At 35.4% G+C, this 72,089-nt stretch overlaps 1 protein-coding gene across 1 annotated transcript; it reads left to right on the forward strand.

Annotated features, from left to right (window-relative positions):
* The first annotated feature begins 45,404 nt into the window (after nucleotides 1-45,404).
* On the forward strand, nucleotides 45,405-46,022 carry LOC149257752 (ethylene-responsive transcription factor ERF106-like). Its single transcript, XM_089387157.1, has 2 exons — nucleotides 45,405-45,520; nucleotides 45,566-46,022. Exons 1-2 carry the CDS (start codon nucleotides 45,405-45,407, stop codon nucleotides 46,020-46,022), a joined length of 573 nt encoding a protein of 190 aa, XP_089243283.1.
* Nucleotides 46,023-72,089: the final 26,067 nt, after the last annotated feature.

The raw sequence follows: 72,089 nt of genomic DNA on the forward strand, positions 1-72,089 counted from the left end.
ACTCGTGTTGAATATCAACTCATACAACTTAACAAGTTACAAAGACAAGACTCACATACAACCATGGTCATAAAAAAACTAAGAAACAAAGTTTACATCTTGACATACAATAACACCTAGCATGCCTAACAATCCCTTGGCACTATGTAGCACATGTTCACATCCCCTGAATTTCTTGGCATGCTTTGACACTCCCTAGCACTCCCTGACACTTGGCACACCTCATACTCGCTAACACTATCTATCACACTCTTATTCATTCATTTCCATACATTTGAAACTACTGCTCCCTTGCTTTTCCCTCGAACATGGCCCTAACACTCCCTAGCATGTGTTGGCACCACACCCCGGTGCCTAGAACTTCTTGGCATGCCTTAGCAATTGGCATGTCTAAAATGCCTTGGAACAATCTAGCATGTGTTAGTACTTCCTAGCCATCATGGCCTTATAGATAGCTTTACTTTTTTTCCGACTTGGGAACCCAACCAAGTCATTGACAAAAAATGTTATGCTCAACCCAAATTCTCCCTTTGTCTGAAACTACTTTGTACATGCCTTATCACAACCATAGGCTTGCCTCCTGCAAGTCATATTTTGAACTTCTCCTAACACACTTCGTCCTTGGGACACCTGGAATTCACTGACACTCCTTGGCACACACTCTTATTCATTCATTTTCAAACATTTTGACCTAGTTCTCTCTTGTGATTCCTTGGCACTGGATAACATACCTTTTCACTCCCTCCTTAGCACACATGAAACTCATTGACACTTCATTTCCATGCATTTGAAATGAGTGCTCCCTTGTGTTTCCCTAGCACTTTCCCCTCACACTCCCTAACATGCATTCACGCCACACCTTGGCACCTAAAACATCTTGGCATGCCTTGGAACTATCTAGCATGTGTTAATACTTCACTTGGAAATAAAGAAAAACATCATTTCATTAACATAGACAACTGATTATTTAAGTTGTGCTTTCACTTGTAAATAAAGAAAAACATCATTTCATTAATAGATATAACTGGTTATTTAAGTTGTGCAAGCTATGTCAATTAAGAAATCAAAAAGCTTTCTTGTTTTGGTCCTTGGAAATGGCAGTTTTGTTATACTGGACAGTTACATTAGATTGAAGATATCTTGCAGACTATGCTGCATAGCATGAATTTGTATGGTTAGGAGTAAGAGAATTTTTCTCCAATTTACACTGCTCCACAAGCCCATCGAATCATATCATAATTTCAATAATTTGTTTCTCCAAAACATGGTTATGAATTAGCTCAAGCGTCCAAGGTTTCTAATTTTCCAAGGCTTGAGTTTGCGTTTCTTAAGAGTTAATCCAAATAACTGTAGATATTATATCTCAATTGTTATCTTTCTAGCATGTACTCCTACAACATGTAGCCAATTCACATCTCAAAAAAACCATCAATATTAGAGTTAGCAAATCATAAAAACCTTTAGTCATGATATCAAATACTACTACTTGCTTCCTCTAAGATCAACATCCCTTTAGTTGGTTTATTTTCACATAATACTTAGAGTTCCCTTTTCCACGCTCTTTAGCTTGCAAACATCAATCAATATGTTCCTGAAAGAAATCAGTCAGCAAGCTTCAACATCATATCCATCAAGGTATTTTCACCTCCCTCTAAAGTTATCAAGGCTCATTTTCATTTTTCAAGAGACCATATTGGATGTTGATCAATATCACCAGGTTTTATGGACAACCGTCATGGTTCTATACATCGAGTACCTATATGGGAGAGTCCTTATGTCATATAGTATTTAACCAAGACATACCAAGCACATGAGTCCTTATGCACATCTAGTATTTAACCAAGATATACCATGCCAAGATATAGACCCTAACTCCCATATATGATGTGGAAAACCTCATAATGGAACCCTTATCCTAGATGGAGGCCTAAAATCCCTCGAAGAAGGTTTATATTGTTCTTTATGGTCTTTTTCATGTAGTGTAAGCCAAATAAGTTTCATTTTGAGCCTGAGTCCATTGGTTTCATCCCTTTGCCATGGTACAAGCCGAAGACCCATTCTTACCGTCTGAAACATATTAATGTCACTAAAGATCCCCCACAGAGGCCTAAGATCCCCTATAGAGGTCATGTGTGGTTATCTGAGAACTACTTCACAAAGCTTAATCATCAAATATTCAAATAAGGGATAAGCCCCTTATGTTCCTATTTTGACAAAGCCTACACCTGTAAGCATCATATGTTATTTGAAAGCCTCCTAATTTAATTAAGGTGCAATGATGAGGCTCCAAGACCCAATCGTGGTGTGTAAAACTTTTGAATGGTAGACACATCCCTCCTAGAGGCCAATGAATGAATTTCCCTTAGAGAATATAATTAATGTGGTGATTTGAAACCCTTTTAACAACACTCATTATTTAGGACTTAAGTCCCTTTTCTTAATTTCCTTCCTTGACCATAGTAAAGGTCATGAGACCCATTCTTATTATGTGAAACACACTGAATGCCTATATTCCTAGCTAGAGGTCTTGTTCACAGAAATTTAGCATGAGAAATATTAATTTAGGGACTAATGCCCTTGTTTTCCTCTCCTAACCATAACATAGATATTAACTCCCATATGTACTGAGAAATACCTCATATAATGCCCATATCCCGACTTAAGACCAAATATCCATTAAAGAAGATCTATGTGGTTTTTAAGTCTAACTCATAGCCCTTGATACTAAAAAGCTTCTTATAAGACCTAATGCCCTTGTTTACCTTCCCTACTCATAGTACATTCCTTGACTCCTATACATAGTGTGAAAAAATTCCTAATAAAATTGATATCCTATATACACCTAAGATTATTTAGAAAAGATCTATGTAGTTTTTCAATGCCAAATTCATAACCCTTGAACATGAAAAACATAATGCCAAATTCATAACCCTTAAACATAAAAAAACATAATACCAAATTCATAATTTTTAAACATAAGATACTTCATTTTAGAAATAAAAACCTTTTTCCCTTTCCCTCACATTAATTTTTATCACACTCATTCTTATTATGCCCTTCACTCGTACTAATTCTTATTATATATTTATAATATATACTAATTATTATTATACTCCATGACCATGGCTAAATGACTTGAGCTCTATTAGTGTGCAAAATACTGTTGATCAACAAAGGAGGGAAAGGAGCGCAGCAACGGTGCCAATGAGGTTCAACGTTTCAAAAAAATCTTGTTGATCGGCAAAGGAGGGAAACGAGGGATATGAGGGCAGAAATGGTGCAAATTGGGTTCATCTTTTCACAAAAATCCTATTGATTGGAAAAGGAGGGAAATGAGGGCAGCAACGGCACCAATGAGGTTTAGCATTTCACAGGAGGAGCGTGGGTGTGTGCAGGAATGTGAGGCCAAGGCGGAGGCACCGGTGCAGGAGTGTGAAGATACCACCACTATCACCACTACGACATATATTGAATATGAGCATGAGGTAGTCCATTATTAGAATGCAAAGTCTCCAAAACCTCAGACGGACGATAACTCCTCCATGGTTAGTAGCTGGTATACCAAAGACTCAGATTTGGCCATGATTATTTCAAGGACCCAGAAGGATTTGGAGTAGTGGTCCAAGAGCTATATGAACACTTTTTGAAGCCTTCAAAGCTCGTAATGAGGTGTCCAAGCTTTTAGAGACCCACTTCCAGTCCACCATTGGGCAACCCATGGGTACTCTATTTAACTCTCTCTCAATCCATCACAAGTTGTAGTTTTAGTGTAATTTTATTGTAATTAGTTATAGTGTAATTTTATTGTAGTTATGATGGTTTTTTGAATCTCATTTGGGTTTCATTCTAATGAGAATTTTAAAAATAACAAACCATTTTCTAGGCAATCTTGCCCCAAATTTGGTAAAACAAAAATATATGATTTCATCTATCTATGGAAGACCATCTATCTGTGTTGTTTTTTTTTGTTATTTGTATTTCTAGGTCCACTCACAAAACAGAAAACAACTTTGACTGTGTCTGGTCTCTTTGAAAGGAAAAGATAGTGACTGAGGTCAGTGGTGCACTTCTGTTAGATATCGATGTGAATTTTGCCAGAAACAATGTAGGTAGGTAGGTAGAGTTTGATGCCATCAACCTTTACCTATTTTATTGTTCTCAGCAGAATCCCTTTGAAACATAAATTCTTGTATCTTTGCACACAAATGGCTTCTATCATGAGGTACGTCTCACTAAGAAGGATTCGGTATGACATATACTCATTTTCAGCTTCTGATATTAGTTCTACAGAACCAAGTAGTCCTTGTATCCTTTCAATTCTCTCATCCATTGTGGTTAGGAATGAGAGACAATCAACATCTTCAAGTCAATGCTTATCACCACCAAGGTTGTGGGTTTTCCATGGCATTTGAATTCCAGACATTAGCATTGAGCAATATTTGGAGATAATTTTTAAGTATATGCATTTTAGTCCCTTTGTTTTTGTAGTTGTATATGCGTATATTGACCACTTGTTTCAACTCAATTCAGGGTTTTGGATTACTTCTAAGAATGTACATAGACTTCCAATAACTAGTGTGATGGTTGTTACCAAGTTTCTTGATGATATTTGACTATCTTAGACTTGGTTATCCATTAATATTCTATTGGTGGTAATACTTCCAATTTTTAATCCCTATTTCCTTATTTTCAGGAAAACAAAGAAATCAAAAGTATACAAATTTGTTCCATATTTTTAGGAAATCAGGGAAATCAAAAGTATAAAAATCATGACTATTTCTTAGGATCTTTTTAAATATCTAAAAAATGATAATAATGAAAAATGATTAGGGATAGTGTTTGAAATCCTTCATATATTTTAACTTCCTTGAAATGTACTAAAGGTGCCTTGTTCCATATTTATGTTTACAGTCATTTCATGTTTCTCTTTGGCTCAATGTTGTACTTGTGTTAGTGGTGAATATGAGTTAGGGTTTCTCTGATGAATTGTGATTGAATCTCTAGTTCATATCTGACATTAACTTCAAAATAATGTCATTCTATAGTGGAGGTAGAGTGGGATGTTAGCTTGAAGAATATTTGTACCAATACTTTCATTCAACATCTGTTAGGAAAATGAAAATTGTTTCATAATGGAAACCCATGTTAAAGTTCAATATTGTAATTCATTAGAGATCCCTAGCCAAAGAAAATGACCTGTAAATGAGACCTTAAATATCAATGTTACTGGAGACCTTGAAATGAAGAAAAAATGACTTAAATGAACCGTTTAGTATATTACTTTTGTTTTCCTCATATTTTTTCCCTATATCTTTCACACAAGCATTTTTCTTTACTATTGGTATCTAGGTAAGGTTGTTTTATATTTCAGTCAAACTTAAACTTTAGCATTTTGTTGAACCCATGAAGCTATGGATTGAGCACCTTTCATGGAGGAAAAAAACATAGTGAGCTAGGGTTTCTAATCCTCTACAATCTCATAGTCTTGGCCATGTTTTATAGTTTTATTACTTTATAAATTTTGCAAGTGATATGCTTAATGATTCTAATATATAGCACAGAAACCTTTGTTGTCAATGTTTAACATATGTCTAGAATTTTCATCTTCTTTTTAGCACAAGCTTCAAATTCCAAATTTTTAATGTTTTCTATCAACCTATTGATTTCAGAGGACTTTGTTTTGTTTATGTACAAGAACTACAACAATGTGTATTATGCAAAAGTAGATGGAAACAGATTCATGAGATGCAGTGGGTAATTAAAAGCAAAAGACCTATTAGAAAAACAAAACTGTGAATTTGATGGGCGAATAACTCCTTATGAAGTTGCAACAACTGATGAGTTAGAGGTTGAAACTGATGCAAGAAGCAAGGATGGCTATCTCATAAGTGATTCATTAAAGGCAGATATTTTGTGGCAATTCAAGGTACCAAATGTGGTTGTTGTGACCCTAGTGGAACATGTCTCACTAATCAAAAAGCCACCGTGGAGGATGTCAGAGATTCCTGAGAAAAGGTGACTTGCCTTTGTGCCTATTGTTTTGATTATTTTTCTCATTAATTTTGAACATCGGAGGATGACATCCATAATTAAATTGATGGTATTTAAACTAGAAAATACTGGCATATTATCGAAAGGATAGAGCTAAGAAAACTATTAAATTTTTTTATGGAATAATGATTTAAAGTTCCTCTTCTCTATCAATTTTGTCTCAAAGGTGCAAGCGAAGTTGAGACTCTTGTTGCCTGAAAAATGCATCAATTTAAAATTGAAAATCGACATTAAACAATTTAAATATTTTCTATAGAATTCTAGGCCAAGCTCAAGGCCCTCTTGGAGCTATTAAGCTTGAATGTGAGTCACATCTAATAAGTTTGATCGTAAGGTGCCTTGTGGAGGATTGGAAGGGAAGCAATCTTCATATGGGGGATATTCAAGGATGATTAATCCAGAGTTCTTCTGAGTAAGTAGCTCCCTCCAGTAAATTTTAATCAGGAAATTCTTAAGGAAATGCAAGAGCATGAACCCATAACATCAACTTCACTCTCTTCAATAGAACTTGAAACAAGCTTGGAAGTTGCTCATGCTACACAATTTATTATGATTTCCATTCTTCCCCAGTTATGTCTGAAGGATCAATTGTCAAATATTATCCACAAAAGACTTTTCCCTATCTTCTTTGGAAAGAGGACATAAACAAGCTCTTAGATCTTTCTAAATGGAGTACTCTTCACCTTTGTCCTTCTCCTTTATGCCATGTGATACAAATGCCAATTTTCATATTCTTGACTATGGAATTCTTCTTTTATACATGTGACCCTTGACTATTCCATGAAATCCTCCAAAATCTTCTTAAAGGATAGGAGCACCTCTCCATGCATGAAGCTAGTGGAATGTGACAAGTTATCCAAAATTCCTCCAAATATGTGATTTGTGCCTTGGGAAATGTTAAAGGTACCCTCAATGGAAATACACATAAATATTTCTGGCCAAGTTCCCTAAATGTGATATGTTGCCACTTGTGCAATTGTGCCTCCTCTTGATGCTCAAACTGGCACCCTAGTTGTGCAAGGATCACAAGATGTCCCTTTAGGTCAACTCAGGGTTGTTGGCACTATCACCTTATTAGAAAATCCTCTCACTTTGGATTACTTATTGAATCTTGGCAGTATCTCAAAGCACAAATTGATGGGGTCTTTTATGTGACTAGATCACACTAGCACTAAAAACCATCTCTACATTGCATGGTTCAACATCTTGATGGTCCCTATCCAATTGACCACAACTTTTGTATTCATTATTGCTTTAATTGCAACACTTCTAGTAGATATTGATGGTATTCATGAGCCTATCTCTGGTTCTCCTCTTTATAGAAACAATATTATCTCTAAGGCACATGGTTTTGTGGCTCTAAGGCTTGAAGGATGCATGACATAGGGTTTTGTGGCTCCACTTGGTAGATTGAGGCTTAAAGAAAGCATGGTATAGGGTTTTATCACTCTAGTTGTTGATGTGGTCTTACCTCTTTCTGGAGATTCGTTCACAGAGGGTTTTCATTGGTGGGATTCTATTCAAAGTAACGACATGGGTACAACTAGAGATTCAAGTCCTCACACTAGCATCAATGATTTTCTAGAATCTTCCATTAGTTGGAGTTTACATTCCTCGGATGGTTTCTTATTTCCATCTCCCCCAACCTTGTCTCTTTTCGATGATCTACTTGCATATGGGCCGCCAACCGACGTTTTTTCCTTGTGGTTATTTTCCCCATGTATTTCTCCTCATGGGTTACCGATTTCCGTTATGGAGCCCTACCTTTACGAAAATATTTCATTGTTATTGACAGACCTGACTACCCTTGTTACCCATGGGCTCTCTTCCCCCTCCTTGCCTCTAGATCGCTTTATCTCTCCTGTCGGTTTTGAAGGATTTCTTCCTTTTAGTTCTTCAGAAATTGCTCCTCCACCTGGAAATCTTGCCTCCATTCCTTTTTTTTCTCACAATGTAGTCCCCCCACCAATCCCATTGAAACCTACTCCCTTGACCACAATCCCCTCTGTAAAAGCCCACTCATTTCCGCAAGCCCAAACCCCCATGTGCTGCTATAAAATGAAGGAACCCCTCCATTAAAGAAAAGAAGGGCAAACTCTCCTTCATTCTGGGTGTCGGGATTGATATTTACGAAGTCGTTTAAATGTATGAGTTTGCATTGATGGGTTGTGCTCGTGGTTGTCATTTTAGTGGGAAGACAATATCATAATGGATGATAAAGGAGTAGGGGGCTCATTCAACTGACTACCAACTTTTAGATACCAGTAAGAGGTTGGCTCATTTTCTTTTTAAACAAGTCTAAATAGGTTCATTGGGCTTTGAACAAGGTTTGAAGTATCGACTCCACTTGTTTCATGCTTAATCATTGAACCCATGTTTTTGATCCCACTTGGATAGAGGCTAGACAAGGCCCTTATCTAGGTTTAGCTTCCGAAACTAAAAGTATAATTTTGGTCAGAGTAGGCTCTTAGGGAAATTGGAAACAAGCTAGGGGAATTCTTGTAGGTTGACCTCACTTTCAAAGACTCCATGGAGATGAAGGTGGCGAGGGTATTGGTAAATTTGGATATCACATACGACTTATGGTGAAATGAACCTTCAACATGAAGGCATCACATCTCTTCATAATTTACACTATGAAGGTGTCCCCTTTAGATATCCCAGATGTCACAAGCATGCCCACAATGCTATGAATTGTTCAATGGGGTTCCATGGCATCAAAGGAAAGTACAAGCCCTTGTCTCCCAAGATTAAAAGGAAAGAATTTGTCCCGATGATAACAACTCCTTCTGTCCTTTCTGTAAATGTCTCGACTACACCTACTATCTTGATGGCTTTGGCTCCCGAAATCACTGCGATTGTTCCTACGATTATTGATTGGGTTTCCACAAAGCAAAAATCTAATCAGCCACAACTCCACTTAGCCACTACTTCGATGGTACCGCATTTGGGTACTCTCTCTTCACTCGTTTCTTTAACTTCTATTCTTAATTGTATTTTGGATTTGGGGAAATATTGGAATACAATAGAACATGAACTGCTTGTATATATGTTATTGAAATCTTTTAAATTGAAATGAACACCTTATATATATAACAAATTTTTTGAAATTAAATCTCATTGGGAAGAAAAAGTTTTATATTCCATTAGGAGGGAAAGCCATCTCTTTATCTTTCCTTTTTAATGAACTATCTCACTTTTTTAAACCTTCACATCTTTTCTCTAATTCATAATTCATGGAGGTCGACATTTCCCCCCCTAGTCCCTACTTTCAAGTGCTTTATTTATGTAGGTATAATTATGCTCTACCCCACTTTTAGAAGGTAAACTCCAAGTCATGCATTTCTTTTTATCTAAACTCAATGATTGAAAATCGTCCATCTATATTCACCATACTCAATTCATCTAGCGTTCGATGGTACATGATCCTAGCAACATAGGTGTGCCTTCTTCGTGTCCTCAACAGCAAAGATGAGAAAAGATGAGGCATATGTTGGGGTTCTGAACACCCACAATGGTAGGTAAGTAGAAGGAATCTGATCTCTCTCCTGCAAGTCCCTGGACTTCTACAGTCATGGTTTCAACTGTCCTGATTAGGTAGCTGAGGTCGGTGCACTGTGATGAGAAGGGAAAATTTAGAATGAACTTGAGGCCTCACTACTGTTTAGCTAGTCAAAAGGCCCATCAACGTCATTTCTGTTTGCGGCCAAGGGCACATTTATTAGGAGATCGAGTTCATTTGGATTGGAGGCAAAAACTATTCAAAATTACCAAAATTATCTAGAGGACAAACTCAATTAATGGAAGTCCAAGCCCATCAATTATTGTGACCATATTTCTAAAGAGGTTGAATCTATCTGGAGGTGGATTTTTTATTAGGGGGGTGGAATTATTTAGTTAGGGCAAGATCATCGTTTTCTGAGGCCGTATCCTTAAGCAAAGAGTAGCAAAAGTTTTTGAAGGTTCCATTATTTTGGAAGACCAAGATCAACTTCTTCTAAAGGCCGAGTTGTTTCATTTTTGCTAGATCTATAAACTAGGTTCAACAATGCACTGTAAATCTTCATATGAAGCTAATATGATCTACAAACCACTGAATTCTCTCAAATTAATGAAGCTCCACATGAAATTATAGAAAATTCCATTGATAACATTCCTACATTCCAAGAAAATAATGTTCTTTTTGCCTTGGATCATTGGCCAAAATTAGGAGTGTGGTTTAAAATGGGAGGAGCGAGACACTTAGATGTCACCACAAAGTTGTTTACATTGTCTCCTGTGGATGGTGTTGGGCCTTAGTTTTGGTCTTATTTTTGCTCTAAGAAACTTACTAATCCATCTATTTGCCATCCATTTTCCCTTCATTCATCCCATTTTGATATATATTTGATATCCATTTAGGTATTTAATTTTAATTTTTCAATTTCTAAAGTTTTTATGAAAGTTTGGTTTTAAGTGCAAAATTGGCAGATTCAGAAATTCCCGTAATAGCTCTATGGTTGATATGGTTGCAGGACACTTGGGCACGAATTGAATGCATGGATGGATAGCTTGGGAACTAGGACTAAGCTAGCTATGCTTAGCTCGAACATAACAAGCTTTATTAGGCCCATTTAGTGCTAGTCAATCATGACTAGTCATTCAGAAATCCCATAGAAATAGGGCAGTTTTGAGATTCTATGGGATTGATCATATCTCTTGGGATGGGAGTGATGAATTCGACTTAGATAGTTGGATAAGAGTAGATGAGTTTGTTTGAGTGAATATAGATCAGTTTGTTTCATGAGACTTCTATTTAAGAGCCAAGACTTTGATGGCTTAGGTATTGACTTATTATACTTTTATGCTGAGACGCTTTTGGATTGGAGAGTTAATTTGAAGACTTGTGCTATTATTATTTTGTTGTTCAATGCTATGGATGTGTGACTGAATTTGAGCTTCTGATATCACTTCTCAAGTGTGCAAAGCAAGGGTGGAGGGCCCCCATTCCAAGCTATGTACAGTTCCTTGTTAACTAGTTTTATTTCTTGTAATCTGGTTATTGTAGAACAGGTTTTTCATGCTTTATTTCAGATTGCTTTATGGTTAATATATGGTGATTTATTTCATTAGATCTTAGCTTATTCATCATTTTATTAAGTTGGAAAAACAAAGTGTTGAAGTTGAGCACCCCTTCTACTAATATGATGAATTGTAACTAGTTTCCTTTGATTGCATGCAAGTAGTTTCTTTATGTGATTTTGGTATTAAGATGAATGATTATGATGAAACACATTATGTGTCTCTTAAGTTAGGAGCCTTATTTCATTAATAATTTATCCATCTTAAGTTCTTGGTTTTAATCTCTAATTCATTAAGTAGTAATTGAGGCAGAAGTGGACTTCTTGAGTCAAGAACCAGTTCAATATTTTTCCTCTTTTCGAACTAATTGAATTAGAGTTGTAGAATGTATTGCTTTAAGTTTTTGAATAACTTATCTTTCAAGGTTTGATTATATTTTATCTTCACATATAGTGAACTTTCCTCAAAGCATAAACAACCCGGATTGATAAGAAATATTTGTGTTAATTTCGGTAAACAAATTAGCTCAACAGATGGTGTTGTGGAATGGTGGAAAGGATTTCTTGATAATTAATTCAATGCATGGCCCCTTCAAAATGCTTTGTTTGAGAAATAGGGAGAACGAAAAGATAATAGATACTTATTGGTTTCTCTTAGTAGTTCTAAAGGAAATCATACTGAAATTATAGAAGAGTTTAATAAGTGGTTAACTGGATTGTGCAGAAATCACCATGCAAGTATTAAAAGTCTAGAGGCAACCATACTTATATATTACCTTGATTCAATTGATGGAGAGCTTTGTTTCCAGATCAAAGAAAATGATCCCCAGAACCTTAAGGCAATCCAAATTTGTTGAGTTCAGGATAACATGTTCTTGCTTAAGATAAATACTTCAAATTCCATATTAGCCCATTTGTTAGTCCATTTCACTTTCATTAGCACTGAATCATTATAACATTGATATCAACTTAAGAAAGAACATATGATTGAATCAGAAGACAAGCCAAGACAAGAGAACACAATAATTGGCACAAGCCAGGGAAAAACCCAAAAATGGGTAAAACCCTTGATCAAATATTCTTGTTATCAATATTAAATGTTCAGCAGAGAAAGAGAGTACAATCAATGTCAAGGTTAACTTGCCAATATGATGACTAGGACCACTGACCATGTGCCAAATATACAAACTATACAAGTTTGCAATTATGTCTTCAAATAATAGAAGACATGTTCTGTCCTAACCACTAGACAATAGTATTCAAAGTTGCACTCAATAGGTTCCAAAATGAGTCAGCCCTAGTTTAGTTCAAGTGGCTTCCTTTGCTGATTATAAAGAGGCCAAGATGGTCCCAAATTGAGTAGTGAAGCTTGGTCAAAGGGTTGACGAGTTATGAGGCCGAAGATCTATAGTTAGGGCTTGTAGATTAGCCCAAATCTTGAGACTCTTTTCACGGTCCTTCCTTTAGGCAAACCCGATCTAAGGTTTTGTGCTATAAACAACCTCCATCAAGGTTTCATGTCTACTTGTACCCCTTATTCTTCTCCTTAGAATAACCTTTTGGTCCCCTATCCGAGACCCACAAATCTTACAGCCCTCCTGAAATTATTACAAGAAGATGCATCCTTCAATAGAGATGAAAGCTCACCAAAATTCTCTTCCCTGACCTGAAAGTACCATGTTGCTTCAAGATCAAACCTATGGAAGGAAGAACACACCAAAAACATACCCAATACTTGTCCTCCTAGCTCCTTCAAGCTGCGGCTACCTCAGAGATATATTAGAGCCCTTGAGTTGTGTCAAATGAGGTTGAAAGGCACCTCTTTATATACAATTCAATGGCGTTGAATGTTAGAGAATCTAGGGAAAAGTAGCATTGTGATGATTCTCCATGACTTGATAACAATTTGTGAAGTCTTTTTACTTTTTCTAGTTTAGCTTATGCTTCTTGTTCTTCTTATTAGTGCATATGTGTGTACTTCATCAAACTGCTACCAAAACAAAATATCAGGAACACAAATTTTGGCTTTCTACCAAGGACAAACCCTATCCACTCTTGAGAGGGAAACCCTTTGTAATATTTCTCTTATTGAAGCTTCTTATTATAAAAACTACCAAATCCTAGACCCTTGACTATAGAATCCACTAAGAAACAAGTCAAATCCATCCTCTTTCTTCACTATAGCTTCCGACACATGGACCTCTGTCTTCCAACACTTCTGCTCCTTAATACTTTGTCCTTTTCTACTATTCTAAGTGAGGAAACCCTAGAATATTAGAGCTTATCTTCTTCGCTATAAGGAGGACTTTCTTTGCTTTCATTGGAGACCTTGTAGACCTTGTTATACATGTAAGTGAGGTCTCTCAATATGTTGCCTTTGTCTGCTATCAAGTCTACAATAGTCTACTTCTAAAGTCTTCTCACATGTGGATAGAAACCCTAGAACAATCCTCCTTTCTTCACTGGATGGGGAGGCCTAATAGACCTTGTTTATTAGCCAAAAAACAAAGATATTTCTATTATGATTTCCTATTTTAGTTGACCATAGACAGGTCCTTTCTTCCTTGCATGTGGCTGTTGATTCCCTAGAAGACAACCTTGTACCTTCACTGTTTTGTCTTCTTGTCTTGCTGCTCTTATAGACTTCCTATTTTGACTTTCTTGTTTCTCTTTGCTTGTGGATTTTAGAGCCAAGTTCCACGTTGAATGAGGAGTGGAAAACCTCTATAAATAGAGGTTTGTCCCTTCTCTTTAGGCTGACTTACAGTTTGCATAATAATTCAATTTTTACCCATCGTTTTGCTGCTTGGAGACCACGTTGATGCTAGGAGAGGAATTGCCCATGCTTTGAGGTGTTCCCTTGAGCTTGTATGATGTCATACATGATGTAACATTCCCTTAAAGGGTCTTATCATAATTACATTTGACTTTGACTCTCTAGAAGCACTTGAAAATGTGCTTGACCTATTTTCAATGAGCAAGAAACTCATTTACAAATAATACAAAAATAATTTCTCTTTTCTTGACTACGTACAAATATCAAAATTACATTTATGAAGACCTGGCCTAGTTACATTTCCTTCAACATTGAAGAGATGTGACTTTTGGGGTTATTGAGCCAACATATAGGTGAGGCTTACCTTGATGATTTTATATGATAGAAACATAAATTAAAAAACACACTTTTCCTTAACCAAATTCTATGAGCTTTAGGTCGATTTTGGTCCTCTCGGAAGGAGGAATTCAATGCCATAATTATCTTCTTCAAGAGACCTACCCAAAGTGGAATTTGGCCTTAGTTTTCAATTTTAACACCCCCTCTCAACTAGGGATAATTCCACTTGCCAATCCATCCAACATCAATCATGCCATCATGTCATCATGAACCATCTCAGTATCTCTTCTCTGGCCTGCTCTGCTGAACACTGATATGAATGATAAAGAAAAACTGACTGAGAGTGAGTCACAAGATCTTGCCACTCTCCACTGACAAAATTCAGTCCATATAACCAAAGGGTGAATCAGACTCGATCCCATGTGATCAAGTTAAAGAAACATCATTCATCCTAGACATAGGGAGTATGACAATACATGTGTCCATCGGTAGTGCTATGGTCCCAAACCATTTTTCCCAACTCATTGGCTAGATGAGAGGTACTTCCCATGTGTCCCGGACTACATGGGTAGGATGATGCAAGAACATTAGCAGGGAAAAGAGTATATCACATCTTGCTCACAACCACTTGTAGGGAAAGGGGAAACAACATCCTAGAAACACATGTCATAATCACACGTATAGAAAGGATGAACCACATCCTGCAAACACATATCACAATCATCGTAGGGAAAGGATAAACCACATCTTGAAAACACATATCACAATCATCGTAGGGAAACGATAAATCACATCCTACATGCATGAAAAACAACAATAGTAGGAAGGATCCTACACATGGGGAAAGGATGAACCACATCCCACCGACATGTCAACCACAAATCAAGGGAACAAGCATCCTACATGTGGGGAAAGGATGAACCACATCCCACCAACATGTCAACAGATGCCTATATGCATCTATCACTGGGGTATCTGCAGGAGAAGGTGACCACTCTTCCTTCTCATATTCCATAGGGGAAGGTGAACCGCTCATCCTATGCATATGTCATCAATAGTAGGGGAAGATGAACCACTCACCCTACACACATGTCAACCACCATGGGATATCATAGGGGAAGGTGAACAACTCACCCTGTACACAACGCGCCAATAGGGGAAGGTGAACCACTCACTCTATGGTTGCTTATAGCTCAATAAGCACCTGAGGTCCCTAGAAGCTCCCAGAGATTAATGTTCAACTAAGACCCTCATAGAAGGGTCTATCCACAACTCCCAGTCTCTCCTCGAAGAGAGATAATCTTGACCTTACCAAGAGGATGACAATAGCATGCTCATCCAACAAACAATGATGGAGCTTGGTATCTCTCTAATGTACCATATCAAAATAAGGCGGTACCCAATACTTGGAGCTGTCCTGGAACATGGATTCCATGAAAAATGAACCCGACTCAAAAATATCGCAATATACCATGGTGGTTACTAGTATGTGCTCAAATGGCTCACTGAAGAGCTTCCTCAACCAACTGGCTTCATAATAAACCATTCTTGCTCCTATATACATCCAACCTCAATAGTGCTTCTAGAGCAATCAAATCAAGAGATACAACACTGAATGTGCTTTTCCATCCATCACACTGCCAACCGAGCCATTATCATAATATCCAATATATGAGGCTTTATCCATAGATTGACTCAGATTCTTCAAAGCGAGGCATATGACTGATATGTTGTTTGTTAAGAATAGTAGGGATCCCATAAGATATACATAAGAAAACTTGCAGTGTTTCCAACTCATCAGACCTTTAAGTGCAGGAAATAGTGCAACATGGCTAGGTCTTTCATCTTGACTTTAAAGGTTAACTCCCTCTTACATTGATAAACAAGAGCATCGTCAATCCAACATCATCAATAGTTGCATATTTACAATCAACATGTCTTGTCCATAACTCCCTCTGAATATAGGGAAAGCAACAATGCCAAAGCATAATCACTGAGCCATTTGTAACCTGACCCTTTTCCCTAGGTCCATGTGACAAAGTCATCAACCATAATTTGTTGCCATGGCTTGTCTTTGTCAACAAACATAGGGTAGGAAGAGTCATTGGGATATACTATCGGGTGTTCTGTAGCCTTTCCTAATGAGCTTCTTATGAGAGAGACTTTCCATAATGCACCTACAACAACAAACTTGTAAGAAGCTTACCTCAGAATAGAAAGAAAGCTTTGTAGAATCATCATGTTACTTCTCCAATGAAAATGAATAAATAGCTGCATTATACTCCTTTGCTAGATGATGATGACCAATGAATTAAATTACCTAGCCCATGATATCCAAGCATCCATATTCATAAGTTTGTCTTTAATAAGATCTTTGGTTAATGCATCAAGAAGCTCTATAACATAATTAGGATGTCAAGATCAGGGTCTTCATAGTTACATCTTCATATCATGCTTTTGAAGACATAGGATTTGATATGCTTTCATGCTAATAAGGGATGTTATAAGGAATATCTCCAAAAGTGCCATGCACTTTTTCTCCTAGCTGCTAGACTTCCAAGGACACTCAAGGGTACTAATATAAAGGTGCTGCATAAACTTCCATTCCTCCAACTGCTAGATAAAGATGTAAATGCTTGCTCCCATACACCATCATTTCTCCTTCGATTATTTCTACAATTCAGTACATCAAATACCACCATCATTACTTTAAATGATTATTGTCATTGCTCCTCCATTCCTCCTGCACTTCTCTGTTTAAAAACATTTTGTTGATTGCTTAACTCATTAAGTTCTTATAGACACTAAAGTCAAAGATATTGTCTTATTAATTATTGTCATGAACACTCCCAGTGGGGCTTCTACCATCTCTAAACTTAAAGGCTCTGGTCTATAATTATATATTAATCAAAAGCATCTGAAACAACTTGCCTATTATTCTATGTTCTGTGTGCATTAATGATAATTATGCCTCAAGTGTAATGATCATTTTTGTACTTGAAGTATCTTGCTATCAACAGTACATCACAAGGATTAGGTTGGTTGATGCTTTTATGGATCCCTTCAGGTTGATGGCCTTGATCTACAAACCACTCATTCAATACCATGCCAGCAAACTCTAGAAGATAACTCTGCTAGCGAAATAGTGTGATCTTCAGAACTTCCTTACTGCAGGTATTCTTCAGTTAGACCCACAGGTGGACTATCATGAAAAATTTAGGATTACTGTCCTACAAATGGTTACTATCACAATGTTGATGTGTCAAATTGATAGTCTTAAGCAATTTCTATAGGGCAATGATGAATTTACTCTTCCCTTACTACTGTGAAAGGATGCTTGACCTGTTGTAGTAAAACTTCAAATATTGATGAAGTCCTTTCAGCTATAATATTGCAACTATCCTTTAAGTATCTTTACTGTAAAGGCCATATCAGGGATACATATACAGTCATTGAGATTAGCCTTCAATTTTTCCTTCTACCAAAAGTGCACTATAGCTTTCTTTAGGAATTGTTTATTCAAGTTTCAAGAGAATGAATTCAACATGTCTCTTACTTTTTTATAGGCAGATAATCACTTTCCATGATGGTTCTCAATAAAAAATTCTGCAATGGAGGCTGAGCTTGGAGAATGCCTTTCAGTGGCCTAAACCTCAAGCTCTTTTCTGAATCGGTGCCCTAAACTTTTTGCTACCTAGACAATACAGAAGAATTGTCACAGATCCTTCACAATTGCACAAGAATGATGTCATATATAGTCTTACGTTGAACTTACAGAAGATGAGACTTAGCTTAAGAGACCTGCAGAATATTCTCAGATCCAAACCCACATAGATTAGACACAAAATTCATTCTTCACCTTGCAAAATAGTTTCCCATAAGCAAGACAATTATGTTGTGTCTTAGGTCTTTATGTATACAAAATAAAAAAACTTCAGTGTTCTGCAATTGATGCCCTAATTGGGTCTTGTCAATGAGACTTCTTTCTTATACCTCAAGGATGACCATATCCCAATTGGACTGCTTGATATTTTTCAGTCTGGGATATACAAGAGGATGTCGTCAAAATACTTCGATTCTTTACCAGCAAGAGAAAGGAATACACCTTAGAGAAATACAGGTCTGCAAAATATACATCTCCTTAGTCTAGAAGAAAAACAAAAGAAAACTTTTTTTGTTGTATGTTAGCATCCCAGGACCACAAATATTTAGAGATAATCGAATTCTTTGTCTTGGACCATTCACTTTGATCAGAATTCTCTGAAATAAACCACTTGGATCTTGAATTGAAATAGGAACTTGGCTCTAGGTATGCTACTATGAAATTGACCTTCTTTTCAGCCTTCTCTGAAACTCTGACAAACCATAGATCTACAACCTCAATTTTGGATATTTCCATACATATTCTTCAAGAGAAAGGAGCTTTAAATTAGACCTTGTGGAGACTTGGTTTGGTACAAGGTTTCTTTGATTTCTAGTTCAAAACAATGAATTCATCCTTCTTTTGACTGTTGATCAACAAACTTCACTTAGTGATGCTTTCTCTTTCACTCTTGTTTGGGCTTGTCCTCACCTGATCTCTCATACCACATTGAGTTTAGGATGACATGGTTTTGCTTAAGATAGATACTTCAAATTCTATATTAGCTAATTTGTTAGTCCATTTCACTTTCATTAGCACCGAATCATTATTACATTGATAACAACTTAAGAAAGAACATATGATCGAATCATAAGACAAGCCAAGACAAGAGAACACAATAATTGGCACAAGCTAGGGAAAAACCTGAAGATGGGGAAAACCCTTGATAAAATATTCTTATTATCAGTATCAAATGTTCAGCAGAGAAAGAGAGAAAGAGAGTACAATCAATGTCAAGGTTGACTTGTCAATATGATGACTAGAACAACTAACAATGTGTCAAATATACAGCCCAGGCAAGTTTGCAATTCTGTTTTCAAATAATAGCAGACAATTTTTGCCCTAACCAATAGATAATAGTATTCAAAGTTGCAACTCAATAAGTTCCAACTTCCAAAATAAGCTCAGTCCTGGTTTGCTTCAAGCGACTTCCTTTGCTGATTATAAAGAGGCCAAGGTAGTCCCAAATTCAGTAGTGAAGCCTGGTCAAAGGGTTGACGAGTTCTGAGGTTGAATATCTGCAGGTAGGGCTTGTAGATTAGCCCAGATCTTGAGACACTTGTTGCGGTCCTTCCTTAGGCAAACCTAATCTAAGTTTCTGTGCTACAAACAACCTGCATCAAGGTTTCAAGTCTACTTGTACTGTAGCTTGTTCTACTCCTTAGAATAGCCTTTCGGCCCCCTATCCAAGACACGAATCTTGTGGCCCTCCTGAAATGATTACAAGAAGATGCATCCTTCAATAGAGGAGAAATCTCACCAAAATTCTCTGCCCTAACCTACGACTACCATACTGCTTCAAGATAGAACCTATGGAAGGAAGAACACACCGAAAACATACCCAGTACTTGTCCTCCTAGCTCCTTCAAGCTACAACTATCTGAGAGATATATTATAGCCCTTGAGTTGTGTCAAATGAGGTTGAAAGGCACCTCTTTATATACAATTCAATGGGGTTGAAGAGACATGACTTTTGGGCTTATTGAGCCAACATATAGGTGAGGTCGACCTTGATGATTTTATATGATAGAAACATAAATTCAAAAAAACACTTTTTCTTAATCAAATTTGATGAACTTTAGGTTGATTTTGGTCCTCTCAAAAAGATGAATTCAATGCCATAATTATCTTCTTCAAGGGACCTTCCCAAAGTGAAATTTGGCCCTAGTTTCCAATTTTTACAAAATTTCAATAGTTAAAATTGTGAAGATGATGACCATTACTTTGGCTCCATGCAACATTAGTTGCAAGAATATAAAGCCCTTCCATGATTCAATCAATCCCCGAGATTCAATTAGAATACCCTTTATTACATATTCACATCCTACATGTTTAGCGAAACAGGAAAGTTTGTATTTGTGTAGTCTTTCTTTGCTAGGCGTATATTTCAGTTAGAATGGCTAACATGCACACCATGTACTCGATTACATATTGAAATTCAGTGGCATTAAATCTGCACAAATAAAACAAATTGAAATACCTTGAACTTCTAACAACCACAATTTTGTTATATGGTGTACCTTCAAGGTCCACAACCACTTATTTCATTAGGACTGGCAAGTCCCATACAATGGGAAAGCAAGCAGAAGTTGAAACTTTTATTTAATTAATCCATATAGGTCAAATGATGGAGGGTCACTAACAATGAGAGCCACGGCGTATATGCTCTCATGTATATCTTAGCAAGCGGTCAAAACTTTATAACTCTTTCTGAAGATTAGTTATTGTAACCAACATTATTACTAATATAACTACCACTACTTTTATTTGAGTTTTTAGTTGGGACTGTGAAGATGTTTTAATCTAACTTGTTTTGAGTTAACATTTCACTCATCATCAAAGGAGTGAACTCTTCAAGCAAAATGTGTCAGATTAAATACTTTTACACAGTTCATACCAAAACTCAATAGTGTTAACCTGAGAAAGCCTCCACTTGACTTCAACTTGATTATTACCAAGGTACATCAACTATAACATGGCAGATCAAAACCATTTTTGGAGCATCTCTCATAATCTTTTGCATTATTCTAGCACTTAACATCTGCTTGTTAAATGATTTGTTTGTGTCGATGCATGTTAGGATATTTTGCAGGCTGTTATTGTTATCACTATGGGAGTTCTTCAAAAATGAAATGCTTTTGAGAATTGAGATTCGTTTGGTACTTCCAATTCTGGAATGGTGGCATTTGACACTTATACATCTTCTTTAAAATATCTTGGGCATGGAGCTTCAAATATATTATTGTCAAATCTCTACTTGACCTCAAGGAAGAAATTTTAGTACCATATAACTTGTTTTTTGCATGATAACAAGCATCCTAACAAACTTTGCTTTCTCTAGAACTTATAAACTGTCTAGACACAAGCACCTTTTCAGGTTTGGCAATGAAGTAGGTGTGATGCCCCAAAGTTTCAATTTAAAATTTGTTAGAATGATACCCACATACAATTAATAAATACATTTATATAATAATGAATAACCAATTTTCTACCAATACCCTATCCATTCCCATCGTGAAAGGCAGGTTCCACTTCCAAACCAAAGAATAGCATTCCATACTCAGTCCACACTGGCACTAAAATCAGTTTTATAACATACAGGTCCATTGTATTCAATGACCAGATACATTCTCACACTAAAAAATAAAAACTTGAAGAAAAGTGACAATCTGAAATCAAAACTTCAATAAGCTAAATGCTTTATTACATTTTATGAGAGGAAAAGTGACAATCTGAAAACAAAACTTCTGTAAGTTAGACGATTTATTACATTTTATGAGAAGAAAAGTGACAATATGAAATCAAAACTTCAAAGAATTAGATGCTTTATTACATTTTATGAGAAATAATTCTTTGTAGTTACCCATTTTGTTTGGGATACAAATTCTTTCAATGGTGTTTCATGTAATCTATTTGAATTTTGTTGGATTGTGATCAAAGAAATTTATAATTTGTACATTGATTTTACAATTTTTGGGATTCCTCTATAGAGATTTACGACAAAGCTTGGTGGACCTCGATGCTCTTTTCAACATCTTAAGGTAATTTTCTTTGCTAAACCCTAGGATACACGTTGATTTTTAGTTTTGCAAGACTCCATAAATGCCATTAGCTTTATGTGTGACCTAATTAGTTATATTTTTTGCATGTGCATGTTGGAGTGTACATCTAAACCAATTTAATCATTTTACTTAAAAAATTGTTCAGAATATTAACAAACCATAGTATGACACTTATAATCAATTATGCAAAAATTCCAAGCAAACATAAATAATTATATAACATATCACTAAAAAGAGATAACAAGCATTTATGGAAGCCAAATCTGCACAATGTTTATTAGCTTTTCATTGGCATTGAGAATGTAAAGTCTATTTCTATGATTATTGAGAAGTAGGGAACTTTTATAAGTGAATATTTATTCACCTAGTGGATGAGTAACTCTAATGGTCTATAACTTTTACCATCTTTTCCCTATTAAGATCTTTCAACAAAGCACACTTCAAGGGCCCCTACAAGCAAAATGTCCTAGGATTTTTAGGTCAATTTCACATGATTTGCTTGAGGGAAGTAGAGCCAAGTTTATGATATATTTTTTGGGATTTTTATGGTTCAAACAGACTCTTATATCAAGTAAATTTTTTTGGTAAATTCTAGATTACAAAATGAAACAAAATGGGGTAAAAGAGAGAAGAATTTTGGATTTTTTTTATTAACAAGGGAAGAAGACTAGTGCCTTGATCTGTTATGGGCACATTATAGCAAAATCTAGCCCCTATTCTAGTCAGCATATCATTTTGAAAATTTTAATAGATTTTGCAAGAATTCTTATGTGGGGAAAATTAGGCATCAAGTCTTCTATAGGGTTGATTGTATGTACCATAGGATTCACAAAGAAGAAATTCCATTGTGAAACATATAGAACCTGAAATAGTATGTTGTATGCAATTTGATTTTGTTCCTTTGAGATGCTTCACATACAGTGGGTTGGGTAATCAATCTACAACCTGTCAATCATGTGATGCCATTCTTCAGTATGTGTTGAGTCTGTCATGTTGTTCAATTTGTTTATATCATGCCTCTTGATGAATTAGCAAAGCAATTATTGTTAGGTTGTAGGTTTATCTGGAGAATTTACCAGTGTTCATCTTCCAAAATGGTTGATTTTTTGAATCCTCAACTGGATTCATCTTCGGGATGAATACTATTAATTCTCCAGGAAACCTACAACCATATATTCCATCCCATAGGAATCTTAAACCTGTCATATATTGTTAATTAATCAAAATTATTGTGCTGTCTTTTGGGTTCCATTATTTCGATACGCGTCAAAAATATTGAACTCCCAAGAAACGTTTATCGGTCAATTTCATGTGTGTTAATGCATCAATGATGGTGATCCCAGGGGGTGTTATATTCCTAATATACATGTATATTAACTTGGAAACATTGAAGTGAAAAATATTTAGCAAGAGTACCTTTCAATATTTAGCACATTAAAAACGTTTATGCCCTGTCTTTTGGGTTCCATTGTTGATGACGGTATACGAGTCAAAAATATTGAACTCCCAAGAGAGCAAGAGTGTATGAAAATGTTGTTCTTACATAAAATGTCTTTTGAGCCAATCCAACCTTGTTGTGAAAGGCACTACCTTTAAAATGGGCTATGATGAACTAAATGGCAAATGATATGCAAAGTACAGAGTACATAACACATCTTACCTTATTGGTTTTCTTTTGATTTTATCAACATATAGAGCACACACATCATAATAAAGTAGAAGATTATGGTATTAATAGCCCGAGATTCAAGAAGAATGGAATTTTGCAATGAATATAACTTGTTCTAAACCATGACCATAGTGGCTTTCTTTGACTCAAATGGTTCCTAAGTTGAAAAAACCATATAGGAGCTTTGTGCTAGGCAATTATGAGTTGGCTAAAGCTCCTCTTGGTAAGTAGTGAACTCAAGCTAGTGTTAGCAAGCATTCAACAAGCTATTGTACTAATACTTTCTTTATTCAAATGCTTTAGCTTGAGTTTTTGTAAGAGTATCAACGCCTTGAAAAGCAAGACTTTGGTCATACCGTAATAGTTTCTGTTGACCCAATGACAAAGTCACTGCGTTGCCAATGTCATCTGTTTTATTTTGAATATTGTCTAATTGAGATGATATAGTGCTAGCCACTTCAGTGATTTGATTTTATATCTGTGAAGTTAATTTTTGAAGGTACCCTATGTCTTGTCCTAATCTTACATAGAACTTTTGAAGATCAACCATACTAGTATCCACAGTCTTCTGCATATGAAACTACTATTCATGAAACTTAAATTGAATGCCAATTATCTGATGAGATGGCTCAAAAAAATGGAATTGCATTGATCTATAACATTTGTCATGTTATCCTATACAACCTTTGAATTTGATCTTGTAATTATGCTTGAGAATAAATAGAGTCTAGGGAATTATGGTTTTCATTAGAGTGCTCCAACTGAGAATCTAGCTGCTGCTCTCCTTTATCCAATTTGTTCGCTACCCGATGAGCAGATGAATTCAAATCATTCACAACCCTTTATGTATCTTTCTTGAATGCATTGCTCTACAAATGATGGCACATAGCTCTTGTACCCTGTATGCAATAATCTAATCTCTAGAACACCGATTTGCAAAATCTGATACTAGCAAAATAACAACAATAAGTAGGGAGTACTCAACCTGATATGATAATCACAAGTAGAACAGAGATGAACTCTGCTTATTACTAACTTGGTTCTATAATTCTAACATACTTTAACAACAAGGTAAACAATGTAGGCAATTATATCATTGCTTCATCAACATTAGTATATATAAACCCTCAGTTCACGTAGAGACAAATTCAATTAATAAACAAAACCAAGAATTGGTATTAAGTTTTATTTTGTTTCATTGTTGAGAAGATATTAATTTCATTTAATAGTTGATTTAATCCTTGCGAACTCCTAAAATGGATCCATTTTATAGCAACAAGGTGACCATCAGTAAGCTTCCCAGCATATATAGTCCCACAAGCACTATGTCCACACCTTTTTTTTGTAGTACAAAATATTTTAGTGGCCTTCTCCAACATCTTATAAGAGAATAGATCAAGTTTGAATTCTTCAAAGTGCATAGGTAGAAGGTTTGCAAGTTGGCTTCCTCCCCGGACTGTCTAATTCAAAAACTAGATTATTTATGTTGTCTGTGTAAAGCAAGTGAAATAAGACTTGCTTCCACAAGTGTTGATGAAGACACAAGCCCAGTCACAAGGACTATTCTCTTTGTTGCATTGTGATCTCTTCGACAGTCCTTATCGTATGACTTCTCACCATGATTTTTGCATACTCTTACATATGTAGTGCCTTGATAGAACTCATCTCCTTAATAGCCATCTTTAGAAGTACACCTCACTTTGTCAGTTGCATCTACTGCATGTTGATAGACCACATTTGGGTCATAGTGAACATCATCAAAAAGTGCCCATAACACCCAATTCGCAACTTAGCCCACACTTTGCATCCAAATGGGTCAATATGTGTGTGAGTATCCAACTAATGAAACTATAGCACTACAACTAGGAGAAGTGAGCAAAGTCGTCATCTCCATGGTGCCATATTGTCTCATTCATAAGGGGATAGAAAAATGTCCTATCAAACATGCACTAGTGACTGCTCATTGCAGCTCTACATATAAGGAATATTGCACTTCAGCAGACAATCTGGAGTGTTCTTGCAGTTAGATAACTGGAGAAAGTTGCTGACAAAAATTGCATAATTCTTCATGCCTTTGACACTGAAGCCCTTGAGGTTTTTAGGATAGGATGATTGGAGAGGATTGATGATGATCCCATATCATGAGAAACTTATAGTAAAGGTTGTTCACTTAAATCCTCACAGTATTGTTATAGAATTGCAATTTGAATCCATCCAGCTGACAATGCCTTGAATTGATATAGAAAGGATATGGAATTGAGGCATTCCCACAAGTTTCACTGCATTTCCTTGTGCCCTGGGCTATGTTAGAAAACACTCTAATCGAGAAGACTTGAGGTAGCCATCAACCCAAAAAGGCCAAAATAACAAGGTAGGAAAGGCTAATACTCATTTGTCTTGAAAGTTACCACATCATTTTAAGGCATGCTAAGACAATATATACTTCCCAGAATAACAAAGCAAATACCCATGTATGTTTTGTATATCCACCTGGTTTTGAAGCCTGCGATGGGAAGATTTTGCCCTTGATATGATGGCATCGTTCATCCTATTCTCATTACCTACTCTAAACTTCCCCTTTCAGCTTCACTACTTCATTCTATTGCAAAGTCTACAATGGTACATATCAAATCAACCCAAAATTAGGACAATCATGGCTCAAAATATATATGCATTCAAATTCTTTGTTCATACATTTTTTTTCTTGGTTCTCGACAAGACAAGAGGTTGAATAATTTCTTAGACACTATAGTAGTCTGTCTTTCATAGTGTTCTTTATTAGGACTTCATTGTATGTCCACAACCACCGAGTATATGTCATATATATTTACTCATCTTACCACATATACATACTACATATCTATCCAAATACCGAAAATGAGATTTTGGACATGTGGGTTCAAACTTCTTGCATTTGGATCATGAAGACATGAATAGTGCTTCATTGTCGAATCTTGGCAGCTACTTCCTATACATCCTAGTCTAAAATATACACATTGGGTATATCACCAAATCCTTGAAATGAAATATTTTTGCATGCGGGTCAAGAGTCCTATATTTCAGTCACCCATTCACAATATAAAATATCAGGGAACCACCACTTTGATATGAGTGCCAAAATTCAAGTGCAACCCTAATAATATGTTTGTTTGCACCAGAACCAGGAAGTAGTTACACTAATGCAGATGGAATTCAAGTCCATATCAATGAAATTAGTGCAATAAAACATTTATTTTGCATAGATTTTTACCAATCTGACAGATATTGCAATGCTTTGACAATAGCCATGAACCATTCCAATAACAAAATACATTATAGACCTGAAGAGGGGGTCTTCATTTTTGTCGAAATAGAAATATTACCAACTTGGTGAAAGTTTTCTTTGAAAAAGCTGGAAGAGACTACAATGATTTTGGATCTTCGTAAACATTCTTGGCGACTGCTATGTGCCAAATTGTAAATTGATAAGATGCAACAATCATATGACATCTTAAGTGGATATTTAATAAGAACAAAGCTATGTTTGAGCTTTGAGTAGCTTGAAATAAAATTGAATGTCTGAATATAGAGGCATTTCGTGCTACTTGTGTAGATGATCCACCCTTTGTTAAACTTGGGGAGAAAACTTGAGAGTGAGACCATTTGTACTGCCTCAACACATATTCTTAGTGGAATTTTAACAAACACTTCCCTTGCAAACTCTAATCTCTCACTAGGAATACCACTTCCGTTGCAAACTCATATGTGGGTGTTGCCATTGACAGGTTGCAGGTTTAAACCCCACAATAGCTAACTTTCTCTAGATTGCATGGCCCACTAGTTCAATGTGCATGGTAGTCTTCAAGTTAGGCGGCTTCCTATTTTGACTTGAGTTCACTTCTGATAATGTGTACATTGACTTGCCTGCCCTACTTCAAAGTTGCTAAATGGGCACATGAACTTAAAACACTAACAAAGGTGAACCAATCTATTTTCATTCTTGCCAAAAACATTTCTATATAAATATTTAGGGTTTTCTCACCATACCCAACTTAGGCATATGTTGCCATCATTGCATTCCAAGAAACTGCATTCCTTGTAGGCATTATATTAAATAATTGGTGAGCGCTCCCTAAGGTGCCAAACTCGTAATGATTTTTGTCCATGAAATGGCATCTCGCATAACCATTTTATCAAATAGAAGGTGTGCATCATCTATACTCCAACATATTTAGTATACATGTCTGCAAGGGAACTCCCAAAAAATACATCCAATTGAAGTTCACTTATGATTATCAAGCCATGTAGATGTCATCCTTGCTCAATGGAGTGTAAGGTTACAAGCATTGAGGGCACTATTGAAGGTAATATAATTCAGCCTCATGCTAGACCTATGAATTTAATGAAAGTGTTGGAGGGATTCCTCACTATACCCATGTTGGCTGTAGATACCAATCAATTTACTCCAAGAGACCACATCCCTCTCAAGAATCATATCAAACAATTACCTTGCACGCTCTAACCTACTACATCGGGCATATCCGACGATGAAAGAATTCCATGTGAAAACATTAGGCATGCAGATGTGATCAAACACTTGGATTGCATCCTGCTTTCTATCACACTTAACATACATTTCAATAAGAGCAAGCTCTAGAAAGGCATTTGATTCGAATCCCACTTTTATTACCTTAGCTTGAACTTGCACACCACACTGCAAACACATTAAGTTGGCATATGGATTTAGACCACTTGTCAATGTAAATTGGTCTGGCCCTAAAATTGAAAGCTTCATCTAAAAGTAAAGATTCAGAGTCTCCTTATTGTGATCTTGTTTGGAAAACGTTGAAATGATTTCATTCCAAGACAAAATCCCAATCAAGCATTTTTTCGATCAGTTCAACTACATATTCAACATTTCCCTTGATAGCCCGGGGTGGAGATCCTTTTTTGAATTCCTTATTGTTTTTGTTCTTGAGCAACCTCCTTATGCCCTGGAATCTAGCTCAGGGGTGATTGGGCAGCAAGAAAGACCACAGTGCTACCCAATCTATGGCTAGGTGGAAAAGCTTAGTCCCTAAGTCAGTTGCCCATTTTATCTGGGATTAGTACTTCTTATGATTAGAATGTGCATTAAACTCTAGGTCGAATTCAAGGTATGAGGCATAATATTTTATAAGGAAATATACCACTGATGATATTGCTTGCTAGTGCATGAATTAATTTGATGGGTGTAAGAGTTCAATAAAATGCCTATGAGTTCAGTCTTGAAGCATACATAAGTACAATTTGTGAATTAGATATGCATTGTTTCTTGTCACCTTACAACCATTATCACTATGCGTTGATAATCAGTGATGGAAACTTGTAATTTATCTTTGTTTCTTTCTATCCTAACTATGACATGCAAATAGTTGCAACTACTATATATCCTGAGGTCTACTAGAAAATGCGGATTTGGTGGCAAACTTTTGGGGGCTGTCATCTTCTGTTCTGAAGTTGGTATTTTTATTCGCCTTATCCAACATTGATTTTTGTTATCCAATGGTTTTACCTACAAGCCATTGACCATTGTAAGAATACATCTGGTGTAAAGAGCATTGAAAGGCTTACATGCAACCTATAGGCTTAATTACACACACACACATATATATATGCGTGTGTGTGTAGCACCCACAAACTTCATGATACCTACAGGAATAAATACTCACATCAGTAACATCGATATTTTTTGATGTGTGACTTGCAGTTTTACCCAGTGATTGAAATAATGGAGCAAGATCTCCATGTACAAGAACTTTCACATATTCTTTATAACTCTAAACCTTGACAGTCATTAAAGTTTCCCTCATTGTAGAGGGTGTCGATGACAAGAAAGTGAATTTTTTAGGAAGGTAAAGTCCCAAAAGTGTGGTTAATGCTATGTCAAAATTCTATAATTATGTGCTTTGGTTTCTAAACTATCCTGCAAGGTAGATATCTCCTTTCATTCATTTCTATCTTCCTTTTCATTTTCTGAATGTTGATGAAACTAGTTTTTTGGTAATAAACTGACTCAGCTTGTAAAGCTCTATATACATCAAAAAGATAATGTGCACAATTGAGATTATAATTTAAAGGAATGCATTATCCCAATTATTCACGATTCTCACTGTTATGAATATTTAAAAAGTCTTGAAAGTGTTACAATTATTGGATTATTGAGCGCTTAATACTTTTTCTGGCTGGTGACATCTTAAATTTAAATTTAGCTTTTATGACTCCTTAAATGGAACAAGTTTCCTTAAAAGTGAATTTGTATGTTTTGCACCTTAACCAATTCTGAATGATTAATCATTCAGTTATGGACTTGAGGAAACAATGTCGACTACTAATTGTCAAATTGTAGTATGTCACCTATGAGATTTATCGTTGAAGTTTGTTTAGCTTGAAAGTGTTTCATGCACCTTAATCTAAATGAAACTTATGTTACGTATAAGTGTACCTTCTTATGTGGTTGTTTTTTGGGTCCCCTTGACCTATAGTTGAATTTATCCTCCTTAATCTTCACTGCCACAAAGATATCCTTTTATTTTGATTGATGTGCCCCAAATGAGAGGGAATGCTCCTTTATATATACAATTCAGTGGAGTTGAGGGGATGTGACTTTTAATCTTCTTAAGCTGACATATAGTTGAGGCCGACCTAAATAATTTACATGAGAGAAACATAAATAAAAAATTCCACTTCTACTTATCCAAATTTGATGATCTTTAGATCAATTTTGGTCCTCTCAAAAAGAGGAATTCAATGCCACAATTATCTAGCCCCAAAGGAGCCGTTCAAAGTGGAATTTGGCCCTAGTTTCCATTTTTAACAAAAATAACCATCAATACTTTTTTATAGCATTTTAGGCTGAATTCACAATAGTATGCTAAAAAGTGTCATTTCAATGTCTGGAAATTAGGATATATAAATGTGAGATATATACTCTACATTTTTGGGTTATCTCTTTTTCAAATCTGAGCTTTTTTAGGCTACATGTTAATTGTTTGAACTTTGAACCTTGAAGAAATTTTTGAATGGACTTCGTAAATACTCGAATGAATGGACTTCGTAAGGCAGTGGTACCATAAATTGTGTTAATTCAAAGATTTGACTTCCATATTTTCACAAAATACAATGATCTCAATAAATACTTATATGTATAGATACTTATGTTTAGGATTATATATGTGTTGGAGCAGTTCTTTTATGTTTTACTATAATCTTGATGTTGACAAGTTTTAGTTGACTTTTTTCATCAATTGCTCATAGAATATGCAAAAGGAAATGATTGTCAAAATGTGGCAAAAATTACATTTCTCCTAATTTATTTTCTTATTGTTCATGACAAGATAATCATGTTGCAGGAATGAGTTATCCTACAATTTGTTTCAATTTGTGGAATATTTTTCCTCCCATTTTTTTTACAAGGATGTAAATTTCATTTTCATGTTGATGGTTTTTGCATGAATCTTATCTAGCCCCAAATGATGGTAATGGAGTGGATCTTGAGAAGTAGCTATGGACACAGACTCTATCAGTCGTTAATGTTACAATACCACCTCCACCTGGTATTAGAAAAATTTTAATGGTCTGTGACATAAAGAAGAGTCATTTAATGAAATGGTTGAAAGGGCAACCTCATTTCTTAATTGTGAGCCATTTATTTGCATTTCTTAGTTGTAATTCATCTTTTTGATTTTGAGCTTTATCAGATCAAGTATTTCACTAATCCAATATGCATGGCATGTATTTCTCATCCAATGTTAGTTACTTGACATAGTTGATATAACATTCAATTCTAGGCCACTTTTATTTTAAGTCATAGATTTTATTGATTAAAATGATGTTCATATTTTAATTGGTTTACTTGGAGTTTGATTTTAAAATGTTTTGTAAATTCCACGTGGATGTTATTTTTTCAGGGTGAGCTCTTTGCACCAGTAAGGTCACATGTGTCATAAAACATAGGTATACAACTAGCACATATTGGGCCTTTGCTGTGTATATTTTATTCTTTATGTCACTGATGGATGGTTATTGAATGATGTAAAATAGAGGAATGGGAAGGTCCTACCAATTCTCTTGAAAAAACAAAATCAAATGGAGCGGTAGAATTGTGTTTTAAAGGGTGAGACAAAAATTAGTACTTGAAAGGTAGAACTTGAGAATAGAAAGCTATCTGATTTGGATCTAGAGACACAACAAATTCTGGAAAAATAATGATGGTATTGACGAGTCTTCCCCACAAATAAGCTCTAATTATTAGACCACTGCCCAAATTTCAGTTATCTGCAATGGCAATAGTGACTCTAGATTTATTTGTATGAATAACGACTTTGGCCATTGTCCTGTTCATTTCCTATGAAATATTTTTTATTTTCAAACTCCAACTAGTTTGTTGTTAAACTAATTAAAGCTTTGATGACAAACATATAGTTTTCAAAGCTCTTTTCTAAATCTATTTTCTTGAGAAAATTTGTCTTTTTACTTTAGGTACTGTAGATTGCTACCACGTGACATATGCTACGATATAATTGCCTAGATAAATAGACTGAAATGTTCTACAACGTAGTGTTTTTTAAATCTAAAGAAACATAATTTCCAAATACAAAGTTTACTAATTAAAAACATCTTTAGGACATCTTAGCTAAGTTATGATTATATTTCAGTAGGGGATTTTGTGTACATTGATATTGTGTTGTCTCTTTGGTTTCTGTCAGGTAACAATGGTTAATAAGGAATGTGTTCTTGAGCAACAGGCACACATCTTATTCTACTATTGACATGGATCTCCATGGTTTTCAGGCATGGAAACAAAAATGTAGATGTCAGTGGGATCTCCAAAGTACGTGTTGGATGAATTTAATACTAGTGATTATTTTGATTCCCTGTTAGATAAAGAACGTCACAAGTCAAATTCAAATAAACAGAAGTAGCTTAAGAATGAAGGTGACAGTATTACTTTCTATCCACATCAATTTTTTTTATTTGTTAGTTGTTGTTTTTTTTTTAGTGTGGACTTGTGAAATTCCAAATTGCATGTTAGTTTAGTTGAAGGGAGAATATATATATATATATATATATATATATATATATATATATATATATATATATATATATTTATATATATCCTATGCCGTTCATGGTTTCTGGAGATCCATGTTACATTTGCACAGAAGTTTAGATATCATTAAAATATCTAAACACCCAACAACAACAACATTGATATTTGTATTTCACATAACCTATAACATATTGCATCTGTCTTCATCAATGCTCTTCTTCTATATGCTATCCACTTATGACATTTCTTTTGCAATATTTGGTGCATTTTCTAGTTATAGGTGATTTATATGTTATAAATGTCTTCAAAGTTTCACTTCTAATTGAGTATTCAACTTAACATATTGATTCTCTTATATGTAATTATTATTTCCTCCACCCACATTTCATATCTTCCATAACCATTAAGTAGGGACTTGTAGCCTCGATGCTGCTTTGCTTGTTTAGTAAAATATTTCCTAGACTTTAATTTATTGAAAGTTGTAGAATTTACAATTTATGAAGTTTCAAGGTCTAATTTTTAAAAGTCTAATTCTTCAAAGGGTGCTAGCTCAATGAAAGAGCATCTACTTTACAAGCAGGAGGTTGGTGGTTCGATTCCATCATGCCCTGATATCCATATGGAATGACGACGATCAGTTTTTGGTGATGAAGGCTCTTTTTCCCATCACCAATGAGCTCATGGTAACATTTTTCAACCCTCACCAAAATATGAAATGGTGACGGTCAACGAATGCCGCCATATATACGCATCAATAGTGACGACCATGAAAGGTCCATAATCTTAAATCATTGTTGTTGATATGAAATGGTGATGGTCATTGTCCGTCATTATAGTCATTATTCATGATAGACCTTGAATGTCACCACAACACCTATATTTTTGACAATGTGACATTTCATGATGGTCAATGAATGTCACCATATATGCACCAATAGTGATGGCCATGAAATATCCATCACAATAAATTGTTGTAGTTCATATGAAATGGTGACGGTCATTATTCATCATTATAATCAATATTCGTGACGAACCTTGAATGTCAGCATAACACCTATACTTCTTGTGATGCCACCTTTGGTGACGTTTAGTTTTTGGTAACTGAGGCTATGTTCCATCACCATTTCTCATATGAAATGGTGACGGTCATTATCCATCATTATAAATCATTATTGGTGACGAACTTTGAATGTCACCACAACATCTATACTTTTGGCAACGCCACCTTTGGTGACTTTCAGTTTTGGGTGACTAAGGCTATGGTTTATCACCATTGCTCATATGAAACAGTGACGGTCACTATCCATCATTATAAATCATTATTGGTGACGTACTTTGAATGTGACCAAAACACCTATACTTTTGGTGACGCCACCTTTGGTGATGTTGAGTTTTTGGTGACAAACACTCTTTTGACCATCACCGATGAGCTTATGGTGACATTTTTCACCCCTCACCAATGTCCTTTTTTCTTGTAGTGTGAGTGCCCTCCTAAGAGAGAAGTGTGCAATTCCATAAGAATATTTTATTTGAGTTGGGAATTCTTACATAGGTATAAGCAATCTTTGTACCATAACGAATCATTTTTCCAGCTAAATGTATCAGATGTACTGGGATCTTGTTGTAACTCTTGAATGAGTGCCCACAATTCTTTTTCATTCTTCCATTCCTCCCTTGCCTCATTTATCCAATCTAGTTGGATAATATAAATGGCACACAACAATGCTTCCACATCCTCATCATTTCTTGAGAGTGCATTTGCCACAACATTTTACTTTCATTTTTTGTAGATGATTTCAAAGTCATAACCCAACATATTTGTGACCCATTTTTGTTGCTCTTCAAAGGATAATCTTTGTTCTAACTATCATGATCCGTTTTTACCTTGAAGTGTCTTCCCATTAGGTAGGGTCGCCATTTCTTAAGTGCATGTAGTATTTCCAACATTTCCTTCTCATAAATAGCTTTGTGTAAATACTTTCCCTTGATTGGACGAATTTCAAAAGCAATGGGTCTTTCATCTTGCATTAAAATGGCACCAATTCCATTTCCTAAAGCATCACATTCGACAATAAGGGTTTTTGTGAAGTCTGGTGTAGCTAAGACGAGTGCTTGGCACATTTCCTCTTTAAAATGTCTGAAGGCCTCTGTTGCTTCTAGAGTCCATGAAAATGCATCTTTCTTCAATAATGTTGTTAGAGGTGCTGCTAATCTCCCATAATTCTTAACAAACTTATGATAATACCCTGTCAACCCAAGAAATCCTCACATATGGTTTATGGATGTGGGGATTTCCATTCATAATGGCTTTAATTTTTCTAGGGTCTACCTTAACGCCTTCATGAGATACAATATGACCCAGATATTCCACCTCTTGTACTCCAAAGAAACATTTGGAGCTTTTTGCATATAATTGTTTCTCCTCCAATAGTTTGAGAAACTTGTCAACATGTTCAACATGATCCTTCCAAGACTTGTTGTAGATTAGTATATCATCAAAAAATACTAACACAAATTTTCTAAGGAAGGGTTTGAAAATGTAATTCATCAAACCTTGAAATGTAGAAGGTGCATTGGTAAGGCCAAAAGGCATGACCAAAAATTCATAATGACCCTCATGAGTTCTAAATGCTATTTTCAAAATGTCTATAGTCTTCATTCTAATTTGATGATATCCTCAATGAAGATCCAACTTGGTGAAGTAAATCGATCCATGCAATTCATCCAATAATTCATCAATGATAGGAATGGGAAATTTATCTTTAATAGTGAGCTTTTTGAGCTCCCTATAATCCAGACACATTCACCATGATCCATCCTTCTTGTACACCAATAATACTGGAGTAGAGAAAGAACTTTGACTAGGTTGAATTATACCAACCTCTAGCATTTTTGCAACCATACGTTCAATTTCACTCTTTTGGGCATAGGGATATCTTTATGACATGATGTTTGGAGGAACACTTCCTGGAATCAAATGAATAGCATGATCATGATAACAAATAGGTGGGAGACCCTGAGAGTCTTAAATACCTTGGAATTATTGTCCAAGACCTTTTGGAGATTTAGAGAAATAGATGATTTCGATGTGGGAACCTCTAGCGAACATAATTTTGCAATTACACCTCATTGTTCCTTCTTTAGAAGATTTGTCATACTGATAGAGTTGATTATATTTCCCGGTTTCCCTACAATACCCCTTAATTCAACTTCCTTTCCTTCCACACAAAAATTCATGAAAAGTTCTTGAAAATTAAAAGCTATTATACCCAAGGATTATAGCCATTCGACTTCTAGTACAACATCAGCACCACCCATTGGAATGGAAAGCATTGGGATATTCAATACATATTCTCCTATGGATAGATTGATATTATGGCACTTTCCATAGCAATTTATGGTTCCTCCACTTGCAACCATCACTTGACACTCTGGTGTTGGATATAAGAAGCAATTCAATTCCTTTGATATCATACAATGAATAAAATTATGGGTACTTCCTGAATCAATCAACATTATTACCTTTTTCTTCTTGATATGTCTTTCTATCTTGATAGTTTGACAAGTGGTAATTCCAACTAGTGCATTACAAGATATGGTTAGATACATTTCTTCTTTATCTAGGGTTTGTCCCTAGAGTATATCCTCTTCTTTGGCCATTTCTTCTTCCTTTTCTTCCTCCTCTTCACAATCTATGTAGAATAATTTCTTCTCGACACACTTTTGATCTTTAGTGTATTTTCTTCACAACTACAACAAAGCCATTTTTCTCTTTTTTATTCCAATCGTTGTGGTGTCAACCTTGTAGGTTGTGGAAGGTTAGAGGCAACAACACTTCCATCTTTATAGTTGTGAGTGGTAGGCTTCCTGGTTGCCATAATTTTGCTTTCCATTTTTCTTGCTAACCTGAATGCATTCTCCAATGAATCAGGTTCCTAAAGGTGAACCTCATGTTGGATATTATCCTTTAGAGTTCCTATGAACACATCAATCCTATGCTCCTCTGGAATATCTTTTACCCTTATGTTCAATTTTTGGAAGTCCTCAATGTGCTCCATCATTGAACCCTTTTGTTTGAGATTTATCAATTGGCTAAAAAAGGTTTTTCTTTTTGTATCCTCATAATGTGTTATCATTTCTTCTGTAAAAATTTCCCAAGTGACAATTTGTTTATGAGAGCAAAGCCATCGATACCATACAAACTAATTTGATTCCAAATATAAAGTTGCAATACGTACCTTTTGTGTGTTTTGCACATTATGGAGATCGAAAAATTGCTCCATTTGTAGTATCCGTGTTCCGGGATCCTTGCCATCAAACTTCCTCATATCGATTTTTGGAACATGGTGGGTCTTCAATCCAACATTAGAGTCTATAAAGTCATGATTAACATTTCTTTTCTTCTCATCGTGAGTTTCCTTTACTACCCTTTCATCATTAGTGACCATTTCTTGTAGCAACTTATTCAAATTTATCTTCAATTCTTCCATCGTGTCGTCCATGCCATTCATCTTAGCATCCATGCCATTCATCTTAGCTTCCATGCCATCCATATTAGCTTCCACGCCACCCATCTTATATTCCACACTATCCATATTAACTTTCATGACATTCACATTAGCTTCCACGCCATTCATCTTGGCTTCATTTACCTTTAGTGAGAGTGAAATTTGTTGTACTTGGTCTTGTAATTTTTATATATCATGTTGCATTTCTTACTCTTCTTCATGAGTCATGCTAGAGCTTTCAGGTTGCTTACTATGTGTTTCCATTTTATTTCTCTCGGGCATTAATTAATGCTAATAATTCTTCACTATTCCCTTTGAATTCCTTCAAACTAATTTTTCAAACCAATCTTATGCAAAATTAAATAAATAAACTACACACCTTTTTTTCACTTTGTAAGAGCTCAATATTGAATATGCTATATCTTTGTAACTGGAGATCTTGAATATCTAAAATCTCATTCTGTGGTAGCTCTTTGAGTCCTCTTTCTAACCCTGCAAGCCTGATCAAGATTGGATTCTCCAAGGAAGAGTTATGCCAAATCTCCCACGGTGACCTGATTATAAACTAGTTCAGTAGAGAAAACTTGTTCGATGTGCCATGTCTCACTGTTTCGACCTTATTACCTGAAACTGATAAACAGAAAACTACAGGCCACCCTCTTTCTAAAACTTCTTACGAAATTGCAATATGATGCTAAAAAAAAAAGTTATGACGATGTTCCCCAGGTCACCTGTTTGGAATGTAATTTGGGAGTCTACAAAAACCCTAACTTCCTCAGATCATATCTCTACAAATATAGCGAGACAAGCTCTAAAATTTGGACCCAAAGTTCAGAACAATTTTGCCTCCAATGGATTTTTTTGTAGCTTCTGAAATGTCGCAGAAAAAATGTTATAACGAAACTACCATGATGACCTGATTGGAGCAACGAGACCCTAGAATCCAAAGCTCTGATACCAAATGTTAGGAAACCAACTCACAAAAAGATATAAAAGATAGAGCAACGCCTTATAATTTAGCCTCTTCAAGGGGGAGACCTCCTTTACATTACACAAATGAACAATTCTTGGATGATACAAATGACTAAATCTCCCTTCTATATATAAGAGTTTAAGGGGTCACAATATAATCAAGCCGACATAACAGTAATAACATAAGGGCACAAGAATAAAAATAGTCGGCTTCTATGGGGCATACTAATAACAATATGGGGACAACAGGGGCACAATAATAAAAATAAGGGATACAATGACAATAGTAATGGGGGAATCACTAGTATTATAGTGGCCTAACATTTGATGCTTATTATAGATTGATGTCTACTGACGTTTATTAATGGTTTAGTTTATATGTTTGCACTAGTTTTTAATTCAATACAAAACTATCCCTAAATATTTCATAAGACTTTGCTTAAAAGTGTTTATCCTTATACCATTCCTCCATGATAGTAGTTGAGTTATAAAACTTTACTCATAAATTTTAATTTTTCTTCACATAACCTAAATATTTGATCGCAAAAATGTGAATCTATAAAGCTTTTCCTCATAGTGTTATCTCCAATGTAAAACTAGATTAAAATTTGTTGAGCCAAGAGGAGCCCTCTAGTTGTATGGTAGAGAAGTTGTAATTCCCTATTTAAGATTTTGACTTGGTGAAAATAAAATAAAATAAAATAATTAAAAGAAAATAAAAAATAAAAATTTCTCTAGACCAGTAATGGTAGAGATGTTGTAATGCCATCTTTAACATTTTGACTTGGTCAAAACAAAATAAAAATAAAAGTAAAAATAAAATAAAATAAAATCACTCTAGATCCATCTTTACTTTGGATCGCGCAAGTGACAAGAGGGATCAAATGACTTATCACTCTTAAGGAAGTTTTCACATCAAGATATTTGATCCCTCTTAGCATTTAGTACATCCAAAATTAAGATAGATTTACACTAGTTTAACTATTACTTATAATTAATTAATTGTAATTATAAATAAAATTGTTAATTTTATGTTTTTATTTTATTTTATTTTACTTTTAAATTTTATGAAAACTTCTGAGGATACTAATTTCTTTCACTAGGGTTTGTCTTTTTTGCCTGGTGCCCAGGTCTCTCTGTTTGGAAAAAGTCGAGCATTTGCACTCTGACTTTAGGATAGGGATTTTAATTAAAAGTTAAATGTTGTGTTAGACCTCTTCTGTGACCTCGGAAGTTGCGTCTCTATTGTGTTCTCTAGGAGTTACGCCTCTACACCATACACATAGTAAATCTCCTGAAGGTTTGAGGCAACACATATAATGACCGATCTTTGTGTATGAGGATAACATATAAATTTTGACGCCTTACATCTCTCTGTGGCGGTTTCTTCGACAGTCTCTCCAACAAACATTCTATCCAATTAAATCTGCATTACAAACACCGCTACAGACAACTCTGACCGGTGCATACATTCCCACTTACTCTCCTCTTTTTAAGTTTTGCTTATTTCCACTATGAGTACTTCTTCTCATCTTTCTAAACCCCCCTCTAAGAAAGGTAGCCCAAGTAAAATTACCCTAGAGGGTCTTTATCAGTACATTGAATCTTTAGAAAGATGAAGAGAAGAAAGAGAAAACCATTTTAAACTAGAGTTAACTACAATGCCTAAAAATAACCACAAAAGGTTAGAAAAAAAATAATCTCACTCGAGACTGAACTCCAAGGAATGAAAGGTAGAATTCAAGAAATCGAACATAAAAAACAAGAAATGGTTAAAGAAAAAGACACTTTGAAAAGCGAGATTAAACATCTACAAGAAAAACTACATAATAACTCATCCCTAAATAACAAAAACAATAAATTAGAAATTAATAAACTAATTGTACTTGACCATGAATGCCACAAAATAGCCTTACACCTTATAATTGTTGGTATAGAAGAACAAAAAAATGAAGACACTTTAGAACTAGTTAAATAATGATTAAAGACAAAATATCAAATTCAAACAACTTATCTCACCGAAGAAATAAGTGTGGGAAAGATACTTGAGCATAAATATAAACTAATTTGGGTCAAGATTAGTTATAAAGACCATAAATTAGATATACTTAGGAAAGTCCCAAGCCTAAAAGTAACGAGAATCTTTATAAATCAAGATCTCATTCTAGAAGACCAAGCTAAAAATGAGAATAAGTACAAAAGGTCAAGGAGGCAAGAAAATAAGGGAAATGGGAAATCATTAGAAATAGAAAATCTATATTTAGAGACAAAGTCCCAAACATGAGTGATAAGTAGGGAATAACATCACTCTCGATCCTCTTATTCTGGAATTTTCGTGGTTTTCCATGGTGTAAAGTTCCTATGGTAAGTTGGATCCCGAGTGATATTGATCTTATTCTTTTAGTTGAAACTTGGGACCATGACGAATCTGGGGTCCCTCATGTTAACAGGTTCATTCGTTGTTTTGCTTGGAATAATAAATCCTCCAGGAGAGGTTTCAGTGGTATATCCTATTATATGAAGTACATTGTTTCCTCTCACATCCGACTTCATAAAACTGACCCTTTCTATCAGTATATTTGGATCGAGATCTCTAATTCTACAACCAATAGGATCTTTCTTGAAATCTACTATTTTGCCCCTATCTACTTGACATCCTATAAGAAAAACAATCTGGATAAGAATTGTCCTTTCATTACCTTAGAAAAATACATCTACAACCTAAGGAATGAAGGAAATATCATTTTTCTTGGGGACTTTAATTCTCAAACTGCTACTAACCAAGCTATTATGTTTAGAAATAACTCTAACCCCGACCCCATGTGGCTTGATGAGGATAGTAAATTAGCTAATAGATTGAAGAGAAAATATGAAGGCGTAATTGAGAACTTATTCGGCACAAAGCTCCTCAAAATTTGTAGTTCATATGACCTAATCATTTGTAATGGTATTAATAAATGGATTCTCTCCGGTCAGATGACCTGTTTCCATGGGCTGGGTAGCAACATCATGGATTATGTGATTTATAACATCCATGTCCTCAACCATATTACAAAGTTTGAGCTTCTTAACAGTACGAGTCTGCCTCTTACCATAAACCTTTGTCTTTATCACTTAACATTATGCATACCACCCACTTGTAGTAGAAAAATGAAATAAAAAGTCACATTCACATCGATAGAAGTAATGTCGACCTTTCCTTAAGGGATTTTGAAAGGGAATTAGGCCCCCTAACTTCTAATAACAACATTGATCAAATCTATTACCATTTTACTACTACCCTTTCCACCACCATAAGCAAATTCTCTAGTAAGAGTTCGTATAAGAAAAATAATAGAACTTCCAATCCTTGGTATGAAAAAGACTGTAAAATTCCCAGGAAAGCAATCAGAGACACTCCTAATGAAAGCATAAAGCTCCGTAATATAATTATATACAAATCTCTCATTAAGAGGAAGAGGAGATCATATATTAATAAGAGACAAGAGCATCTTCTCCAACTTTCTAAATTTGTGCCCAAATTTTTTTGGTGGAATGTGCTTGTTCATAAAACTAAAGATAATCATTTTATTCCCCACAGAAAATTGGGATAACTATATTTAGAAGTTGTATGACTCTTCAGACACCATGGGCACCATATTAAACTCTCCTATTAAGGATGATATTTTTTCTCTGGAAGACGTTGAGTCTAGGATTTACAAGCTCACTAATGGGAGGGCCAAAGATATTTAAGGTTACCAAACTGAGATCATTAAGATGGGAAAATATATCCTCATTCCTCATCTCCACAAGATTCTCAATTTGGCTGTAAAGCATGGCTTCCCTAAGCTTTGGATGAAAAGCCTTATTGTTCCTATCTTAAAAAATGGGGACAAAAGCGTTCCCTCTAACTACATGACCATTATGATTAGTCACATCCTATCAAAGCTTTATGGGCTCATTCTGGAAAAAAAGATTAGCCTTTGGCTTGAGAACCAGGGTAAAAGAGCTAAAGGGCAAGTTGGTTTTAGGAGACGTCACTCAACCATCGACCACCTTGCCACTCTTAGGAACATCACAAAGTAATGTCGCAATAGTAAAATCGATCTCTTATGTTTTTTTGTGGACTTTAGAAAATATTTCGACACAATCCCCCGAGATAAGCTCTCGAAGAGGCTTGAAGAGATCATGGTTCCTCCTGAACCAAGGATTGTTGTGATCCGCCTCTATGAGACTGTCATTGGCAACACTGAGATCAACGAAGGGTGGACTAAAGATATTAAAACATGTAATATCAGGGTTAAGCAAGGTTGTCCCCTTTCCCCTACTCTTTTTGGGATTGATATCGATAAACTAGAGGAGTACCTGGAAACTATGGGCTGCAAAGGCACTGAGCTTGTTGGTATTATCATTACTCTTCTCCTTTATGTTGATGATATCATTCTTCTTGCAAGGAGCCATGATAACCTAGACAAGAAACTTAAAACTCTTCACGTCTACTCCTCCAAGATGGGTATGGCAGTTAATACCGACAAGACTAAAGTGATGATCATTCAATCCAAAATGATCACCCATGGTAGTTTCATCTATGATAACCATTGTCTTGAGAAGGTTTATTCTTATAAATGTTTGGGTATTGACTTTCCTCATCAGCTCAACTAGAATTATATCATCGAGAAAATAATTATTCGAGGTTGGAAATCTTATTATGAGCTCGAAAAAAATTGTAATTCAATTGGTCTGTACATTTGGAGTAAAAAAAGGTTCCTCTTTGAGACTCTCATCACCCCTGTTATCTTCTATGGATGTGAATTTTGGGGGTGCAATATATCTACCAAGTCGTGGAGAAAAATTGATATGATCCAAAAGCATCTCATAACCTATAACCTCAAGATAAATGGAAATAATCCCTATCATATCCTCTTGATCGAAGTTGGCATGTCCCCAATTGAAAGTGTGTCTATGTTTAGATATCTGATGTATAAGAAGAAGCTTCACAGTATGGAATCCAAGAGGCTCCCAAAAATTGCTTCTAACTTTAGTCAAAACCACCAACTTCCCCTCAAGCGCGGGTGGCATCGGGATGCTCAGTCTTGGCTCAACCTTTGGGGTATTAAGAAGGAGATCATCATGGGAAGTAAGGATAATATCAAAGATACTATTACCTTCGGTTTTAAGGACACGATGTGGGACGCTAAGGAGCTGGAGGCTAAAAGGAGGCTAACGTACTATAAGGAGGTGATCAACACTAACCTTCATAACCAGAATTATCTCTCTATGTTGACTAGCACTAATAGGAAAATGAACATTGCTAAGATTAGAACTAACTGTCATGAGCTTTGGAGTGAGACCGGGCAGTGCTCTACTCCCAAAACTCCCTAAGATGATGGAATTTATTATATCTGTGATACTAAGAATGTGGAAGATGAAAAACACTTCCTTTTAGACTGTTTGGCTCTTGTCCACATCTACTCTTAATTCCCTATCATGAGCCACACCTCCAATCTCATTGACTTATTAAGTCAATGCAACTATAATGATCTTGGAATGCTTATTTCCCTCCTCCTTGATCATAGAAACAAGATTTTGAAGAATGACAATTAGACTCTCTTTTCTTGAGGTCCGATAGACCATATTAGCCTTAGTGGACATTAATCATCATCATCATCATAATCACTTATTTTATTTTATTAATATTATTTTTATACCTTTTAGCGTGCATTTAAAGTGCATAGTAAACTAAATATCTTCTTTATATCATATTGAATTTTGTAACATTTTGCTTATTGGTAAATTTTTTAAAAGTTTTTTTCTATAACTATTAAATAAATAAATTAAATAATATAATATAATATTTTTCAAAAAATATTAAAATTATTTATTAATAATTAATTTAACGACCTAGAATAAGTTATTGATTTAAAAGAATATTTATTTTAAGTAATCGATTTCCTCATGATTTTGAATACTCTTTTTAATTTTTGTATTTCTCTTTTATATATTATATTTTTAATTAATTTATATATATGAAAGAAAGATTAAATAAACATTGCAATAAATAACCTGCTATTATATATTAAAACAATAATTTAATGAGATTAATTGTGTACACTAAGTTATTAATCTAGAAATATATAGATAAATATAAATTTCTCATGACTTTCAATAATCTATATCATGGCATTGAAAAAAAAAATAGAATTGAAACTTAAAAAACAAATCACACACCATCATAGCCTATAAGACTTGCACCATTGATCATCACTCCGAAAACTCCTCCTCCTCATCGCCTATAAGACTTGCACAATTGATCATCAATCCCAAAACTCCTCCTACTCAAGTAGATATCTTCCCCACAATTAAATCCACTCAACTTATAATCCCATTTGCAAATAATCCACTTAATACTTATAACTTTGAATAATCCAGTTAAGTGGTATTGTCATCCACTACTTCTGATGGTTACCGGTGTTTGAGGAGAACATAAACCCAAGAAAAAGAAAAGCTTGGAATCTGTATGAAAATGGTGACCTTTGAAAGTAGTCGATCTTAAAATATTTCATTTTCTTTATTCCATTCAAAATAGACGAGATAGTGGTCGGTTGTTGTATGTCGTCAAGTAAAAGGTATGCTACTTCGGGAAAGAGTAGACTGAGGTTAAGCGTCCTTTGAATCGATTGAATGAAATTTTAAGCTTGTTTATAAAAAATAATGCGCACGTGATTTGAATGAAAACCTAGGTAGGTTCATTTTCCACACAGCTATTTGTCCATATATATCTTCACGCGTTTTGTTCACATTAATTAGAAGCCTACATTATCTCCTCCCACTATAAACGATAGTCGTGAAAATGCTTAGAAACTTCTTTTGTGTGTACGTGTCTTTTACAACATATAACCAGGAAAGCGGTATATTATTTCACGGGCAGCTGCCATTTATCTCGCACCACGAAGACCAACCAGAGGGAAGACGACGACGATGACCGTTCAGGATGAATATATATACACAGAGGAATCTATCCATGAAAATGTCGCGAAATTACTCATTGCCATTTCTATCCATGAAAATGTCACGAAGTTACTCATTGCCACTGAGGCAATGCTAAGGAAAGTACGCACTGGCCGTAAGAAATGTACTTAGCAGAAACCGATATGGAAATGAATGCTTTATATTCTTGATCCACTTCTCAATCCACCACAACCAGTCAGCCTGCGACGAAATAGAAATTGATCAATCTGAATGTGAATGTCGTTGTGATTGGTGAGAGACAATTACGATGGATATTGCAGAGCCGAGTCTCAACATAAATATGTTGGAGTTAATTCGCTACCATTTGCTGGAAGTGGAAGACGATGTGGATATAATAGATATTGGAGGAAACTCACCTTCAATGTCTTCATCCTTACCCTCCACCACCGGAGGTTCTTGCCAGAATAGCAGCAGCATGTCAACATCACAGGACGGTGTGAGAGAATTTACCCAACAAAACTCCTCTTCGTCTTCTTCTGTATGCTCAGTTATAAGAAGATCAGAGACGTTTAAAGTAAAGCCACAGGCACACGAGGAGGAGAATAGAGAGATGAAGACGAGCGGGGCCAGGCACTACAGAGGAGTCAGGCAGCGGCCATGGGGAAAATTCGCAGCTGAAATCAGGGATCCCGCCAAGAAGGGGGCCAGGGTTTGGCTTGGCACTTTCAACACCGCCGAAGAGGCTGCTCTCGCATATGACCGCGCTGCCTTCAGAATCCGTGGAGCCAGGGCCATCGTTAACTTCCCCCTCGCCTTCGCTTCCAATTCAGAAAATGGATCGGCCGTCGGTCACAAGGCGCAGAAGAGAAAGAGAGGAAACGCTGACGGTGGGGTGGCGGACGGTTTAGCGTTACTTTCATCATGATGACTTTAGTGAATCATAATATATGTAATTGTTTAATATTATGATACTGAGTATGCAGTCAAGCTTTCTGCCCGTAGAATGCTCTGTTAAAGGAGATAGGGATAAGGTGTTTAGATGAAATTTTTGTCTGTTAAAAATGGTAGGATAAAATAGAATAACGAGGGCCCTGCTCAATGAGCCCGTTACGTTATTGTTGACTAACAAATAGTTTCCCTCTGATTTTGGTTATTTCTGAGGTGCTCAGCATTAAAAAGATTTTTGGATGAGAGATTTTAATCGTACTCGTGGAATTAGTTTGATACCGACCTTTTGGTTTTGATGGACTTTGTATTATTAATTTTTATTATTTTATTTATAAGGTGTAATCGAGTTTTGGTTTGTGCAGATGTTAATCAAGATTGAGTTGAGAGGTTTATTAGGTATATTTATATTCAAAATGTTTTTTTTTTAATTTTAAAGTTTATAGATCTGTTTTAAATTCTAATTTATTAATAGATTGGAATTAAACCTTAAACCTTATAGGTCTCCTTTTCAATATTAATAGATTGTAATTATTATTTATGTTTTTATTAAGTTTTCCAAAGATAAAATGTGTAATTTTTTTCGAAACATTCGAGTGAATAATTAATTTTTATTATTTGTGATTATGAATTTGTCTACCCAAAACATCAAATATTTCAAAATCCAAATTTACAAATCATTTTTAATTGATTTTTGTGTATATATAATAATAATAAATTTTTTGTTCTTTAATCTTTGTTCTTTATAAATATTAATTATGTCTTTTATTTTTTAAAAGATGTAATGTCTATACGGGAGAAGTTTCCATTCTAAATATGGAATGTTTTAAAAATATTTTGTATAGTTTATTATTAAAAATTTAAGCCATTATTCATTATGTTTTATTTGTCTTTCATTATAAATAAAGTGTGTATTCTAAACATGGAATGTTTCAAAATTTTCATTTAGTTTATTTTTTGATATATATAATAATGATAAATTTGTTGTTCTTTAATCTTTGTTCTTTATCAATATTAATTATGTATTTTATTTTTTAAAACATGTAATGTTTATATGGGAGAAGTTTCTATTCTAAATATTGAATGTTTTAAAAACATTTTACATAATTTATTTTTAAAAATTTAAACTATTATTTATTATATTTTATTTGTTTTTATTATAAATAAAGTATGTATTCAAACCTGTAATGTTTGAAAATTTTCATATAATTTATTTTCAAGAGATTAAGTAGATATTAGTTATATTTCAATAAAATAAATTTATTTAAAAAACGATAAAAAATAAATTTAATATAAATCTAATAAATATAAAATAATCCAAAATTAAAACTTTCAAAATATTTACTCTTACATTATTAATATTAAATAAGATTAATATTATAAAATATATCACACATATATAAATCTACACTTTAAAGATACATACAAATCTACACTTCAAAGATACATACTTGTTACTATAGATACTTGTTTCTATAGCTAAACTTCAGTCCGTTGTAATTAAATGTCCCCTTGCAACATTAAGGTTTTAAATCTGTTTACCTAACATAATTGAAAAAACAAAAAAAAATCTAAAATCAGAAAACAAAATTTAATAAATATATAATAATACATACTTGTTACTATAGATACTTGTTTCTATAGCTAAACTGCATTCCGTTGTAATTAAATGTCCCCTTTGAAACATTAAGGTTTTAAATCTGTTTACCTAACATAATTGAAAAAACAAAAAAAATCTAAAATAAGAAAACAAAATTTAATAAATATATAATAATTCAAAATCAATTAAAAATATGTAAAACAAAATTTAATAAATATATAATAATTCAAAATCAATTAAAATGTGTAAGTTTAATCATTCAAAAATAACAAATAAAACACACTTTTTTTTTGTCCAAATAAAACATAATTTTTTTGTCCGAGTGGGCAAGGAGGTAGCATTCCCCTTGAATTCGGGGTTTCGTCGTAGTGTGTCAGGAGGTCGCGTTCATCTTTTTTCGTCAATTCGGGGTTTCGTCGTAGTGTGTCAGGAGGTCGCGTTAATCTTTTTTCGTCCGAGTGGGCAAGGAGGTAGCATTCCCCTTGAATTCGGGGTTTCGTCGTAGTGTGTCAGGAGGTCGCGTTAAGCTTGATTAACATCACTGATACATATTTATATATGGTTCAGTTTGTCTAACGAATGGCCACGGTGTCTAAAGATAATCAATGAGCGAAGACAGTTCAGTGGGGACTTGCGTTTGGCGTTTCGTCAACCTGATGGGAGAGGCGGGCCAAGGTACCAATGCTTTCAAACTTCACAGTCAAGAAGCCAAAACCAGCTCATGCATGTGGGAAATTTTGGGAAATTTGATACGATACAGAATGGTGGAGGGGTTTTCGTGATGGAATAGGTCTCTCAATGCAAGGACTTCTTCAGCTACAAGACCAAAAGGACGAGGTATTTCCTCAGGCTTTGTAGTTTTGGTGGTGGTCAACCTTCTAAAAGTAATGTTTAACATTATAAAAATGTAAAAACCTTCTAAAAGTTTTTTTCCCTATAGAAAAACTAATACTCCAACAACACCACTATATGTCACTTAACTATGGCATACAAATTATTTTCACATAAATTTGCCATGTGGCATAAAACAATATAAAAATTTCATAATATACTGTGATTTTCACATTTCTAAAATGAATAATGTACACTCTTTCTATATATATAGTTTATTTTATATATATATATATATGAATTTACAATGTTTTAAATTAGTGGACGGTATAAGATTTTTAATATAATTAAACTTTTTGTTTATTTATTTTTATTTTAGGAAGAGAGTGTGAAATCTTTTAATAAAATAAACAGAAAGAGAAGAGAAACATACCTTTAATAATTTTTAATTTTTTTTTGTCAAGTGCTCATTGTTTAAATGATAAAATTTTCTTTAAAAATGTATAATTGTAGAAATACATTGCTAATTATATATATATATATATATATATATATATATATATATATATATATAAAATAAAACTTATTATATTATAGAATTCGATTCTTAAATTTTTATTATTATCATAAGATATAATGTATAACTTATTTTAAAAATGATTTAAGAAATAAAATATTATAGTAATAATAAAATATATATGTGGTTTAAGATGTATGTGTTTATTGATGGTGGATTTATGTAGTCTACAAAATAATAATGCGAAAAATAGAATTATTAAAAACTATTTAGAGAAATGGAAGTTGTTGTAGTATTTTTTGGTTTTGATAAGACAGAATAAAATAGTCAAAAAATAAAAAATGATATTTTGAAAAAATGTTAAGTTAGGATATGGACATAACCATATTGAATAAATGTTTTGAAAATATCTTGATGATGATTTCCACATCAAAGAAAATTTTGGGTTAGATGCCCTAAAAAATCAAGGCAAAAAGAAAATGTTAGGTTACAAAGAAAAGAAAACAAATAAAATATGAAAGTGAGCAAGTCTAAATGCCACTACTATTTTTTCTGCAAAATAATGGTTGTGTGCAGCTTGTCTGTCATAAATGCCACAACCCATGACAGTCAAATAGTTTAATCTTGACTGCTTCATGCTTTAAATTTGATGTTGTAGTTAGAGAATAAAGATCTGGCCAAACTATTTAATCTTAGCAGATCAGTAATTAGGTAGAGAATAATAAGGTGCTCATCAGTTTAATCTGAGCCCATGCAGGTTATAAGGTTAGAATTAGATAGTTTTATTTTTAAATAAACAGAAAGGAAAAGGATTCGCTAGCTTAAATGCACCTGTTAAGTGAAGAAAATAATGATAAGATAAGCAAAGGGTAAGTAGAAGAAAGGTTGCAGAAGTATGATAATTCCTTGGACAAAATGTACATTTATCATGTTTTACCATATGTTTATATGTCCATGATGCAATTACACAAAGCAAATGAAGGTCTACAAGATAGATTAATTAACTTCTATCATCCCCATTCATCCCTATATTTAATAATTTCCCCTCCCCACCTTCATACAATTCATATTCATTCATTTTCCATTAAAAAAACCCCTTTTCCTAAGGTCAAAATCCTTTTTGCTTAGGAAAAGTGAAAACCCTATGTTAAATCCCATTTTACCCAAAAAACCCACAAAAATATGTTTAGCCTAAGTATTGATGTATATATATATGAAAAGAAAATAACTCATAAAAAGAATTATACTTAGTGTATTTCCCTTTTCCGCTCATATTTCATATTAATGCTAACTTAATGTATTAAACCCCTAAAAGTTATTTCCCATATATATTAACTCACTTTATTAAAATATCCCAAAACCATAAGTTTTATTACGAAAACTATGTATTCCATAAAATATTGGATATCGGTGGATCACAAACCTTTCAACGTGTCGCACTATCCTCCGCATTGCGATATGCGATGCGCACTGGACCCGGACCCGATGCAATATATATCATAATCCATTACGCATTTCACATCCGCCTCCATCACAAGTCCAAGCTAAATCATTAGCCTCCACTATTGCAATCTTCGATATGCGATGGGAACCCAGACCCAACGCAGTATGATCCATGATTTATTTCCATATCGCTTCCAACCCTTATCGCATTACTTTGTGATGGGCCTTTCCTTCGCTAAACTACAATTCGGATATGCAATGGAAACCCGAACCCGTTGCAGTATTATCCATGATTTATTTCCACATCGCTTCTGGCCCTTATCGCATTCCATTGTGATGGGCCTTTCCTTCGCTAAATTGTGATTGCGATATGTGATGAACCTGGACCCAATATCATTTATCTGCCCAAATTCATACTTTTTCGAGTCTGACATACCGTGTTTTGCAAATAGTTTCTTTGTTAAAAGGTTTTTATGATTTAAATGAAGAATTAACCTAAACCTCCATTTAACCACTAATCTCAGTTTTAACCCATAAATAAAGCCATTGGGCTGCTCCGCGCTGCTCTTTCACTCCACCACCATCCGATCCAATACATTCAAAGAAAATGACCCTCAACGATTTCGGGTTGGCTCTCTGTCCGAGCATTACCTGCCAAAAAAAGCGGTATTCCACTGACCTCCCCTTACTACGTGTCAGGTTCAGATTGTATCAGGTGACCCCTCCCAAAACCATTCGCGCCTCATAAATTGTGCGATAAAAACCAAAACCACCTCCCACATAACGACAAAATGATCACTGTTTACTTTGTGCCATATTTCAAAAAGAAAGTTGTTTTTCCTTTTAAATGAAAAAATCACCATTCTGGCTTTGTTTCGCCAGTTTAAATAGTGAAACCCCCATAAACTTCTGCGACCAATAAAGCCATTGTTTTACCTTCTGATACGCTTTGGACTCCTTCCAATATTCTTTCGAGCTCAAGAAATCCATTGATGTCCCTCTTTGTTACCTATGTTTTCTTAAGAATTTATGTGTTTTGCAAGTAAAAACCCCTATTCCAGGCTTAACAAAGAAAAAGCTTGCATACAGTTTGAAGACAAATACAAATATTTTATTGTTGAAAAAACAATAAAAACCTTAAATGCAGAGTAAAGGTAAAAAGTAGCATAGTAAAGATTACTCAGCAGGGTCAAAGGATATTCACAGAGTTTAAAGAGTATCAGATGAAAGATCAAATGAAGGAATCAACCAGTGTAAAGGATACAAACAATCAAGCAACTTAAAGGGAAAAATATCAAACAACAAAGCCAGCACAACCTGAATAAAAGGGATAGCAAGAAGCAGTTCAATAGCTACCCCTATCTTCTTGTATGAAGATCTTTCCTTTCTGAGAATCTTAATCAGTTTTAGGATATTTTTTTAGTTTCATATTGTATAAATAACTCTCTTCTCGAGTTGTTCAATGTTCAAGGCTCAGGGTTCATTACTTGTTAAGTCGTGACTATTCATTCTACTTTGAACCTGGTTGCACCTTTGAAGGAAGCTTTTCTAAACATTTGATGTACTCAATTTTCTAGAACCTTAATACAAATCAGAGGATTCTGAATTTGGTTTTACACAGTTTCTGTTATCTTGTAAGTTTTTTGAGTTACCAATCATTATTTTTTCTTCATATTCTTATGACTTATAGAGATCTCTAGGTAGGAATAATTGTGTCTCAATTTATTCCTATAAGCTCTTGAAGTGATCATCTATTAAGAGAATGGATTAATGAACTCTCTTTTTAGCTAATCCCCTCTAATAAATAAATCATCAACATCTTTGTGAGCTTAAGTATACTGCCTTGAATCTTTGGAACGTAGTTTAGAAGGTTTTCATACTTATGATTGTCCTGTTTTACAGTCTAGAAACTGTGATAATCATATTATTTTCTATCTTCCTCTCACCACTATTTGATCTATTTCACTGTGTAAAGCTTTATAGCAGCCCTTTGCTGAGATATTAATATTGTCCAAAGGATCAATTATTTTAATTCTACATATTTCTTCATTCATTGGTCTTCCAAAAGTAAAACCAAAAACCCCAAAACAATTATTTTAGATTCTCTCGCATTGGTAGCTGACCTACTACTATCTTAGAGGTACAACATCAGACTGGTGCCATTGCTGGGGATTTGAATTTCTTTTAAGTTTCCCTTCGGACAACGATATTCATTTGTTCTTTTGCTTTAAGCTGATTAAAGGGTTTCGAAAGGTTAAAATCAATCACCTAGGCGAATCCACACTCCCAAGCTGGTACCTTTTAAACATATCAGGTCTCGTTCAGAAGCTGACATAGTTAAGCCTTTGTCAGATCCTGAAAGGCTTCTGAGAAAGGCTAGTTCTAAAAGGAGACACCAACCATCTTCTTCTTCCTCTTCAATTACAGTCTGAAGAATTAGAATCATTTGACCGCTATAGTAATATCCCATCTGGTCCTAATTACTCTCATTTATCACCTACGGTTGTTGAACTTATAGATAAAGGAGTTGATTTTAAGTCAGCCTACCTTATTCATTCATTAGAATATCATCTGATACCCACAATACCACCAGGATCACTTAAAACTGAATCGGATTTGGATATTAATCTACCAGAATATAAACCCACAGATTTCATATCCCCTACCACCTATCATTTTCCTTCCATTTTTGACCGACCTGAAGCTTCTTCTTCTGAAAAACCTGAGGAGGCCTTCTCTATATATTCCAATCCTCTCTTTGAAACAAAAGAAGGTATTCCTTTACAGTTCCCAAAAGTGAGTTCCTAGGACTCCTTTGAAGTCTTTCAGGACATGTCCTCCTCGTTTACCTCCAACTAGTTCATCAACCCCTAAAACACCATCTTCTTCCTCTACTTCTTCTTCATCCTCTACATCCGCACAAACACCACATACTCCACCTAGACAACCTCATACACCACATGCTATATTTAGGAAAAGAATGTGAAATATTTTAATAAAACAAACAGAAAGAGAAGAGAAACATACTTTTAACAAAAAAAAACTTTTTTTTTTTTGCAAGTGCTCATTGTTTAAATGATAAAATTTTCTTAAAACAAATGTATAATTGTAGAAATACATTGCTAATCATATACATACATATATATATATATATATATAATAAAACTTATTATGTTATAGAATCTGATTCTTTCGTAGTTAAATTTATTATTATTATTATTATAAGATATCAAACTATATTAGGATAATGTATAACTTATTTTAAAAATGATTTAGGAAATAAAATATTATAGTAATAATAAAATATATATGTGTGTTTTAAGATGTGTGCGTGTTTATAAAATAATAATAATAGAATTATTGAAAACTATTTAGAGAAATGGATGTTGTTGTAGCATTTTTTGGTTTTGATAAGATATAATAAAATAGTAAAAAAAAATGATATTTTGAAAAAATGTTAAGTTAGGATATGGACATAAACATATTGAATAAATGTTTTGAAAATATCTTGATGATGATGTCCATATCAAAGAAAATTTTGGGTTAGATGCCCTAAAAAATTAAGGCAAAACGAAAATGTTAGGTTAGAAAGAAAAGAAAACAAATAAACTCTGAAAGTGAGCAATTCTAAATGCCACTACTATTTTTTCTGCAAAATAATGGTTGTGTGTAGCTTGTCATAAATGCCACAACTCAGGACATTCAAATATTTTAATATTGACTATTTCATGCTTTAAATTTGATGTTATAGTTAGAGAATAAAGATCTGGCCAAACTGTTTAATCTTGCCAGATCAGTAGTTAGGTAGAGAATAATAAGGTGCTCATCAGTTTAATCTGAGCCCTTGGAGGTTATAAGGTTAGAATTAGATAGTTTTGTTTTTAAATAAAGAGAAAGGAAAAGGGTTTTCTAGCTGCACCCATTAAGTGAAGAAAAAAATGATAGGATAAGAAAACGGTAAGTAGAAGAAATGTTTTAGAAGTATGATAATTCCTTGGACAAAATGTACATTTATTATGTTTTACGATATGTTTCTATGTCCATGATGCAATTACACAAAGCAAATGAAGGTCTACAAGATCGATTAATTAACTTTTATCATCCCCATTCATCCCTATATTTACTAATTTCTCCTTCCTACCTTCATACAGTTCATATTCATTCGTTTTCCATAAGAAAACTCTTTTCCTAAGGTTAAAATCATTGTTGCCTAGGAAAAGTGAAAACCCTTTGTTAAATCCCCTTTTAACAAAGAAATCCAAAAAAAGGTGTTTAGCCTAAGTGTTGATGTATATATATATGAAAATAAAATAACTCATAAAAAGCATTATACTTAGTGTATTTCCCTTTTCTGCTCATATTTCATATTAACGCTAACTTAACGTATTAAACCCCTAAAAGTTATTTCCTCTATATATTAACTCCCTTTATTAAAATATCCCGAAACCATAAGTTTTATTATAAAAACTATGTATTCCATAAAGTATGGCATATCGGCAGATCCCAAACCTTTCAAGGTGTAGCACTATCCTCCGCATTTCGATATGAGATGCATGATGGACTCGGATCCAACGCAATATATATCATAATTCATTACCCATTTCGCATCCGCCTCCATCGCAAGTCCCGGCTAAAGCATTACCCTCCACCATTGCAATCTCTGATATGCGATGGGAACCCAAACCCGACACAGTATTATCCATGGTTTATTTCCACGTCGCGTCTAACCCTTATCGCATTCCTTTGCAATGGGCCTTTCCTTCGCTAAACTGTGATTGCGATATATGATGGAAACTCAGACCCAATGCAGTATTATCCATGATTTATTTCCATGTCGCTTCTGGCCCTTATCGCATTCTTTTATGATGGGCCTTTCCTTCGCTAAACTGTGATTGCAATATGTGATGAACCTGGTCCCGATATCATATATCCCCCCGTATTCATACTTTTTCAAGTCCGCCATACTGTGTTTTAAGACTTTCTTTGTTAGAAGGTTTTTATGATTTAAACGAAGAAGTAACCTAAACCTCTATTTAACCGCTAATCTCAGTTTTAACCCATAAGTAAAGCCACTGGGCCCCTCCGCACTGTTCTTTCACTCCACCACCGTCTGATCCAGTACATTCAAATCAAATGACCCCCAACGATTTCAGGTTGGCTCTCTGTCCGAGCATTACCCACCCGAAAAAGAGGTATTCCACTGACCTCCCCTTACTACGTGTTAGGCTTAGATTGTATCAAGTGACCCCTCCCAAAACCGCCCACACCTCATAAGCAGTGCGATGAAAACCAAAACCACCTCCCACATAATGACAAAATGATCACTGTTCACTTTGCGCCATATTTCAAAAAGGAAGTTGTTTCCATTTAAATGAAAAAATCACCATTTTGGCTTTGTTTCGCTGGTTTACATAGTGAAACTCCCATAAGCCTCTACGACCAATAAAGCCATTGTTTTACTTTTTGATACGCTCTGGACTCCTTCCAATATCCTTTCGAGCTTAATAAAGCCATTGATGTCCTTCTCCGTCACCTATGTTTTGTTAACAATTTCTATGTTTGGGAAGTAAAAACCCCTATTCCAGGCTTAACAAAGAAAAAGCTTGCATACAGTTTGAAGACAAATACAAAGACTTGACTGTTGGAAAACACAATAAAAACCTTAAATGCATAGTAAAGGTAAAAAGGAACATGGTAAAGATTACTCAGCAGGGTCAAAGGCTGTTCACAGAGTTTAAGAGTATCAGATGAAAGATCAAATGAAGGAATCAACCAACGTAAAGGATACAAATAATAAACTAGCTTGAAGGGCAAAATATAAAACAACAAAGCCAGTACAACCTGAATAAAAGGGACAACAAGAAGCAGTTCAACAACTACCCCTATCTTCTTCTATGAAGATCTTTCCTTTCCAAGAATAAATCTTAATCAGTTTTAGGATATTCTCTTAGTTTCATTATTGTATAAATAACTCTCTTCTCGAGTTGTTCAATCTTCAATCTTCAAGGCTCTAAGTTCATTACATGTTAAGTCATGACTATTCATTCTACTTTGAACCTGGTTGCACCTTTGAAGGAAGCTTTTCTAGACATTTGATGTACTCAATTTTTCTGGAACCTTAATACAAGGCAGAGGATTTTGAATTTGGTTTTACATAGTTTGTGTTATCTTGTAAGCTTTTCGAGTTATCAATCATTATTTTTTCTTCATATGTTGATGACTTATAGAGATATCTAGGTAGGAATAATTGTGTCTCAATTTATTCCTATAAGCTCCTAAAGTGATCATCTATTAAGAGAATGGATTAATGAACTGTCTGTTTAGCTAATCCTCTCTAATCAATAAATCATCAGCATCTTTTGCAAGCTTAAGTATACTGCCTTGAATCTTTAGAACGTAGTTTAGAAGGTTTTCATTCTTATGATTGTTCTGTTTACAGTATGGAAATTGTCATTATCATATTATTTTCTATCTTCCCTTCACCACTATTTGATCTATTTCACTATGTAAAGCTTTATAGAAACGCTTTGCTGACATATTAATATTATCCAAAGGATCAATTATTTCAATTCTACATATGTCTTCATTCATTGGTCTTCCAAAACTAAAACCAAAAACCCCAAAACAATTATTTTAGATTCTCTTGCATTGGTAGCTGACCTACTACTATCTCAGAGGTACAACATCAGACTGGCGTCGTTGCCTAGGATTCGAATTTCTTTTAAGTTTCCCTTGGGACAATGATATTCATTCATTATTTTCCTTTAAGGTGATTAAAGGGATTAGAAAGGTTAAAATCAATCACCTAGGGGACTCTACACTCCCAAGCTGGCACCTTTTAAACATACTAGATTTCGTTCAGAAGTTGACATAGTTAAGCCTCTGTCAGATCCTGAAAGGCTTCTGAGAAAAGCCAGTTCTAAAAGGGGACATCAACCATCTTCTTCTTCCTCTTTAGTTACAGTCTGAAGAATTAGAATCATTCGACCCCTATAGTAATATCCCATCTAATCCTTATTACTCCCATTTATCACCTAGGGTTGTTGAACTTCTAGAGAAAGGAGTTGATTTTAAGTCAGACTACCTTATTCATTCATTAGAATCTCATCCGATAACCACACTACCACCAGGATCACCTAAAACTGAATCTGATTTGGGTAATAATCTACTAGAATATAAACCCATAGATTTCATATCCCCTACCACCTATCATTTTCCTTCCATTTTTGACCAACCTGAAGCTTCTTCTTCTGAACAACCCGAGGAGACCTTCTCTATATATTCCAATACTCTCTTTGAAACAAAATAAGGTATTCCTTTACAGGTCCCAAAGTTAGTTCCTAGGACTCCTTGAAGTCTTTCAGGAGATCTCCTCCTCCTTTACCTCCAACTATTTCATCAACTCCTGAAACACCATATTCTTCCACTACTTCTTCTTTATCCTCTACATCCAGACAAACACCACATACTCCACCTGGAAAACCTTGTTGGAAATAATGCTGAGAGGGGGGGGTGAATCGGTATTATCTAGCAATTTAACAAATCTTCCTTATTTGATCTTTGAATTATTCTTGCATATCAGTACCATAAAATAATGAGCATGAACAAAGAAAACAGATAGTCACACCAAAGAACACAAGATGTAAGCTGGAAACCCAATGTGGGTGAAAACCACCTGCTGCAATATGTCTCTATCTTCTTTCAAATTAGAAACTCCTTTTACAATGATTTTGTACTGGTGCAGTCCTTTACCAGTACGCAGGCTGCAACCTGCAGAGAGCTACAACTCTCTACTTCTTTTCATAAAGCATCAAATGATCATCCAGTACATAACAGTTACTGTCTACTACAGTTATCAGATCAGTAATAATAGAATTAACCCAGAACACCTTATCAACAGATAAATACAATCAATAGAACAGAGACGCAGTTTTTCCTTCTGTGGCCTGCGACCAGACGCAGCTAACCTTTTGCTACTCTGCGTCCAGACGCAGATATCCTTCTGTTGCGCTGCGTGCCCACGCACTGTTCCTTCAACTGCTCTGCGTTCTGTTGCTTCAGGGACGCATCCAGAAACACAATCGCGCTGTGTCTTTTGCTACAGGGACGCACCCAAAACCACTATCGCGCCGCGTCCTTCTGCTACAGAGACGCACCCAAAAACACTGTCGCGCCGCGTCCTTTGCTTCAGAGACGCACCTGAACCTTGATCGCTCTGCGTCCCCACGCAGATCTCCAGTTACTGAACCGCGTCCCAGACGCACCTGAACTTCGTCTGCCCTGCGTCCCCACGCAGGTCTCCAGATTCTGCACTGCGTCCCGGCGCGCTTTCCTTTCACCGTACCTGCGTCCCTCTGGGTATGAATGATTTCAAGACTTTAAGTGTAACCCAAACAGTCAGATCTTCAGATCTGATCTTGCGCCAAAGAGATCTCAGTCCTTCAGTAGATTCGCCTTCTTTAGATCTAGATCAGATCTCACCCAAAAGGATATTCAACCAAAGACATCCTTAGCCAAATGATCTCCTTGCTTTATATAGGCAAGCTCCTCCTCAAAACATGGAACAATACCATGAGCCGACACGATAAAAACACAAAACCGTCGGCTAGATACCACACAAGAAACCCCCACGTGCTTTTTCTCTGCCTTGAAAAGTGTGCACTGGGTGGACGCACCCCCTGAACGGCTGGACTGCGTCTCTGGACGCGGATCTTGCATGGTGTACCTGCGGGTACGCACCTTTTGAACTGGTTTCCTGCGTCCTTCTTAATTTTCAACAAACTGAGAGCCTTGCCACGAGAGTTGCCATCAAGTACAACATCTGTAACATACAGCCATACCAGAAAAACATAATGCCAACAATCTCCCCCTTTGGACTTGATGGCAACCTACAACATCTGTAACATACAGCCATACCAGAAAAACATAATGCCAACAATCTCCCCCTTTGACATCAAGGGCAAAGGGGTATGCTCCCCCTAAGATCATGCTCCCCTTGAACCAGATCTGTAACAAAGAACCATAATCCTCCATGAAAGAGATAGAGACATATTGCAGCTATTTCCAAGATCTCCTTCTGACCATCCTCCATAATGCCAACAATGCATTATATGCTCCCCCTGAACCTGTACCATCAATCAGAAAAGGTTCAACAACAAGAAGATGCATCAACAACCCCCAACTTTTGCCTGAGGTACTCAAAGGTGTCCCTGGGCAATGGTTTGGTGAGAATATCAGCAACTTGTTCCTTAGAAGGAACATACTCCAACTTGACTTTCTGTTCAAGCACTTGTTCCCGGAGAAAATGATACTTGATTGGTATGTGCTTGGTTTTTGAATGCATAACCGGATTCTTTGAGATGCTGATTGCACTTGTGTTATCACATAAGATGGGGATAGGTGGCATACAAGTGATTTGAAAATCCTGCAAAGTCTGCATCATCCAAAGAAGTTGGGTGCAACAAGATGCAGCAGCAACATATTCTGCTTCAGCTGTAGACAAGGCAATCGAACTCTGTTTCTTGCTGAACCAAGATACCAGTCTGGAACCCATAAAGAACGCACCACCACTTGTGCTTTTCCTATCATCCACGCTTTCGGCCCAATCTGCATCTGTATAAGCATGAAGAGTAAGATCTGTATCTCTAGGATACCATAAGCCATAATTTTGAGTCCCTTGAAGATATTTGAAAATTCTCTTCACTGCCTGAAGATGAGTCTCCTTCGGATTTGCCTGAAATCTTCCAACTATTCCAACTGCATGCATGATGTCTGGTCGGGTACCTGTCAAATATAGTAAACTTCCAATCATAGATCTGTAGGTTGGTTGATGTACTGCTGCAGATTCATCATTTGCACTGAGACTACATCCTGTGACCATGGGTGTACATACTGGTTTTGCATCTTCCATGCCATATTTCTTCAAAATCTGTTTGAGATACTTGGTTTGAGATAAAAAGATTCCTCCTTTTTGTTGGATTTTCAAACCAAGGAAATATGTCAGTTCTCCTAGCAAGGACATTTCAAATTCTTTCTGCATGACCGAGGCAAAGCTTTGACTCATAGCTTCTTCATTGCTGCCGAAAATAATGTCATCTACATACACAACAAGTATTAGCAATTAGTTATTTTCAACTTTTATATACAGATTGCTATCTGCTGAACCTTTTGAAAAACCTTGTTGATGAAGATATTTGTCCAACCGGTAGTACCAAGCCCTTGGAGCTTGTTTGAGACCATAGAGAGCCTTTTTCAATCTGCATACAAGATTTGGATCATTTCCAAGGATGAACCCATCTGGCTGTTCAATGTACACTTCTTCTTCCAAGACTCCATTCAGAAAGGCTGATTTCACGTCCATTTGAAATACTTTGAAGTTTTGAAAACTTGAGAGAGCAAGGAACATTCGGATGGCCTCAAGTCTTGCAACAGGAGCAAAAGTTTCTTCAAAGTCTATTCCTTCTTGCTACGCATACCCTTTACAAACAAGTCTGGCTTTGTTTCTAATTACTTCTCCATTTTCATTCAATTTATTTTTGAAGACCCATTTTGTTCCGATAACATTCTTATCCTTTGGTCTAGGAACCAGCTCCCAAGTGTTGTTCTTTTCGATTTGCTCAAGTTCTTCATCCATTGCTTTCACCCAGCATTCATCTTTGCATGCTTCTTTCACATTTTGTGGTTCAGTAGAGGAGAGTAATGCCAAATAGCTTGAGGCTTCTGCAACTGTTCTTCTTGTTTGTACACCTGCTTCTTTCTGCCCCACAATCTGAGATTCTGGATGATTCTTCTGAACATATCTGGATGGAGTCTTTTCTTCTATTCTTGTTTTCTCTTCTGGCTCTTCTTGAGGTTCTTCTTCTTCATCATTTTGTCTTTGAGGATAGCCTTCATCTTCTTCGATGTTTTCATGATGGACTTGCCTAGGAATGTATCCCTTCTCATCAACCACTACATCAATGCTGTCAACAATTCTGCCAAGTCTTTTATTGTAGCACTTGTATGCTTTGCTATGTGGAGAGTAACCAAGAAGAATGCCTTCATCTGCCCTAGGTTCAAGTTTGCCAAGCTGCTCATCAGTATTCTTGATATAGCATTTACTCCCAAAGATTTTGAAGTGCTTTACCGAAGGAGTCCTGCCACTCCAAAGCTCATGAGGAGTTTGAGTGCTGTTCACCCGAACATTTGTTTTGTTGAGAATAACAACCGCAGCGTGTGCAGCTTCACCCCAGAAAGTTGCGGGAGTTCCTGATTCATCAAGAATAGCACGAGCCATTTGTTGGATTGTTCTGTTCATTCTTTCAACAACTCCATTTTGCTGAGGAGTTCTAGCTGTAGAGAATTCTCTCCTTATCCCATGTTCATCACAGAAATCGAAAAATTCATTTGAAGTAAATTCCCCACCTCTGTCGGATCTGAGGCACTTAATTTTGTGACCTGATTCATTTTCAACCAAGGCTTTGAAGGATTTGAATTTTTCGAATGCTTCATCTTTGTGCTTCATAAGTCCTAACCAGACAAACCTGGAGAAATCGTCAATAAATAATATCAAGTATTCCTCTCCTCTAGGTGTTCTTTTCCTGAATGGACCACATGTATCTGTATGTACTAGCTCAAGAGGCCTGCTAGCTGATCCTTCTTTCTCTGGAAAGTTAGTTCTGGTTTGTTTTCCAAACTGACATGATCTGCATATGGTGTTGTCAGGAATTTTGATATCTGGAAGATCGCGAACTGCCTGATATTTGCATGCTTTCCTTATTTGTGAGAAGCTTAGATGTCCCAACCTTCGATGCCATAACCAGTGCTCCTCATCCTTGCTCAGATAGCATTGTTGTTGTCCTTCTTCAAATATGTACAGATTATTTGGAGTTCTTTTGCCTTTGAGTACTGTTTTACCTGTATCAAGATCACGAACAAGACATCCATTTGATCTGAAAATAACCTCGGTTCTTTGATCACACATCTGGCTGACACTTAGAAGATTATGCTTCAATCCATCAACATACAAAACATTTCCAGCTTTGACCTTTTCTTTTAACTGAGCAATCCCTTTTCCTTTTATAGTTGCAGGAGTATCATTTCCAAAAGAGACTTTCTTTCCCTTTTCTAGAGCAGAATAAGATTCAAGTTTTTCTTTATCACTTGTCATATGCTTCGAACATCCACTGTCAATGTACCATAGATTTTCCTGTCCCTCTGCATAAAATGCTATTCCACATATTTCTGTTTGAGGTTCCTTTATTCTCCATGTTTTGGTGCTTGAGGCTTGCTCCTTTTTCTGCTGAAACCTGCTCCTGCATTCAGATTCTTCATGACCAAAATTATTGCAAATAGAACATTCAACTTCATTTTCAAGAACCGAAAAGTTGTTATAGGTCCTTTTTGTAATCCCTGTCATACTTCTTTGTTTTTGAGCTTCCCTAGTCATGATTGTTTTATATGCAACACATTGAGCTGCTTTGTGACCAAAGTTATGACAAGAAAAGCATTGTCCATTGAAGAAACTTCTGCGGTTATCGAATCTACCAGCCGACTGATTGTAATTTCTATTTTCATCTATTCTTGGACCAAATTGAGAAGATTTTACCTGTGGCTGGTTCACCCTTAAAATGGATTGCCCTTGATAGTTTCTATTTGTAACTCGTCCCTGCTTTACCTGATGATCTTCATTGTTCTTTTGCTCATTTCTTCTTGCTGCATCAAGATAACTCTTTGAGGTGGATGCTTGAGAGGTTTCTCCATTGTAGCCCAGACCTATCTTGTTTAGAGGAGACCGCTGCACATTGATAATCTTATCCAAGGTTTCGGATCCTTTGACAAACTTAAGATTAATAGCTTTTGTTTTCTCAATCTCTTTTCTAAGACCAACAATTTCTCCTTCTAGTTTTTCAAGATGCTTTTCCTTTTCATCAATTTGAAATTGTAGAGTATCAATGATCACATTCTTTTCTTCTATACATCTCTTGAGTCTAGTGATTTCATCATAAAGGTTATCCACATCTATAGCATCCATATAATCATCATCTTCAAATGCCATTAATAACTTATATTCATTACCTCGTTCATCTTCATCACTGTTTGATAGACCATCACTATCTTCATGGGTGTAGTAGCTTTTCTTATTTGCACTTTGTTTCTTGTTCCATCTAGCAGGTTCCTTTCCTTTATCCTTATAAGGACATTTTGCAGCATAATGACCTACTCTTCCACAAGCAAAGCATTTGAAAGGTAGCTTACCTCTGAACCTTCCAGAACCCCTTTGAAGATTTCTGACAAAATTGGATTCTTCTTCCTCTTCTTCTGGAACATGGCTTGCTTCATAGTAATCTTCCTTGCCTGATGCCTTGAAAGCAGCTTCCCTTCTGTCTGATGGACCTCCCTTTCTCATTTCATAAGCAGTTAGAATTCCATGTAGCTGAGACATAGTGAGAACTCGAAGATTTTCCTTTTCTTCTATTGCAGATACTTTAGATTCAAACTTGGGGGATAATGATCTTAGAATCTTTTCAACTACTATAGCCTCTTTTATTTCTTCACCCAAATTTTTCATACAATTAACAATCTCATCTACCCGAAGAAAATAATTAGCCACACTTTCATCATTATACATCTTAAGAGTCTCATACTGAATCCTGAGAGTTTGAAGTTTAGCTCGCTTTACCTGTTCATCTCCTTCATAGCTCGTGACCATTTTGTCCCATATCTCTTTTGCTGATTTGAAGTGCATTACCTTCATGAATTCTGTTTGGGATATACTTCCTAATAGAGTACTGACTGCTTTTGCATTTGTTTCATACTTCTTTTTCTCAGCTAGATCTGTAGGAGTAGCTGAAGGAAAAGCATAGCCTGTTTCTACAATGTCCCAAACTTCTATACCAAGAGATTGAAGATATGCAGTAACTCTTACCTTCCAATAATTGAAGTTTGTCCCATCAAAAATCGGTGGCCTGATTGATGCTTCTCTCTCGTAGTTGCTCATGATGAACGATCTACCTTCAAGCGATCAAGCTTCTCTGAAGGACCTGCTCTGATACCAATTGTTGGAAATAATACTGAGAGGGGGGGGTGAATCAGTATTATCTAGCAATTTAACAAATCTTCCTTATTTGATCTTTGAATTATTCTTGCATATCAGTACCATAAAATAATGAGCATGAACAAAGAAAACAGATAGTCACACCAAAGAACACAAGATGTAAGGTGGAAACCCAATGTGGGTGAAAACCACCTGCTGCAATATGTCTCTATCTTCTTTCAAATTAGAAACTCCTTTTACAATGATTTTGTACTGGTGCAGTCCTTTACCAGTACGCAGGCTGCAACCTGCAGAGAGCTACAACTCTCTACTTCTTTTCATAAAGCATCAAATGATCATCCAGTACATAACAGTTACTGTCTACCACAGTTATCAGATCAGTAATAACAGAATTAACCCAGAACACCTTATCAACAGATAAATACAATCAATACAACAGAGACGCAGTTTTTCCTTCTGTGGCCTGCGACCAGACGCAGCTAACCTTTTGCTACTCTGCGTCCAGACGCAGATATCCTTCTGCTGCGCTGCGTGCCCACGCACTGTTCCTTCAACTGCTCTGCGTTCTGTTGCTTCAGGGACGCATCCAGAAACACAATCGCGTCGTGTCTTTCTGCTACAGGGACGCACCCAAAACCACTATCGCGCCGCGTCCTTCTGCTACAGAGACGCACCCAAAAACATTGTCGCGCCGCGTCCTTTGCTTCAGAGACGCACCTGAACCTTGATCACTCTGCGTCCCCACACAGATCTCCAGTTACTGAACCGCGTCCCAGACGCACCTGAACTTCATCTGCCCTGCGTCCCCACGCAGGTCTCCAGATTCTGCACTGCATCCCGGCGCGCTTTCCTTTCACCGTACCTGCGTCCCTCCAGGTATGAATGATTTCAAGACTTTAAGTGTAACCCAAACAGTCAGATCTTCAGATCTGATCTTGCGCCAAAGAGATCTCAGTCCTTCAGTAGATTTGCCTTCTTTAGATCTAGATCAGATCTCACCCAAAAGGATATTCAACCAAAGACATCCTTAGCCAAATGATCTCCTTACTTTATATAGGCAAGCTCCTCCTCAAAACATGGAACAATACCATGAGCCGACATGATAGAAACACAAAACCGTCGGCTAGATACCACACAAGAAACCCCCACGTGCTTTTTCTCTGCCTTGAAAAGTGTGCACTGGGTGGACGCACCCCCTGAACGGCTGGACTGCGTCTCTGGACGCGGATCCTGCATGGTGTACCTGCGGGTACGCAACTTCTGAACTAGTTTCCTGCGTCCTTCTTAATTTTCAACAAACTGAGAGCCTTGCCACGGGAGTTGCCATCAAGTACAACATCTGTAACATATAGCCATACCAGAAAAACATAATGCCAACAAACCTCATACACCACCTACTGTCATGGCTTTCCAACCTATTCTACAGGCTAGATATGCAGCCTTAGTCTTACCGAATAACCTTGATGCATTCCCAGTTGGATACTTAAAATACCTTCCCAAGTACAATGGAGAAATTAGTCCCTCATTTGAGGATCATCTTCAAGCTTTCCTAGACTTTGCAGGCAACATGAATATTGAACAAGAAAACATTTATATGAGATTGTTTGTACAGTCACTTGAAGGAAATGTGAGGATTTGGTTTAGGCAGTTACCAGCAGCTTCCATTAGAAATTGGGAAGAGCTTACAACCATATTTAAAAATAAATGGGGTGTGAAAAAGGATCCTCTTTACTTCCTCACAATATTTGAAGAGCTTAAAAGGAACTTCCATGAACCAGTAACAGATTTTATCAAAAGATTCTATAAACTGTATCACAAAATACCTACTGATTATAAGCCCCCTATAGCAGTAGCTAAGTCTAGATTTTCTAAAGCTTTTGATGATGACTTTGTTGTTATGCTATGAGAGAGAACTTCGAGAACTCTTGAAGATATGCAAACAAACACTATAGAAGTAGAAGCAAATAGGGTAGCCTCAACTTCTTTAAAACTTAAGGAAGAAAAGGCCCAAAGAAAACTCAAAAATGTTCAAGAAGCTTCTAGTTCCTCTAATACTAAATCAAAAGACTCAAAAATAGATGAATAACATCTCTTCTTAGAAACCTATCAAATAGGATTTCAAAGATTGAGACCCAACCTAGGAAAATACAACAAATAGTTACTAGACCCCAAAACCAAAATCAAGGTCAGCATAAAACAAATCCACCACTACAAATTCTTCAGAGACCTAGCAATGATCAACAGGTTCCTACTCCTCTATTGATAGATGACCAACAACCTGATGATAATACTATGACAATTATTGAAGATATTAATAGTATGGATTCTTCTTCTAGCCAAATAGCATGATTCCTCTCTCACAACAAAATCAGGTTCAAGAAGATCAGGAAGCTTCATAGGTCTCTAAATATCATTCTTTCTCTAAATTTTTAATTGCAGAGTTAAACAAGAGGTATGATCTTAGGCCTAGTCTTGGTCCTAGGAGACCTCCAAAGGAAACTCCAATAATTGAACCATGTACCAAAACTTTTGAAGTTGAAACAACTCTTATTCAACCCTTAGATCAGTGAATTGATACTACCCAAACTGGTAAAAACATTTTGACTACATTTAATGTTGAAAAAGAATTAGAGAGTGTTAAGATCCCAATTCCATTGTTAGAACTTTCTAAAAACCCTAGTTACAAAAGCCAAGTCACAAAGAGAATGCAAAATACCTTGGTTGATGTTGAAGGTGATGTCATAAGTCTACAAAATGAAAAACCAGCAGTAGTTTTTAGCCCTAGTTCAAACATGATAGATGAGATAGTGCCTCCTTTCTATGTAACTCTTAAAACAAATGATTCCATGCTATATAATTGTATGCTTGATTTAGGAGCATCGCACAACCTTATTCCAAAATCTATCATGAACCATTTGAAACTCAACATAACTAGATCCTACCATGACCTAGACACCTTTGATTCAATAAAGGGTGCCCTGTTTAGGATTGATCAAGGATCTAGTGGTTACCCTTGCCCAAATTCCAGTGAAAAGTGTAGTACCTAATATTGTTGTCACAGAGATCCCTCCCAAGTTTGGAATGCTTCTTTCTAGGTCTTGTTGTGCCAAATTAGGGAGAACTCTACAGATGGATATGTCATATGCTATTATTTCTATTTATGTAGGAGAACAATTAAGATTATATAGAGAGGTAAGATTTGTACATACTGTTTGTGAGACTGACCAGCCAAGGAACCATCCAATTTATGGAATAGATCAAGACTTTGGTTGTTTTCAACTCACTTCAAAACAACATAAAACTCAAGTCAAAATTGAAGAAGTAGTTGAAAGTCTTGAACCAAACCAAACTGATATTTGGAAAATGTTCTTTGATGGCTCTTACACAAAAGATGGGGTAGGAGCTAGAGTAGTTTTAATTTCACCTCCAGAAAGAAAATATAACCCAATCATGTAAATTAGACTTCGAAGTTACAAATAATGTGGCTGAATATGAAGCTTTCCTTTTAGGATTGCAATTAGCCAAAAGCTTAAAAGTTAAAAACTTAAGTTTTTTACTGATTCATAACTTATTATTAAGCAAGTAAGAAGTGTTTGCCAGACCAAGCACCCTAGACTTAGGTCTTAACGAAATGAAGTATGGGTTTCAGTTGAAAACTCTTTGATGCTTTTAATTTGACTTATATTCCTAGAGATCAGAATATTCATGCAGATGCCTTAGCTGTCTCTGCTAGCTCTTTTAAAATTTCTGATCATACAGATGTACTCTATCAGATACAAGTCAAATATAGGTCATCTATCCCAGATAATCTAAAACATTGGCAAATATTCCAAGATGATGAACATTTGAAATCATTTTTGTAGGTAATAGATGATTTTTCATTTCTACAAATTGATGAAGATAGAACTGAAATAAATGAAAATGTAGATGGAAATGATACTTCAGATTTTAAAACCCAAATTTCTAATCATGATATTATTCAATTATCTAATAATTTTATTCCAAAAGGATTCATTCCTTTAGAAATATTGTTTGATCAAAATGATGTTCTCCAAAACTCTCAGTCCATTTATTTAGAAGATGACATAAAAGAGATTAACATGGAACTGATGAAGATATCAAAAAAATCAAAATATGTGCATATTTAGACCCTGAGATTAAAGCTCAATATCTTAAGTTACTATAGAATTATAAGGATGTTTTTGCTTGGACTTATGTTGATCTAAAGACATATGATACTTCATTAATACAGTGTAAGATTCCTTTGAAGCCAGAAGCAAAACCTTGTCAACAAAAACTTAGAAGGATAAATCCAACTCTTCTACCAGCTATAGAAAGGGAGATTAAGAAAATGCTAGATGCTCAGATCATCCTCCCTCTTAGATATTCTAATTGGGTTGAAAATCTAGGTCCTGTTAGAAAGAAAAATGGAGAAATAAGACTCTGTGTGGATTTTAGAAATTTGAACAAGGCATCATTAAAAGATAATTATCCTTTTCCTAAAATGGATCAGTTACTTCAAATGGTTTCAGGAGCACAAAGACTTTATATGCTTGATGGTTTTTCAGGTTACAATAAGGTGAATGTTGATATAGCAGATAGAGAGAATACAACCTTTACTACACCCCGGGGTACATTCGTGTACACTAGGATGCCATTTGTCTTAACCAATGCTAGAGAAACATTTTAGAGAGCTATGGACATGACTTTTATGGGTCAGGTAAATAAATTTGTGGTTATTTATCTTGATTACATAACTCTTTTTTCTAAATCTAATCAGAAACATCTAAATCACTTGATAAAGGTTTTTGATAGGTGTAGAAAATTTGGAATATCATTGAACCCTAAGAAGTCCTTGTTTGTTGTCAAAGAAGGAAAATTGTTGGGCCATATAATTTCAAAGGAGGGAGTAGTAATTGACCCAAAACGAGTATCTGCCATTGAAACATTGACCTTACCTAGAAACAATAAGGATATTCAAGCTTTTCTAGGAAAGATTAATTTTGTAAGGAGGTTTATTCCAAATTATGCAGAGATTGTAAAAGATATAACTGACATGATCCGAAAGGACAATGAAGTCAAGTGGACTGCCTCTTCTACGCATGCATTTGAACAAATAAAAAGGGCTATCTTTGAAGCTCCCACCATATCCAACCCTAATTATACTAAGCCATTTAGTATTTTCTCTTTTGCCTCTGAAACAACCCTTGCTGCCATTCTATTACAGAAAAATGAAGATTCCCATGATCAATCCATAGCCCTTTTCAGCAAGGTTATGAGAGATGATGAGATTAAGTATGACATCATTGAGAAGCAAGCCTATGCCCTCATTCAAGCCCTAGAATCATTTACGATGTATGTCTTACATTCACCTATTACTTGTTATGTCCCCAATAGTGTTGTGAAAATTGTCTTAACGCAACCAGACACTGATGGGAAAAGTGGTAGATGGATCGCTAAAATTATGGAGTTTGATCTAACTATCAAGACTGCCAAGCTAGTAAAAGGTCAAGGATTAGCCAAGCACTTGCTGAATCCAACTGCAAAGTACTTGGAATCAATTTTGTTTTAGAAATACAAGGGAAGAATACACAAGAACCTTCTGTCCTTGTAGAAGGGGAGAATCCACAAGAACCTTCCCTTCATCCTGAAGGGGAGAATCCACAAGAACTTTCCCTTCATCCTAAAGGGGAGAATCAACAAGAACCTCTATCTTCAGATTAGATCATTCCTACACACATTGATGCAAAATTCTTGTTGTCAAACTGGTATCAAGAGATTGTAATTTTCTTGATACATTTTTAGTGTCTAGCATCGTTCTCCAAAACCCAGTATAAAACCCTTAAGTTAAAATGAGTAAAGTAATGCATTATAAATGTAAATTTATACTGGAAGGATCCACTGAATATTTTATTATTGTGTTTAACAGAATAAAAAACGGAAGGAATCATTGATCAGTTTCATACAAGATTTTGTGGGGGACATTATGCTTGGAGAGCAACAACATACAAGATTCTGAGGGGAGGATTTTATTGGCCCACACTATTCTTACAGGTAGGGGAAAAGGTCAGAGATTGTGTTCCTTGTCAAATGTTTGCTGGTAAACAAAAATTAGCAGCTCTTCCACTCGTTCCATCAATAGTTTCAGCACCCTTTTATCAATGGGGATTATATTTTTTTGGAGAGATTGACCCCACTTCAAGCAATCAACATAGATGGATCCACATTGCAACAGACTAATTCACTAAATGGGTGGAAGCAATTCTAGTCAGAAATGCTACTGATTCGGTAGTAATTAAGTTTATTGAGGAGAATATCTTATCTAGATTTGGATGCCCAACTCAAATTGTCACTGATAATGAAACATCTTTTTCTAGTGTTAAAATGATTGACTTTTTCCAGAAATATCATATTTTGTTACATCATTCATCTCCATACTACCTTCAAGGTAATGGCCTTGCAAAGTCATCAAACAAAAGTCTGGTAAAGGTAATCAAAAAGACTAGTTGATCATAAGAGGAGCTGGGATTTACATTTGATTTATGCAATATGGGAAAAAAGAATTACTCCAAAGAGATCAACTAGAAAGTATCCATTTCAATTACTCTATGTGAAATATGCACTCTTCCCTACCAAATTGGCTTTCCCGATTTTAAAATTCCTGCAGGATTCAATAGATGACCCTGATGATTTTTCAAGAAGAATAAATTAGATTATTGAACTTAATGAAAACAGAGATGAAGTTCAACACAAATTGAAGAAATATCAGAATAATATGAAGGCCTTGTTTGACAAAAGAGCGAGGGAAAGGGACTTTAATGAAGGTGATCTAGTTCTAAGATGGGATTCTAAGAGAGAAGAGAAAGGAAAGCATGGAAAATTTGAAAATATATGGTTTGGACCTCTAGCAATTGTTGAAGTGAAGGATAACAACAATTTTTTGCTGCAGAGTCTTCAGGGGATATATTCCACTTATCCTGTAAATGGAAGGTTTCTCAAACATTACATTCAGTACAAAGAAGTTGAAATATTTTTCATTGTAAATACTCTGGCTTTCTTTTACTTTTCAAGATGTCAATGTGATTTTTCTTATAGCAAGGACTCCATAGCCCGAGGAGAAGGCACATGGATCTGTAGGTTACTTGCATTCTACAGGAGAATGCAGTCCCTAGATGGAGCCAATGTTGTAGCATTTTTTGGTTTTGATAAGATAGAATAAAATAGTCAAAAAATAAAAAATGATATGTTGAAAAACTGTTAAGTTAGGATATGGACATAACCATATTGAATTAATGTTTTGAAAATATCTTGATGATGATGTCCATATCAAAGAAAATGTTAGCTTAGATGCCCTAAAAAATCAAGGCAAAACGAAAATGTTAGGTTAGAAAGAAAACAAAACAAATAAACTCTGAAAGTGAGCAAGTGTAAATGCCACTACCATTTTTTCTGCAAAATAATGGTTGTGTGCAGCTTGTCATAAATGCCACAAACCATGATAGTCAAATAGTTTAATCTTGACTGCTTCTTGCTTTAAATATTATGTTATAGTTAGAGAATAAAGATCTGGCCAAACTGTTTAATCTTGCCAGATCAGTAGTTAGGTAGATAATATTAAGGT

The sequence above is a fragment of the Pinus tabuliformis genome, chromosome 6 (assembly GCF_031772625.1).
Source record: "Pinus tabuliformis cultivar Carrire ecotype Pingquan chromosome 6, CPIR1, whole genome shotgun sequence".
Taxonomy (NCBI): Eukaryota; Viridiplantae; Streptophyta; class Pinopsida; order Pinales; family Pinaceae; genus Pinus; species Pinus tabuliformis.

Excerpts from the sequence above, each read along its gene's own strand:
- LOC149257752 (XM_089387157.1), top strand. The coding sequence starts at position 45,405 with ATGGATATTGCAGAGCCGAGTCTCAACATAAATATGTTGGAGTTAATT. Across the intron at positions 45,521-45,565 it reads GGAGGAAACTCACCTTCAAT|CAGCAGCATGTCAACATCAC; the intron begins GTCTTCATCCTT and ends TTGCCAGAATAG.